Below are 72089 nucleotides of genomic sequence, written 5' to 3' on the forward strand. Positions count from 1 at the left end.
CCATCAAATTAAGCATTGGCCTAAAACAGATAGAGCAACCCAATGAAGTTCAGCAATATTCTTTGCACCAGGAGACATCTTGGGGACGTCAGAGGAGAAATTCAATGATACTTCCAAATAAATAAAGTTATTCATTTGTGAATTTAAATTAGGATGCTTTCCCAGTGGTCTACAAAGGCCAAGAAGGGTGAGAAACAGGAAATGAAGGGAACAGCTCTAAGCACAATACCAGGGTTGCAAAAAGATACAATAGAGATTCTAAGAATAGTCACGAAGCTGATATTTTCCAGATATTTGGGGGTCTTTAGATTTTCAGGATATTAAAAACATCTTCATGTTTTAGCACAAAATAATCCTTCTCTTTCCTGCAGCTGTCCAATTTTCATACGGGGCTTTGTAATAATAATATACTTAAAATTCTTTATTATGCCACACTTGTTAATGTTCAGGGATTTATTCTGAAAGCAGTGTACAACATAATACACTGCTTTCAGGTTGTCTTGATGCATTTTATAATGGAAATGCAAATGTATAATTACACATTGAGTTGATCATAAACACCACCTTTTAATGCAGGTATTAGGGATAGAGTGGTATGAAGGTGCTCATTTTATAGAAATTGAAATGAGGTGGATTAAATTAGGACACAAAAAGTACCAAAAAAAACAAAACAAAACAAAACTGATATATGCTCTGGTTTGACAGCTGGAAGTTAGATAGGCCTGCTTGCTTTCTTTTTTTATGAGTAGAAGCATGTGTCTGCTATTCAAATGATTCCCAGAGGGTTTAGGAGCCTCACCAAAGAAGAAAGGGTCAAAGCAATTGTAGAAGACTGGCTGTTGAAGAGAATGGCTTCAAGGTTTGATATTACATCTCCCTTCTTGAGGTAGCAATGAGTTTTATAGGATCTGATCCCCTGTCTTTGAGAGAACATCAGCCCAGAGGCTATGAGGGAGCAAATCCAAAATGGCAGACAAGTTAAAGAAACTCATCTGATTTCTACCAAATTACCCTCCAAAAAGCAATGAGATATCACTTCAAAATGAATTGAATTCTGGAGCAGCATAACTCACACTAGACAAGGTGAAGTACTTTTTCAGCACAAAACAACTTAGAAGGCCAGCAAGAGGGATCTAGTGTGCTGGGGTGGTGGTCTGGAGCTCAGGACTCCAGGGAAAAACCCACCAAAGCGATAGGCTTTGGGCATTGTGAAGCAACAGTCAAGGCTTCTGGAACTCTCAGCCCTAGATGGTAAGGTAGTAGAGACATATGCTCAGAAGGAGGTTACAAGGGACCCTTTCCTAGTTCTGGGTGTAAGATTCTTGTCATATTGTCCACAGGCAGAACCAGGTCACAGCCCTGAGAATCAATCACAGGGTAAAGAAGAGAAACAGTATACACCAGCACTTGTAGCCATGGGAGAGCAGGGCACCCTGGTCACAGTTTCAAAGAGTAAAAGAGTACTTGCAGTAACTCACAGACCAGAGCATAGGCCTGGAGAATACACCTCTTATATCATATCATTTTGGAGTAACTGAAAGCAGATAGATCCCCAATGGCAGCTCTGAAGGCAGCTGTAAAAAGAACCTGAAGTTTGGAACAGAGTTCCCTTCACCACAGTTAAACAGTTCAACTTTAACAGTTTTTTTTTAAATAAAAGAAAACAAAAAGGCAGAAAGATGAGCACACAACAACAAAAAAGAAATGAAACAGAAAGTTAATTCAGTAACAGGGTAGCATCAAATTTAGAAAAAGATAACAAACTGAATACTGCCAAATCCAAAGCCTCCAAGAAAAATGTTAATTGCTTCTCAACTCTCCCTCCAAATTTAATGAAAATACTCAAAAAGGATTTTAATAATCAGATAAGAGAGGTAGAAGAAAACTTGGGTAAAGAAATGAATGATATAGGAGGAATAATTCAACAGGTTGGTAAAGAAGGCACAAAAATACTAAAGAAATTAATGTCTTAAAAAAATAAGAATAGACCAATTGGTAAAAGAGGCATAAAAATCCAAAGAAAAGACGAACTGTTTAAAAAGCAGAATTGACCAAATAAAAAGAGACATTAAAAATGCCCTGAAGAGAAAAACTTTTTAAAAGACAGAATTGGCCTTTTAGAAAAAGAGGTACAAAAGTTCATTGAGGAAAAGAACTTTTTAAAAAGTAGTGTTGGCCAAATGGAAAAGGAGATACAAAAGTTCATTCAAGCAAATCATGACTTAACAATTAAAATTAGGGAAGTAGAAGTTAATGAATTCATGAGACATCAAGGAATACTAGCCCAATTTAAGGAAGAGATTTAGGATACAATGAGTCTCAGAACAGAGCAGAAGTCTGAGCAGCCTGAGGGACACTCATTGCCTTCCCTACTCCCATTCTAAGGTCAAAAATAGGAATCTGGGTCACCTAACATATTCAAGTATTGCTTTCCTTTCTACTTGCTCTGAAAACAAAGAAACTCTCTTACACTGGGGAAGGAGAGGCTATGCTTCAGTTGCTAGTTATTCGGCTACATAAAAGCTGTTGAATATAGCATAAGGAGACATGAGAGCTGGATTCTAATTCTGGGTCCTCTGTAAACTGATGAATTTGAGCAAATGACTTCCCTAAGGACTCAACTCCATAAAATAAGGGTCTTTATCAATGACATATGTAAAACCCAGAGGAATTGCTCATTGGCTATGGGGGGAGGGAGGAAGAAGGGAAGGGAAAGAACATGAATCATGTAACCATGGAAAAATATTCCAAATTAATTAATTAAATAAATAAAGATGTCCAATTAAAAAAATAAAAACAAAAACAAAAACAAAGGACAACATTCTATAGTCACCTTGCTATTTAAATAATTTTAACCAAGAAAAAAATTAAGGACATATTTCAGCAAAACATGTGAAGTCATAGCTGAGCATCTACAATATCATAGGTGACTTCAATATATTCCTACCTCCCTGTCTCTGTCTCCTCAGAGTCTATTGGCCTAATTTTTGATAGCCAGAGGACATATATATGGGTAAATAATTATTTCTGATATGGACTTTTTCATTAGTTAGTTTTATGGATGAAAACTTTTGTAGATATTACCCTCAGTATATAGGGAAACTAGGTGGTACAGTAAATATTTTTAAATCTATAATTGGGAAGTTGTTGAGTTGTTTCAGTAGTGTCTAACTTCACTTCATTACCATTATCCTGTCAAAGATGCTGTAATGATTACCATTTCCTTCTTTAGCTCATTTTATAGATGAAGAATTGAGGCATATAAGGTTAAATTACTTGGCCACGGTCACACAGTCAATAAATGTCAGAAGCCAGATTTCAGTTCATGATGGTGAGACTTCCTAATTCTAAGCCCAGTGTTCTAAGTAGTGTGCCACCTATCTGCCCTAGAATTGGGAAGAACTGAGTTTAAATTGGGTCTCTGATATTACATATGTCCCTGGAAATCACTTAACCACTCTATGCTTCAGTTTCTTCACTTTAAAATGGGGATAATACTTGGACTTACCTACCAAGAATATTGTGAGCCTAAAATGAGATAATATTTATAAAGTGCTTTTCTTAATTTAAAGTGTTATAAACTATAACTATTATTTTAACTATAACTATAATAATTATTATTATATGGAATTTCAGAAGTGTTTTAATAATTATGACCCAGAGTATTTGGGTACAACTATGAATACTTTGTGTTTCTTTTTAATTAATAAATTTAAAACTTTTCCCATATTATGCATATATAATTTTCTTTTTTTGTAATTAATTTTTTGAATATTTGTTGTACTAGAAGAAATTGACAAGACTGACAGTTGGTGGGGGAAGAGGCAACTGGGACTGGCAGTAGGTCTTGTGACTAGCACTTCCTTCCTGGTGTGGGAAGTGGGAGGAAATTGTCTTCCTAGGCTCTGGAGAGGGGCCTCTACTTCTTTAGCTCAAAGAGACAGGCCCAACCAGCTCTAAAATTCAGAACTTTTCTTGTTGCTTGCTGTCTATTGCTAAGATTTTGAAATTAAGAAAACTAGCACAGATATAGTGTACACAGGAATAAGAGAAACCCTACACCAGCCTGTGAGGCCTGACCTTAGCTCCAAAGCTGAGAAAAACGCAAACCTTATCTAGGGAAATCCCTCTTCCCTCTTCCCTGATACTTCTCCAATCTGAACTGGTTATTAAAATTTATCTTATTTGAATATTGCAGTCAAAAAAGTGGACTATCTTTTCTGGGTCATAGAGGGAGCTAAACTTAAATTCAGTCATTCAACAACAAAGGGTCCTTATAGGACCCCTGCTGGGTGACCAAAGTCTGAGAAAGGCTTGTCCCTTAGGAGGGTTTGTGTTTACCTGTTCTGAGGCATCTTCGGCATCAATCTATAGAGAAGACATCCCCACAGGCTATATCATAAGTGGCTCATTTCTTGGACACCCCATTTTGTTCAAGAATAGCCTCTCAGCAGCAGTCATCTCTCTCCTTTGCCTCACTGGCAGCCATATTCCCTCTCTCCCTTCAACTCCTCCATTCCCTGCTACAAATTTTCCATATCCCCTGTTTTTTTTCAATTCCCCATTTTTCCCAATAAATGTTACTACATATATATATATATATATACATATATATATATATATATATATATATAACTGTGTCTTATTGATTTCTGTTAATTAGTTCTTTCTCTAAGGTAGACATTGTGATATTGAAATCACTTTAAAAGACTGATATATATTAATTTAAGGTCTCCAAGGAATTCACTTATGTAATTCCAAAATGAAACACTCAAGTCAGCTGCCAAATTTTTATGGTGATTTAATTACAAACAGGAGGAAGAAAGTATTAGAGAGAGAGAGAGAGAGAGAGAGAGAGAGAGAGAGAGAGAGAGAGAGAGAGAGAGAGAGAGAAGGGAGAGAAGGAAAGAAATTTAACCCAGACCCACTCTGGCTCAGGCTGAGCCAAAGCGGGCTTTAAGGCCTTGGATAACCAAGGCAAGGAAAGAGATTAGTCCTTATCACTCACGTGACCAATCTGAAGGAAAGCAGTCTGTGGGGCTCCTCCAAATCCAAGCACCAGCCTCCAACTGACTCTAGCCCTCTTCACCATAAGTCCCGAGAACTCCAGAGGCTGTTCTCTAACCTCACTTCCTGCATCATACATGTGCCAATGGTGGCTCTAGCTTAACCTAGGACTGCCCAGAGGTCTGTCCTTTTTTTGCACATGTCTGTTTAAGGCCATATTCTCAAATAATTAAGTCTTTAGTTTGCTGCAGCCCTTCCTAATCTTGTTACACTGAGTAGGGTAGAGATTGTAGTTTCCAAGGCCTGATTTTGTTATTCTAAGTATCTATTGTTATTGATCAGGAAATAGCTAAATCCCATCTTCTAAAGAATGGTCTGAATAGGGTGGAGTAGTTTTGAAATTTACAACATGCACAAGTTATTCTCCAACAATATTCCTGTAATACCACATAATGTTCTCTTGGTTCTACTCATTTTACCCTTCATGATTTCATGTAGGTCATTTTATGTTTTTTTTTTTTCAAAATTAAGTAGTTTCTCATTTCTTATGGTACAGTACTATTCCATCACAATCATACACTACAATTTGCTTAGTCATTTCCCAGTTGATATATATATATGTATATATATATATATATATATATATATATATATATATATATATTCATTTCTTTTTCAGCTCTTTGTCACCACAAAGAGAGTTGCTATATTATATTTTAGAACATATAAGTTCATTTCATTCATCCTTGATTACCTAAGGAAATAAATGTAATAGTGGTATTGCTATATCAAAATGTATACAGAGTTTTACAACTTGAGCATAACTCTAGAATGTCCTCCAAAATGTTTGGATCAGTTCAAAATTTCACCAACAGTGTTTTAGGGTTCCCATTTTTCCACATTCCCTCTAACATTTGTCATTTTTCCCTTCCATCATTTAGCCAATTTGATAGATAGGAAATCATATCCCAGAGTTGTTTTGATTTTCATTTCTCTAATCAATGCTTCAGAGTATTTTAATATAGTTAAATATAGCTTCAATTTTTTGTCCAAAATCTGTTTGTTCATATTTTTTGATCACTTATCAATTGAGTAATGGCTCATGTTTTTTCTTATAAGCATTGCAATATTTTATATATGAGATTTCTATCTGAGAAACTGTGTATAAAAATTCCCCCATCTTACTACTCTTTTCTTTCTAATCTTGGTTACATTAGTTTTATTTGTACAAAACTTTTTTTAATTGATAAATAATAAATTATAATGAAACAAATTCTTTCAATTATATATAAATCTGACTGTTTGTATACATGGTATTTTATAATTATGGTCATTAATTTCTGGATAGTTTAAAATGGGTTATTCCTTATATCTTTTTCTGACCTTTTGTGATCTGTATTCTTTCACTTCTTCCCAATCTCTTAAGACAGCAGGAAATATAATATAGGTTGTATACGTATAATTATACAATCCATATTTCCATGTTAATCATGTTGTAAACGAAGACACCTCACTTTTACTCTAGAGAAAAAATATTATATTACTCTCCTCCCCATTCCTCACAGGAGGAGATAAAATAGAAAATGATGGCCTTCAATCTGTATTCATACTCAGTCACTTTCTTTTATAGCAGCAGATAGCCATCTTCATTATAAGTACTTTTAGTTTTTTGAGCTAATATAAAAAATGAAATCTACATATTATTTCAATGATTCCTTGGGAATTCAACTACTTCAGAAGAAATAATCATATCATACACATTCCAGGGACCACCTAGAAGAACTCTGCTTGAAAAAGAATCCTTGTATTGACTTTCCTAAAAAAAAGGACTATCCATTTTTACCTTGAAATTCTCTTAAGAGGAGGAACCCATTAATTCTATCACTTCCCATTAGACACATAAATATAATTGTGAGAATGTCTTCCCTATTTATACATTAAATCTAGATTTTAACTTCTATGTAACATTCACCCATTGTTTCAAGTTCTGCTAATAGACCCAAAATGGAGCAATTCTTCTTTCTCTCCCATCTGAAAACTTCAAATACCTGAAGACATTTATCATGTCCTTCCTCCCCCTACCTCCTAGTCTTTTCTTTTTTCCTCCTCCCTTTAAGTGGCATTAGATGGCTGTATATCACAGTGGAAAGAGGTGACTATGTAGTCAAAATGTTAATCCTGCCTCTGGGTGACCTTGGGCAAGTCACTTCTCATGACTTCAGTTTCCTCATTTTCAAAGTGAAAGAGTGGTATAAGATGACCTCTAAAGTTTCTACTTGCTCTAAAAAACATCATCTCTGAACTTGAGTGTTTTACCATCATGTTTGACTTCCTCTGGATGCTTTCTAGATCATCATTGTCTTTTGTTAAATTAGATGACTGGAACTAATAATAATAAAAATTATTTCCCTTTAAAAGGATGATTTAATAGACTTCTAGAACACTAGAACTAGTTCGAGGTCTCTCATGTAATCTTGGACAGATTATTTAATTTTTCTTTACTTCAGTATTTCCAACTATAAAAACAGGGGAATAAAAGATGATGAGACCCAGGACTTTATAAAGTTAGGGGATGTTTTGAGGCAGAATGAAGAACTGTAAGATATTTTGATTTCTTAGGAGGAATTGTACTACAAGAAGAAAATTCAAGTCTTCTCTAATTCGTGAATACCCACTTATTAACCGGTTATGTATTTGTAATGGGGAAGGGATGGTGGTACTTCCCACATGTGGAATCCTAGAGAAAGTGAAATGTACCCTGAGTCCCTGAGTTATTGACCTTCTTTCTCCCTGAACCCTTGGCTTGGCCACAGGAAAAGGTGTGTATAGGACTGAGGGCACACTGTTCTTTCAGAGCTACACCATGTACTCATCTTTCTTAATATCATGAATTGCATTTTCCTATAGGAAACAACTTTATAAATAGTGGTAAGGTCTGTTTATAACAAAAATTAATTCCTAACGTAGCAGAAATATCATAAGTAGAACAAGGAGTGCAAACTAAACAAAATATAAATAGAACTTCACTTGCATGGGATCATACAATAGTCAATTCACCAGGAAATCTAAATGAACATAAATTTAGGGCTTAAATATGTTTCTGTGACTTGGCCTAGAAACCTAACCTCTATTTAAAATAGAATGATTTACTTTTATTGTTTAGGAGAAAATGTGTTCTGAGCACCAAATAACTAATGATTTTTAAAAACTGAAATGGTGATTACATTTTTACAAAAATCCACAAGGAATATATGGCTCTGCCAGTATCCACTTTGAAATTTGCAGCCAGGGGTTAAATGGCTTGCCTATATGTGTCTGAGGTCTTGGTGATTTCCTGTCCATTATGCTCTTCTGTTTCTACAAATTTCCACCAACAGTTTTACCCTTTCTCTGAGCTCCAGAGATACTAGCTCAATTGGCCCCATGCCATTTCCAGATACATGCCTTGCCAGGACCTCAAATTCAACAAGTCAAAAACTCAGCCTGTCATCTTTCATCCAAAAAGTGCTTGTCCTGATTGTTTATAACTTCTGACAATAAAATCCTTCCTATCTCTAACCTGACCTTTCAACCTTGAGAAAATCGTTTAATCTTCCTTGTTATGATTCAAATTCTCTAGAGACCATATCTTAATTTATAATTATTTATTAAATGATAAAAAATGGGCCAGAGGAAGAGAAGACACCAGCCACATGGGGCCAGTAACTCATCTGTCATTTACATTTAATTTCTCTGCTAGATGGTGAGGTAGAACTTAGGACTTTCCTAAACTCTCCAGACCTCTTTAGTATATATATAACTTAGCCTTCAGTGAGTACTTAATGAATGCTTTTGGAATTTAGTTGAATTTACAAGTTAAATTTTATCATAGAGTTCTTTAACATGGAGTATCTTTAAGTTATATGAACTCAGAATTAATTCAAGCCTCCTTGTGGTTTTGGAAAGAGAGTAGAAAAGAAGCCAAATGGTCATATTTAATAGATATTTATAAATTCATCTTCATCATCATAATTGGAAGATGTTTCATTCTCCTTAATAATTTCTCTTCAATAGAAAAAAAAAGTTTTAAAAATAGAAATAAATTTTGGAAACTCCTATGAATTGTGACAGTTCTAAAACCTTTTTCTCTCAAATTTCGTTGAATATTAAATAGAATATAACTCAACAAGATTTTGTGAAAAAATTCTTAAAAAAAAAAGACTGCCTGAAACCAAGGGCAATTTTCATATAACCCAGTTGTCCACAAATGAAGTTTGTAAAGTGAATAATGGGAATAATGTACTATTCTAGTTTTGTTGGCATTGTATTTGTTTGTTAGTTTGAACAAGATACCATTAGACACATGAGAATCTTGCAAAGTAGCATTTGCAACAGCTAGAAGTTCAATGTGCTATTAATTTAAAAAGTCAATTTTCCTTGGCAAAGGTTTTTAAGATAAAGTACCTGATAGTTCAATTTTGCATTAAAAAATTCTTCCTATGGAAATTTGTCACCAATTTCTTGGAAATACATGAAGAGTTAATAAAATTTAGGTAAATGCTTTGGCATGGAGATATTCATTTTCCCTCCCCAGGCCTCAGGGTCCTTATTTGTATAATGATGGATTTGAATTAAACAATTTAATTTCCTTTTTACTCTATAGCTTTTAAAAAAAAAGAAGGGGAAAGTACCAAGGATATTATGAAAAACAAAAAGTCAAGGACTTGACCTGGAGACTACTCTACTTGGATAGCAGAGTCATAGCTAGAGATTTTTGCACCTGAGGCAAGTAGCATAAAATTCACCCTTGGGCACTGCCAAGACAGTCATGCAAAGAGGAAGATTGGACTAGAACATTGGGGAAGACCTTGTTTGGGGTGTGGCTCACTTTCCAGTAGCCTTCCATTTATATTAATTATTCTTATTAACTAGATGCTAGACTCAGGCTTCCTAGCTGTTGAAGAAATACCAGTGGCTATCAGGGCTTTGTAAATTCTTGCACCTTGGAACAAAAGTCTATAAACCTCCCCCAAGTTGAAGCTTGGTTGACATGCTTTGAAAAGTTGGTCGCAGGCAATGACACATGTTTGACTCTTTTAGGAGAAAAGTAGCACTACGTTGTTATTTAGACACTCCAGATTATCACACATTCAATTCTTTTAAACGTAGCAAATGTATTTGCTAACAACCCTTATATTTTTTAATGACTTTCAGTTCTGAGGACAACAGAATAAATTATTGGTCTTTTGAACTCTTTAATAGCAAATAATTGTGCTTTGAGGCTGTGGAATACCAAAAATTAGAACTGTTCCTGAGTGCCACCATTTGTCCTGATTGGTAACACCATTAAAACGGTAATTGTCACCAGATGAGGGTTAATATGAGCTTTTGAAATTCCCACTTTGAACAATATGAAGTGAAAACAAAGCATCTTTTTTTATATAAAAAAGTTATTTGAGTCTGAATGCAGGGATATTTACTAGTACAATACAAAACCAGCAAAAGACAGAGGAAGTAGAAAATTATCCCATTCTCTATAGAAATACCGTACCGAGTTAAATATGCATGTCTCTCGAAACTCATAATGGAAGAACAGGTTCTTGACACGCATCCAGTAAATATGACAAAGTCTAGCTGCTCTCCTTAAGAAGATTAATGAATAGTGACTTAAGAGAAGGGATGGGTGAACTGTGTACTAACAAGTAAGAACCAGCTAAAAACTCAGCCCTATTTCAGAAACAAATCAGAATCTTGAAAGTTTAGCTTGGCTTGGCTCAATTAATCCTCCCCCTCTTTCTCTCTTACCCACTCCCACACCCAACCTTGCCTCTCACTCATGTCTTTTAATCATGAGTCATGATCCTAGCACACCTTCATTCTCTCTACTGGGTCTCAAGAACCTTTCTTTTTCCAATCCTCTGAGTACAGTGGGGAGTGGAAGTAGAGGGTGAGTCTACTCACCCTCTTAAAAAAATAAACCATTTTTAGGCTTTAAGAGAGAATGAAGTTCTAAGTGGGTCCCATGATTCATCATTGATGGAAAGTATGTAGGAGGAAGTAGGAACAGGCTGATTAGAGATCAGAGGAAGAAGGAAAAGAGGTAGGCATTATTATTATTATTATGAACGAGAAAGAAGAATTGGGCAGAGATAAGAAGAGTAGGATTTGGGGCCAGTAGGATAAAATACTTTTATCAAAATGGGGATTAGAAAGTTGTTTTTTGGACAAGAAGACAACATACATAAACATAGGCTTTTACGAGTAGATTTTTGCCTTCATGTTACCAGGCCTATCATGTTTCATAAAACACCCATTGATTTAGCTTTCTTTTGTATCCAGTTATATTTTGTTTAAATGACTCATTTTGTAAAATTCCTCAACAGATCAAACAAGAAAAGGCATGATTTTTGCAACTAAAACAGGAACCAAGAGTCTTGAGTTCTAATTCCTTTGTAGTTTGTCACCTCAGTGAGTTTGACTTTTCATGTTGAAAACTTTGGCATTTATGCTCAATTTTTTGCAGAAATTAACAATCTTGGTTGGATATTTCCCATTTACCTACCTCAGCAAAAACCAAGAAAGTTAGGTAAGAATTTAAATGAAAAGAAATTAAATAAGAAATAATAATGACTTTCCACTCCATATATGCACAAAATAGTGAACCTGGCTTCAACCCTCAAAGTCAATGAAAGTAAAGGAAGCCTCCAAACATTACTAGAGACAGCTCCAGAGATGAGTACATTCTGCAAGGTTCTGTCTGGAGACACTTAGAGAAGAGGGCTAATCTTAAGCAGACCCAGAGTGAGGACCTTAGAAGCTCAGAGAACAGTATCCAGCAGTAACCGGCAACAAGTATAATATGGTGTGGTCCTACAGTACTGAGATCTGGGCTGCCAAAAGTTCAAGAGTTCTAAGGTCCCTAAGGCAATATCCAGAGAAGTGAGAGAGGACTCTGAATATTCAATGCAGATGCAAGGGATGCTGAACTCGACAAGGAAGAGCTCAGCCCAAGAACTCAGGGCCAGATCAAGCATGGCCCACTATTTAACCCAAAAGCACAGCAGAGAGCAGAGAGTGACCTTGGCACAAAGTCCTTTTTCAAGCTGGAAAAAAAGTAAATCAAAGAAAATATCATTTAGTGTCCAAAATTCTTGCAAATGACTATAACTCCATAACAACTAGAAGCAGCCTTAAAGAAAACAATGGATTTTATAGAAAGACTAGAAGTAATAAACCAAAGCATAAACAAATAATAAATAAGTAAATTAAATTTAAAAAATAAAAATTAAATTAAAAAAGTGACAAAAGTGACACTTCCACTGTAAGTATATCAAGTGATCCTATCTTCATTCCCATGATTGCTTCAAAATTATGCTTTTAAGACTAGGTTCTATCCCTTTAAAAAGACAGTAATCTCTGAAGAGATCAGCCCAGTGAGTTTTGAAAGAAGAAGGAAAAGAGTTTCCCAGAACTCTGGCCATCATCTAGAAGGGAAGATCCATGCTATTAGGTTAGGAAGGTGCCTACAAAAGCAGGAGACATCAGGAAGGCAAAGGACCAGATACCAGAGGGATAGAGTTCCTGAAAAGAGGGAGAAGAGAACCACAGATGGAAATGGAGTCATAGCCTGCAGAAATTCCTTTATTTCCCAATTTGACCTAGATCTGGCCCTTTTACTTATCAACTGTCAGCAAGATATTTGAAAGCAGTTATTTTTTAAAACACAGGTAATAAGTTATATCACAATCTACACAGTCACCTGATTCATAAGCTAGCTGCTTGAATTCAAAATTGCAGTCTATGTCTAATCAATGGAACTAAACTTATTAAGAAATGAGGGGAGAATTAAAAAAAAAGAAAGGAGGGAATTTTACACCTTACCTTGAAATCATTAACATCACAGTCTTCCTTGTTACCTTATACCTTTTTATTGCATAATCTCTTTATTACGCCTTTTTGAGCACAGCTCCCCCAAACTCTTTTTCATCTCCCTTTTAATGCCTTCTTCTCCTTTTAGAAGGTAAGCTCTTGGAAAGAAGGAACTGTCTTTCCTTGTAATGTATCCCTAGCACTTAGCACAGTGTCTGACCTATACTTAAAAACTTCTTGTCTTACTTTAATATATTGAGACATATATTTGGACACATGGACTGGCACGGTGGTGGTGGAGAGAGGAAAGGATTGTTCTTCACTCCACTCCTACTTATCCAACCATCCTCTTCATTACAATTTTATCTGAACCCCAATTCTGTGCCCTTCTACTTCTAGACAGTCATTTTCATGGAAAATAAGAACCTTGGCTAGAGTTGGAAGGTGGAGGGAGATAGCCTCAGACACAGCCAGGATTCAAAATATTCATGTATTAGCAAAAAGAAATTGCAGCAAATTGTGGAAACTTTTTATGCCTATCACCTCTTAGTTATTTTAATCTTAATTTAAACCCTTATGCTATGTCTAGACAATACTTTTTTGTTTGCTCCCCTTATAATCTTTTTGTTTGTTTGTCTTACTTTAATACTACGATTGATTTTAATCTTTTTGCCTCTTGTCTCTCATATCAACTTGTTTTAACCCCTTCTACACACACTGGCTTATTTTACTCTTCCATTTGGAACTTTAGAGACTTTCCCAATTGAAAAAAATTCAAGGCCATGGTCTTTTCTAATTTTTCCTCAGGGGAAGCATGCATTTATAATGTGGAATGCTCAGGAGCAGGAGGAATAGTGCAAGAATATCTTTGTACACATACTTATAACATACAATCACAAACTATTCACACATCTCCATAGCACACAATAAGCTGTAGAGGAAAGAGCATTGAGCATGGAGTCAAGGAACTGAGTTTGAATTCTTGACTTTCCTTTTTTTACCACATAGATGATTTTCAGCCAATCATTTAACCATTCTAAGACTCCTTTTTCTGTGAAATTAGAGTTATATTAGATGACTTGTATTTTTCCATTTGTCTTGAAGTATTCTGATTGTATGATGCTCTGACCCCACATACAGGATCTGTCATCTTTATCCTCCAGTATAATTGCTTCTGCCTTCTACTTTCCACCCACATGATAAAAAGAATGGTGAGGAAAGCTAGGTTGCAAGTCATGATGCATCAATGTATCATGGCACTATGATTAGGAAATCATACCTAAATTAACTTGCAACCTGTAAGATATGGTAACTCCTTTAGGTCAGATTCACTCTTGATAGAAATTCCATAGATAATCATTTTAATTCTGCATTGAACTAAGAAACAGGGAACTAGGAGTCCTAATTTTGACTCTAACACTAAATGGCTGTATGACCTTTGCCAAGTAACTACTCCTCATTCCCCTTCTGTAAAATGGGACTGCCGGGCTAAGATAACTCTGTATTTTCTTGGCAATTTGAATTTCTTTGGTTCTAGTCTTACTCAGAATTTTAATGATAGAGAAAGTAAGAAGTTACTGAATTGATCTAGCCTCCCAAACCAGCTAAGCATGCCTATGATTGTGCATAAGAAGAAGAGGTGACAGAGTATGGACTTAAAGGCATTTGGAAGGGCTCCTTCCCTAAAAATGACCCTCTGTCTTCTCAAGGACCAATCTCTGCTTCCTTTTCTTCATGAGTAATATGAAATATTCTTACTAGATGATGACTAAGATCTACCTCCTTCAAAGGATTGTTACAGGAAAACACTTTGTAAACTACAAAGTATCATCTAAATATGCATTGTTATTATCAGCACTCTGAGCTGAAAGTAGGTTCTTATCAGGTAGAGGGAAGAAAACCTGAAAATACTAGGAGAAAAAATAATCAATATAATAGAATCAATGTTTAATTTCATACCTACTATATGCAAATAGCTATATTAGACAATGAGGATATATTTGATAGGTTGGTCTGGGCTCTCAATTGCTAAATGTTCAAAATATATGAATAGATAATTTTTGGATAAAGAAATCAAATTATATATATATATGAAAAATGCTCTAAATTATTATTGATTAAAGAAATGCAAAATAAAATAACTCATATCTCATACTTATCAGATTGGCTAAAATGATAAAATAGCAGAATGACAAATGGTGGTGGGGATGTGGGAAAAGTAGGACACTAATATATTTTTGGTAAAACAATGAACAAATCCAACTATTTTGGAGAGCAATCTAGAATTAAACTTAAAGAGTTTTAAAATTATGTATGCATTTTAACCTAATGACACCTCTTTTTAGCTTTATTTTCTATGGTAATCAAGGAAAAAAGGAAAAGAAACTATATGTTCTAAAATATTTATAGAAGCTCTTTTTGTGGTGACAAAAAGTGGAAACTAAACGGATGTCCATCAATTGGGGGACAGTTGGGCAAATTGTGTTATATGATTGTAACGGAATATAATTTGAACATAAGAAATGGCAAACAAGGAGCTTCCTCTCCCAAAAAAACCTGGAAAGATGAAATGATGCAAAATGAAGTGAGCAGGAGCAGAACTTTGTACACAGTAACAACAATAATGCATGATGACCAGCTGTGAAGGACTTCACTATTATCAACAAAGCAAGAATTCAGACTAATTCCAAGAGACTCATGATGAAAAAGGATATCTTCTGCCACAGAAGGAATAGATGGAATCTGATTACAAATTAAAATCTACCATTCTTTATTTCCTCCATAAAGTTTTCTCTAGTGTTAGCTATATGTGTCACTTCACATAATGAATAGGAAAATATGTTATACGATAATGTGTACAACCTATATCATATTATCCCTATTTTTGGGAAAGGGAATGGATGGGAGGGAGGGGGAAAAAGAATGAGATGTAGATTTTTGGACATATCTAATGTAAAAATGTGTTTCTGTTGGAACAATGTTTATTATAATTCATTAAATATTTATAACAAATCATATTTATTATAATACTATTATATTGCATATTATTTATGTTATATGTTAAAAATAAAAATAAATTGTTAAAAAATACCTAATTGTTGGCTTTTGAATCAACACTAAGTATTGATCCTAAGGTTAAAGAGTCAAAAGGGACAGGCAGTTGAGGTTAAGTTTCTTGTTCAAGTGACCCACAACAAGGAAATTTCTGAGAATCCTTAATTGTTTTTGTTTCTTTTAAGTTTACTTATTTAATTAATTAAGAATATGTGTCTATGGTTATAGGAATCATGTTCTTTCCCTCCCCTCCACATGCCCCAAAGCCAACAAGCAACTTCACTTGGTTTTACATGTGTCATTGATCAAAATCTATTTCCATATTATTAGTATCTGCACTAGGGTTATCTTTTAGAGTCTACATCTCCAATCATATCCCCACTGAATCCTGTAGGATCCTTCATTCTTGATATATAACCAGTTTAGCTACTTTTGTGATCATGATGCCTAATGCTTTTTATGCTATTCTTACATGCACATTCTAGATGATACTATATGACTACTTATGCCCAACATATATTTCATCCAGTCATTGACTTTTGGATTACATGTAATTTGGATTTTTTTGAGATTATAGGGTTCCATGATTCACACCTTAGTAGAATCACTGGGAGAATACTATTTTTAAAAGATGTTTTTTGTTTTTTTTTTTGCAACTGGGATTGGCCTAAGATTAATGAAAATATTATTTCTAAAATGTGAGTCAACCCACTCTTATTTTCTTCAATAATGAGTCTCTGTTGATTTGTCTGCTTGCAAGGCCTATCAGAAACAGATTCCTTCTTTGCATGGCTCTGTGCCATTTAACTTACTTATAAAAAAACTTATTGGCTAGGATAAAGACATAAATTACATGCTGTTATATTTGAATATGACATAAATTTGAGAGGGGATTAACTGGATGACAGACAGGATTCAAAATTATATGATAGGTTAGGAGTTTGACCAAATCTAATAAGCTGAATTTAAAATAAAATGCTTAACTTCCACCATAGAATCCATACAAGTAGTAGTTCCAAGACAGAAGAGTGAGTGGTAAGGACTATGCAATTGGGTTTAAGTGATTTATACATCTAGAAAGTATCTAAAACCAAGTTTGAACCCAGGTCTTCCCAATTCTAGACCTGACACTATGCACTGGGCCACCACACTTCCACTAATAAGTTGAATTTTGGTGGAGATAAAAACAGTGTCATACTTGAATTCAAACATTCAATTTCATTAATGCAATGGGAGAGGGATGGCAGAAAAACAGTTAAACTAAGAATTATCTATAGATCATTGTTGGCATCATACTAAATATGATTAATATGACAGCCAAGCAAGATAATGCAATCAGGTTACATTAAGAGAAATATGGGGTCCAATAGGAGGAAGCTCCTATAGTCTTCTGTTCTGTGAGACTATGTCTAGAATATTGAGTTCTTTTTTATTGCCAGGTTCTCTAAATGAGATTGATAGCATAGAGAGAATGTGGAGAAGGTAAACCAAGTTAGTAAAGGAACTTGAAATAATGCCAAATGAAAACTACTAGTTAAAAGAACTTTGGGACTGTTGGTCTGAATAAAAGTCATAACAACTCACTTCTAATATTTGAAGAGATATTGCCACAAAGGATGACTAGATTTTTTTTTCTGTCAGATCCAGAAGCAGAATTAGGAAGTTACAGAGGGAAAAAAATGCTATCAGAAAATTTGACAAATTTAAATGTATTAAGTCTCATGCTTGGGTTAAAACAAACTAACTTAAAGAGTACCAAATTGAGTACAAAATGATAACATACAGAATGTTCCCAATGTTTAATATATTGATTTTAAAAAGAGTAGGGTCTCCCTCCATGAAAAAAAAAGTCTTCAAGCTGAGCCATAATGGTTAGTTTTCAGGTATTTTGTAGAGAGATTTCTGTTCTGATATTGATTTGGGTCAGACAGCCACTGAGGTTCATTCCGCCCATGAGATTCTTTGATTCTGATTGATACCAGCAATTCTTCCCAACTTCATTTTCTTCCCTTTTATACTATCACCATAGTAATCATATCATACACTGAAGTCCACTAGAGGTTCCAATGTCATCACTGAAAACACTAAATCATCATATAAATGTTGGGAAGTTAAACATATTGAAGAAAACATTGTTCCTGCCCTTATAATCTATTAGTTAGAAAACTGAGACTAGAATGTGAGGACACACTTGATCTACTTAACAATTCTGTGATTGTCAATATAGCTAATAATATTTTTCTAAAAGCTTTTTTCTCATCCCTCCGAAAGGGATTGAGAAGAACCTGTCACAACCTGTCCTACTCCACTGGAGGCAGAAAAAAGAGATCATGTAGTTCACCTCTCTTCATTAAAATATGACAACTGACTTCTGATCAATCTATAAAGTTTTTTTTTTTTAAACAGGCTCTAAATCTAATGGAAATGGCCAACGAATTTCTTCAGAGATATTTGTTTTTTAAGGCTCCAGTTCATGATCTTGTTTTTACTCCTTGGCCAGGCTTCAGGAGGTAAAATGCCTTGAAATACAAAGTAGTGAAAAGTCTACTATTCCAGGTACTACTTGCTGTTGAATATGAAACCAGCAGAAAGAGACACTTGGAAGACTCTCTCTTACCCAGGGGCTTGTAATCAGAGATTGAATCTCAGATGACATCAATTCTGTTTGAAGACTGGTATCTTTAGAAGGTGAACTTGCCTTATCATTGATTTAAATAAGCATTTCACAATCCAAAGAATGGATTTGTTGTTGCCAAATTAAAACCATAGGCATTATCTGATTATTAAATCAGATAATAGCATGCTGGAAACTCCTTTTCTCTAATCCTCTATCCACAAATCCCTAGTAGGAAAACAAAACAATTTTGGTAAGAAGGTCACAACTCTAATCTTTGAAAGACCTAGTTTTTTTTTTTAATTTTGGCTCATTCTTGGAATGTGCAATTTATTAAAATATTCATACCTGAGATCACTATAACTTTCTGTTGTAATATATGAGTTCTTCTAAGATCTTCTTTATGAATGATTAACATAGAGGCAAAAATGGCCCTCTTATCAAATTTGCAGATTATATCCAGGAGAAAAGGATTGATAATAAAGGTTAGAAATGGGGACTAAATGAAACTCAACAAGCAAAATATATGGGTCAAACTCTAATAATATGAAATTTAATAGGCATAAATGTCAAACCCTGCACTCAGGCTGAAAAAAAAATCAACTAAATGATGGGGGAAGCAGGTCTAGACAAAGTGTGTGTGAAATAGATCTGAGAGGTTTATCGAAGAGCTAGTTAAATATGAATTGAGTGTGACATGGCAGCCAAAAAAAGTTAATATAATGTTAGGCCATGAACATAAAAACATAATGCTCAGATTCAAAAAAGGGATACTTGTATGCTCTGCTCTGGTCAAATCATTTCTAAAACTTTGCTTTCTGGATCCCACATTTGAAGGATATCAATAAACTGGTACATATCCAAAGAACATGTTGTCTCTTCCATTAGAATGTGATCTTTCGAGAGCTTGAACTGTTTTTTATCTTTCTATGCATATATACATACAAACACATGTATTCAAATAACTTGCCTATATGTGTACATACATGCATGTGCATATATGTATGCATGCATCTTTGTATGTGTGTCTGAAGTAGCTAGAAGGCTTAATAGATTGGACCCAGTTTCAGGAAAATGATCTCAGTCACTTAGGAGCTATGTGACCCTAGGGAAGTCACTTAACTTTTATGTCTACTGGAGATGGAAATGACAATCCATTTTAGCATCTTTGCCAAGAAAACACCATGGACAGGATGGTCCATAGGGACACAAAGACTTGGACATGACTGACTGACTGAATAATAACTATATGCATGTGTACAAATAAATACACATATGTAAATATATATATGCATGTATAAAAATTAGAAGTAATCTCAGAGGAAAGCCAATAGCTGAAATTTTAACTAAGACTTGAAGGAATTTGGGGAAACAAGGAGGTGGAGACAAAGAGGTCAAATATTCCAGGCATGAAGGACAAATAAAAGGCTAGTGAAAATGCATAGTCTGGAGATGGAATGGAAAATCATTTTTGAGGAATAATAAGGATAAAACCATTGGATCATGGAATATGTGGAGGGGAGAAAAAATGCAAGAAGACTAGAAAGGTAGAAAGAGTCCAGGTTGTAAAAAACAAAACAAAACAAAACAAAAACAAAACAAAATATTAAAAGCCAAACAGGATTTTATATGTGACTCAGGAAGTAATAGGGAGTTATTGGGGTTTATGGAGTGGGGAGAAGGGACCAGATATGGTCTGTTCTTTAGAAAGATCATTTTGATTGGAAAGTGGATGATGTACTGGAAAGGAGAGATATTTGAGGCAGGGAGATCAACCAGCAAACTACTGCAGTAGTCAAAAAGGATTTGATGAGGTTCTACAGGAGGGTTTTGGCAAGGAGGAGGATTGAGTGTGGGAAGGAAGGAAGGAAGGAAGGAAGGAAGGAAGGAAGGAAGGAAGGAAGGAAGGAAGGAAGGAAGGAAGGAAGGAAGGAAGGAAGGGAGAATGAGAGGGAGGGAGAAAGGGAGGAGGAAGGAGAGAGGGAAGAAATACAGAAACTGAAGTAATATAAAAGAATAAAGAAGTTATGTAAAGAATTTCTGTATACCTCCTAAGAAGACTATTGAGTAAGATCATCAGGTTTTAGAGTTAAAAATGAGGGTTTGCAATGTTATCGTCCGACTACCTTTATTTTCTAGGTAAGAAAAATGAGGAGCACTATTTTAAGTGATCTACCTAAGGCTATACAGGTAAATAAGTGCAGATGCTAGAAACTGAATTCAGGTCTTCATTCAAATCAAATACTCTATATTATTTGCTTCTAAAAAGGATACTAGAGATTATATATTTTTTTCAGATAAGGAATCTATTTCTGAGAGAGGTTTAATAATTTTTTCAAGTTCCCAAAGTTAGTTAGATAGCAGAATCAAGATCTGAACTCTAGGTTACTAATTCCAAATCTTGTATACTTTCTATTTGACTATGTTGTCTCTTTGGTGACCCCTATGATCATTGCTAATTCCAAGATCTTCTGCTCTGCCTGACTCAAATTGCTTATAAAGAGAAGTTCCTGGTAATAAATTAGATGCAACTCCTGATTAAAATAAATGTTACAATCTCATTGAAACAAACTCCAGGAAAATAAATACTAAAGGACCAGCAAAATATTTGTTTTCACATATGAAATTGAATCATCGTCAGTTCTTATGTTAATTGTAGTTCAAATCAAATCAGTTACAAGGACTTATTAAGCATCTACTATGTATCAGACTTTGTGACAAGATTTGGGGATAAGGTAAAAACAACTTTTCTCAAATAGCTCATATTCTAATGGAAGAGATAATATGCAAACAACTATGTACAAAAAAAGGAAAAATTGAGAGGGGGTACATTAGCACTGAGGCAGATTTAGAAAGCATTATCACAGCTGTGATATTAGGTGAGATTTGAAGGAACCAAGAAATTTGAGACAAGGAGAGAGAGAACATTCTAGGTCTGGAGACAGCCTATGAAAATTCACAGAACATGGGCTATTTTATGAAATGAACAACCAAAAAGCTCTTGTTCCTATATCATAGAGCGTGTGTAGGAGAGTATCATGTAAGAATACAATAAAGCATTTTTACCTACTGAATTTCTAGAAATGACTCGAAGAGAGAGAAACATTACTTTTAAACTCTTCTTGAATCATTAAGCAATACTCAAAGATTATTTCTCCAAATTAAATTAACTAAGATGACAAAAGAGGGAGGAAATGTTAGATGGTACCTAGTCTACACTCAAGAGTGAAGGATACACACACACACACACACACACACACACACACACACACACTCTGATTGGGGAAATGACTGAACAAATTGTGGTATCTGCTGGTGATGGAATACTACTGTGCTCAAAGGTATAATGAACTGAAGGAATTCCATGCAAACCTGAACGACCTCCAGGAACTGATGCAGAGTGAACGGAGCAGAACCAGGAGAACATTGTACACAGAGACTGATACTCTGTGGTACAATTGAACATAATGAACTTCTGTACTAGCAGCAATGTAATGATCCAGAACAATTTGGAGGGACTTATGAGAAAGAACATTATCCACAACCAGAGGAAGAACTGTGGGAATAGAAATGCAGAAGAAAAACAACTTCTTGATCACATGGGTGGATGGGGATATGATTGGGGATATAGAATCTAAATGATCATTCTAGTATAAATATTAATAACATTGAAATAGGTCTTGATCAATGACATATGTAAAACTCAGTGGAACTGCATCAACTACCAGAGGGTTAGGGGGGAGGGGAGAGAAAGAACATGAATCATGTAACTATGGGAAAATATTCTAAATTAACTAATTAAATAAAATTTTCCAAAAAACCCCAACAACTCCCTTTAGCCCTTGACTTCTCACATTTCTCACACTTCTCACTTCTGGGTCTTCCCAGAGCTTCCATTTTAAGGATCACACCCATCCCCAGACAATATCTTCATTCTTCTCCTTGCTTCATTCCTGGTTCTGGATTTTCTCTATAATGTCCCTTCACAAATGGTATTTTCATCTCCTATCTCCTACTTTTCTGTTTCTTTGTATATACTGTTCCCCCCCCCCATTAGAAATGTAAGCTTCTTGAGGACACAAATTCTCTTTTTTCCTTATATTTAAATTTCCAGAATTTAGCACTTAATAAATGTTTGTTGCCTTGATTTCATTTCATTAGATTCATCCCAGTGTTTGAACTTACCAAATTTCTTTGTATTCCAGCTTTCTCATCCACTGTTCACTCTTCCTCCACGTCTTATGTCATCTACAAATCTTATGAGCATGTCATCCATTGCCTTTATCTACTCTGACAGTCGAATACAGGTTTAAATAGCTCTGATAGGAAGTTGTTTTTGTCTTGGTTTGTTTTATTTTGCTTATTCTTTTGTTTTGAGCCAAATAATCTCTCTTATTCAGATAGAAATTTTACTGTATATCATGGAGTTATAATGCATTGAAAGCTCAATATGAGTCAACAATGTGATATGGAAGCCAAAGAAATTAATCTAATTTTAAGCTATATTGAGAGGTATAATAACTCAGAATACATAGGTGACTATCCCACTATACTCCAGAGCAAAACTTAGGGGTTATATTCAGGCCTAGGTGCAACATTTTTAAAAATTAACATCTTGTTTTTGCAATTGCTGAAAAATGTGCAGAACAGGGAAATTGGGATACATTGAAGGTATTAGGAATGTTTAGCCAATAGAGGAGAAGGTCTAGGAGGAAATAGAGGATGATTGCTTTTTTCAAATATTTGAAAGGATGCAGTGGGGAAGATAGATCACACATCTTCTTGATAATAAAGGGCATAAATGGGAACAATGGGTAAAAACTAAAAGAAGTCAATATAGGTTTAATGTAAGTACAAACTTCCTAAAATTAGAATTATCTGACATGGAATGAGGTGCTGTGATAGGGACTGTGTTCTCCATCAACTGAGGTCTTCAAACAAAGGATGGATGACTTTCTGCAAGATATTTTATAAAATAAATTTATTTTTTAGTTACTGCTGAGACAAGATAATCACTGACGTATCTCTCACCTCACAGATTCAATGATTTTGTAAACTCATTTTCAACTTCATCTCACTTCTGCTTTCATCTTTTCTGACCAAACGCAAATGCAATTAGTTACTCTTCCATGGACCAGAACTTCAAATTCTCCTCTTCAATTTAAACAACTTCCTTTTCTTATACTGAACTTCTTGTGGCGTGACTTCCATTCCTTTCAACATCCTGGTAACATTTTTCTTCTCTGCTAACCTGTGATTTCCAAAAGTCTAGACAATTTTCTATATGCATGTAGACCAACTAAGTCAACATAAAGTGGGACTTTTATTTCATTCTGATCACAGTCTTTCTTAATGCAAACTAAGATTACATTAATTTTGTTGATTATCATGTCACAATGTTGACTAATGCTGAATTCAATACCTCCTAAAAGAAGAAAGCCTATTGGAGGACATTGCATGCAGTCACAGCAATCTCAAAGAAACCTGTTGAAACAAGTTGTTGATTCTGAAAATTGGGAAATGGATAAAGGTAAACACATTAACTATCACTATAGCTTAGGTAATTTTAACAGATGAGAAATAATCGCCACAAAGAAAAGATGGAAAAATACCAACAACTGTCTCAGCTAACAAATGTTTAGTCTTCTTGCCAAGAACAAAGAAATGGCAGCCAAGGGCAACAGCAGTTTAGAGTACAAGCTGATTTGCAAAACACTATGAAGGAGGATGACAGAAGATCACAGTGTTACCTAGCACAACAATGAAAAGCATTTGAAAAGAAAATGAGTTTCAGAAAGCTTGGCATTATACCCAGATAAATCATATTATTCTAAGACCATTTGGAAGGAAAGCCAAAAGGAGGAAGACAAAAAGAAATGAAGTAGTCTCGGTCAGCTGTTGTGTGTATGTGTGTGTCTGTTTCTTTTAATATTAATATATTCTTACTGTCATCAGTAATGGAACCACTACCTTTGGACACTGTCACCTTAGTATCTATTTGTGGTAAGGCGGCCATGACACTTAAGAAGATGATGAGCACTTATGGGAAAATTCTTTAAGGATGATAATAGTATTTTAAAAATACTTAGAAATCTAGAAATATGTCAAAGCATAAAGACTAAAAAAAAGGGGAAATAACAGATATGATTTTACCAAAAAGAAAAATTATTTATTAAAGAAGCACAAACACCTACTGACTTATTTGCCTGTATTCTCATGTCTATAAAAATCTTCATGAGAACTGTCTATGCAAATACTGAGAAGCCAATGAAAATATGATAAGGAAATAGACAGGCCTTTGTCATAACTACAGCAAATGAAATTTTCACAGGCAAAGAATTGAATGAGAGTTATGTAAAATACAAGATCTTACTGTTAGTTGTTTGTTGGCTTATGAAATATTTGTCTCCATAATTCAAAATGCAACCTTGAAGGCTCTCCTCAAACAAAGTAGCTCTCACTGAGACATTGCAATTATACAAGCTCTATGAAAGATGGGACTACAGGAGTGTCTTTGTTCAAGTATCTGCATACTGTTGACATGAAATGATGTGTTTAAAGAGAGCTAAATGTTTTTCACAGATTTTCTTCAGTCTGAAGACATGAGATATTTATTCTTTTAGGTTTCAAAAAAAGAAGGATTACTTATTAAGGATGACATTCTACAAATGGTCTTATTTCCAGATGATATTGTATTGAGTCCCAGAGTACAATAAAGCCTCCTAAGTGATATCCAGAAGAATTAAAATTATGTTCACTTCTTTCAAAAAATGTTCACTTCTTCAATATTAATATTCTTTCAGATGGTGTTATATGGCCATACAACAAAGAACATGGCAATCTCAGAATAATTAAAAGAAATAATAGTTTGATTGTAGCATTACTATATCAATTACTCTGTGTCAGGTACTGTGCTAATTATTTTTTTTTAAATATTGTCTCCTTTGACTCTCAAAGCAACTCAGGGAAGTGGGTACTTCTATTATTCTCATTTATAGTTGGAGAAACTGAGGCAAGCAGAAATTAAGTGATTTCCCCCAAAGTTACAAAACTAATAAATGTCTGATGCCAGATTTGAAATGAAATCTTCCTGACTCCAGACCCACAGCAATTATGAACAACCATGAAAGCAGCAAGAATGTGTTTAGTAAGCACAGCAACTTTTTAACATTTTGCTAACAATAACTTGTACAAAGAAGGAATGTAAAAAGCATTTTCTATGTCTATTTTAACCTGATAATTACAGAAGGAGTTCACTTCAATTTTATTTAACTTAATTCAATTCAATTTATTTCCTGAAACATTTATTAAATACCATTTATAGGTAAAGTACCACACTGAAGGCAAAGACAAAAATGAAACCATCCCTAACACCAAGAAGATTATATTTGACCAAGAAGATAAACATATATACCGATAAGCAAAAACAAAAATGCACCTCAAGTAAGGCAAAATACAATAATTTATTGGTGTATCATAAAAAAAAAAACATCCTGGAAAAGTCAGTTTCTAAACACTGATTTGAAGAAAGCTAGGGATTGCATCAGGAAAAATTGGGGAGGAATTATATTTCAGGAACAAGAAACGATTTATGCTAAGATTTATAGATAAGAAATGGGAAATCATTTATAGAGAGAAATCAGTAAACTAGTTTGACTAGAACAAAAAGTGTCAACAGGAAAGTAACAAATAAGGCTTGGAACTTAAATGATCGATAGAATGGGAAGGACTTTTAAGTGCCAGGCTGAGAAATACATGCATACTTATAATGTGTGTGTGTGTGTATGTGTGCCTGTGTGCCTCTGTGTGTGTGTGTGTGTGTGTGTGTGTGTGTGTAATCTACATTTAATGGAGGAAGATGACAGTCTGCTTAAGGAGATTGCAAAGAACTGAACAGAAAAGGTAGGATGAGAATGAATGGAGAGCAAAACATGGAAATGAGAGGAAATAGTGACCAGGACAAGAAGGCTCTGGGTGGGGATCCAAATTTTATCAAAAGTTGCAGAGGAGTCAAATAGTACTCAGAAAAGGCTACAAGAAATTAAGAAATTTGTCAATAATCTTGGAGAAAGAAATCTGAGTCAAAAGAGATTTCAAGGAACCACATTAAAAATAGTCAATTATCGAACAGTTGATAGGGAGAAAATTTGATATATTGGCAAGCTACATGAAGACTTGCCTTAAGGCTTAGATTTTGATTTTAATCTGATATTTTTAAAGACTGAGTTAAGTTCAAAGGTATAAAACTTGTAACTATTTCCACATATGAACATGTATGATCTGTGGGTACCTTGAAGGATACCTGAGAATTCTCTTTTAACAAAGTTTATAAACTAGGCATGTCTACATTTTTATTTCAGGCACTTTAAAATAATCTAGTTTTCATTTTTGCATCCTAATTGTTGACTGTTCAAAATGAACTATAAATTCTGGCAATTGATTTTTTTGCATTGATTTTTTGGCACTGGATGGCATAGGTGATTCTTTTAGTTTTCCTTCTCTGGTGGCAGAAACATATGACCCAAAATTTCACTGGAGGCAATATGGATTTTTTGATATTTGGGACTTTTCTCAGCAGAGATACTGTAGTTGTTTGCCATTTCCTTCCCCAAGTCATTTTACAGATGAGGAAACTGAGGCAAACAGGGTAAAATGACTTGCCTAGGGTCACTCAGCTAGCAAGTGCCTAAGGCCAGATTAGAACTCAGGAAGAAACTCAGGAAGATGAGCCTGGCATTCTACATTACCTTGCTGATAGATATATTAAAGGTGATTATTTAGTGCATAAAGACATAGTGAAGCACTTTCTTGGTATAGGAATCTATTAAAACAAAAAAGAAAATGGAATGTATTACTTCAGCATCAGAGCTAATTATTTAATGCTTAGGTGCCAATAATAAATTATGTTTCTAATTATACTTCCTAAGGAATATACTTCTTTTTTACAAAGGATTTAAATTTTTTTCTTCCATGTGAAAACCATTTTTAACCTTTGTGCTTTTTTTAACCCTTACCTTCCATCTTGGAATTAATACTATGTATTGGTTCCAAGAAGAGTGGTAAGGCTAGGCAAAAAGAATTAAGTGACTTGCCCAGTGTCACACAGCTAGGAAGTGTCTGAGGCCAAATTTGAACCTAGGACCTCCTTTCTCTAGGTCTCATTCTCAATACATGGAGCTACTAAACTGCAGCCTTAACATTTATTTTTTTTAATTGAGTTCCAAATTTTCTCTTTCCATTCCTACTCTTCCCTATCCTTGAGGAAACAGGAAATTTGCAATAGATTATACATATGTAGTCATGAAAACATGTTTCCATATTAGCCGTGTTGCAAAAGAACACAGACAAAAAATAATAATAATAACAATAATAATAATTTTTAAAAGTATGTTTCAATCTGCTTTCAATTATTTCTCTGGAGATATGAAGCATTTCCTTAATAATTCCTTTTGAATTGTCTTGGATCCTTATATTGCTTAGAATAGTTAAATCATCAATGATCATACAAGATTCTTGTTAATGTGCATAATATTCATCTGGTCCTGTCACTTCCCTTTTCATCAGTTCATATAATTCTTCTTAGATTTTCTGAAACCATCTTGTTTATCATTTCTTATTAATGGGTATCCCCTCAATTTCCAATTCTTTGACACCACAAAAAAGCTACTCTATGCCAAAAGAAAAGAAAAAAGAAAAACAAACAAAAATAAATTATAAATATTTTGTATATATTGGTCCTTTTCTTGGATTATTTGGGATATAGACCTAGTAGTGTCAAAGCCTATATGCAATTTATTACCCTTTGGGCATAGTTCCAAATTGTTCTACAAAATGATTGGATCAGTTCATAACTCTATCATAGTGTATTAGTGTACCAATTTTTCTACATCATCTCCAACACTTCTACATTTCCTTTATCTGCCACATTAGCTAATCTGATGGGAATATAGTAATTTAGAGTTGTTTTCATTTGCATTTCAATAATGACATAGAACATTTTTTTCAAATGTCTATAGCCTGTTTTGCTTTCTTCTTCTGGAAATTTCCTGTTCCTATCCTCTGACCATTTATCAATTGGGGAATAACTCATATTATTATAAATTTGATTCAATTCTCTACATACTTGAAAAATGAGAACTTTATTAGAGAAAGGTGCTGTAAAATTTTCCTAGTTTTCTATTTCTCTTCTAATCTTGGGTCCATTGGTTTGTTTGTACAAAGCCTTTTTAATTTAATGTAATCAAAATTATCCATTTTATAACCCATAATGCATATCCTGTTTAGTCATAAATCCTTTTATCTATAGATATGACAGGTAAAATATTCCACACTCCCTTTTTTTGCTTTTGATGTCACCTTTTATGTCTAAATAATATAGCCACTTTGAATTTCTCTTCATAATATGGTGTAAGATTTTGGTCTATTCCTAGTTTCTGCCCAGCTGCTTTCCAACATTCCAAGGAATTTTTGTCAAATTCTGAGTTTTTGTCCCTAAAGCCTGTATCTTTGGATTTACTAGATTACTATGATCATTTTTACTGTATATTGTGTACCTAATCTTTTCTACAGATCCATCAAACTTACAGTGTTTTGATAATTACTAGTTTATTTTAAAAAATAGATATGATACTGCTCAGCCACCTCCCTTCACATTTTTCATCTATTCTCTTGATATTCTTGACCTTTTGTTCTTCTAAATGAATTGTGTTATTACATTTTCTAGCTCTATAATATATTTATCTGTAGTGATTTGATTCAATATAAATTTCTTCTAAACCCAAGACAGAATCACATTCTCATTTGCATTGGACTCATTGGTTAATGAGTCATCTTGATGCAAAAATGGTAACTGTATCTAAAAATGAGCAAAGGAACTATTGCCTGCTGCTGCTTGGAAAGGGTAGAAATCTCTGACAATATTGTGCTGAATAATGAACTGACTTGAACCTAATGGACATTACCTAAATTATCAGATACTAACTATTGTGTGCAGAAATCTGAGTCAGTTCTAGTGACACATCAGGGTTTTCCCTTTCTACAAATATTTGAAAGTTGGTGTCAGTGCCCAGCCTAAGTTCACACTATTTGTCAGAGGGGAGTGTGCAAAAGCATTGTTAAAAGCTTTCCATCCTATCAACTGAATCATTTATTTGACCCAATATTTTAGCCTGATAGTTATTAATGTTTCTGTAGTGCCAAGTTTTATTCAGTATCTATAGTTTTATTATTATTGCTTCCAGGATGCTTGGCTTCTCCATCTTAAGAATTAAAAAAAAAAAACACTTGCTGACAATGATTGAGAGTCAGACAAATCTCTCCTTGGTCTAAATCCAAACCAACCAGGATTTGGCAAGTCCAGGCATTCCACACAGAGCTGTATCCTTCCATCAAAGTGTCCTGATCTATCACCTCCAAAAAGGCATGATTCCATGGATTAGCTTTTTCTTTTTTCGGTGTAATGCACTTGTACTTTGAATAGAATTTGTTTCTTACAATTTGTATGAACTTATAGAGTCCACTTACACAAAAGTGCAGCATTCATCCAATCATGTCCCTAGACTTTGCAAGTGAGTAAACCAAAGCTGAAATGACATCCAGCTTCTCAAAGTTGTAATGGCAGCCAGACCTTATGTAACTGAATGTTACATGTTCAATGTTCAACAGGAAATCCTGAGATTTGAACTTTGCCACCGACTCACCAAGTGACCTTTGGCAAATCTCTATACATTAACAAAATAAGAAAATAGTACTTGACACCAACACTGAAATGATATAGAAATGGGTATCTGGAATTTTCTTCTTCCTTAATTTTGACTGTGGAAATCCTTTTCTTTCTTCAAAATTGTCCAGATGACTGTTGTATCTCCCACAAAGCCTTTCCATATTTCCCATATTGAAAATTATCTCTAACTCCTAATATTTCTAGAAAACTATATATATATATATATATATATATATCTTTCTTCTATTCCAATGACATTTTACTTTATCATATTTATTTGCATACAAGAGACAATATACCACCAGCACCATTCCACCCAGCAAATAGAAGCTCAGTGATGTGATATGAATTAATTATATATATATATATATATATGTGTGTGTGTGTGTGTGTGTGTGTGTGTGTGTGCAGGTATTTATATGCATACATACTTACACAAAAATAGATTTTCATATCTGTATATATAAATAAGAAAAATGTATATACTTATATATATATAAAACTGTGTGTGTTTATATATTTATATATGCATAGTGGTAGTCTCTTGGTGACCAAGAATGACAATTGTCTTTGTGCATTATCATCTACTGATGTACCCTCATGTGGCTTTAAAGTCCAAAGGCTGAGACTCAGTGTTTGTGGCACATGAGGCATGGGATGCCAGTTGCTATGGGAAGTGTGGTTGTGGCCTGGTGTCAGCATTCAGGCGCAGCAGCAAGACGTCGACGTCGCTCATCTTCAAAGGTGGTGGCAGCATGGTTAATGTGGGTTCGCCAGCTGCTTCTGACAGAGGCAGCAAGTTCTAGTTGCTTTGGTGTAATGCCAGCCCACTTCAAGTTGGACTTTAGATGATCCTTGAATCTTTTCTTTGGTCAGCCTTGTTTCCTGAGTCAGGCTGACAGTTCACCGTAGAATACCTGTCTTGGTATTCGCTGTGGGTCCATGCGGATGACGTGTCCAGATCATCGTAGCTGGGTTTGGAGGACCATGACTTTGATGCTGGTGGAGTTGGCTCTATCGAGGACTTCCTGGTTGTTGATGCGGTCCTGCCATCGGATCCTCATGATTGCTTCACCATGAAGACCATATTGATAGTGCTGTGATCTGGTCGGAAGCCACATTGTGATTCAGGCAGGTTCTGCTCTGAAACAGATGACAGGAGTCTGTTGAGTATAACACGGGCGAGGATCTTTCCAGCAGTGGAGAGTAGTGAGATGCCTCTGTAGTTGTCACAGGCTGCTCATGAGCCTTTGTTCTTGTATAGGGCTATGATGGAGGCATCTCTGAGTTCTGGGGGCATGTCTTCCTCTTCCCATATGCTGGTTAGCACTATGTGGAATGCCTGGAGCGCCTTTCCATTTAAGGCCTTGTACACCTCGGTTGGGATCCCGTCTTTACTGGGTGCCTTGCCTGCACTCATTTGTTTAATGGCTTTTTGGACTTCCTCTATTGAAAGAGGGACATCAAATGGTTCAATGGTATGGTTTTGGGGGATCTGGTCAAGGGCTTTTTGGTCGACTGAAGAGGGTCGGTTGAGAAGCTGACTGAAGTGTTCTTTCCACCTGTTGCTGATGCCTTGTTTATCTTTTATGAGAGTGTCACCGTCAGAGGATAGCAAGGGAGTGGTGGTGGGTTTTCATGGCCCATAGACAGTCTTGAGGGCACTGAAAAATTGTTTGTAGTTTTTTGTATCAGCAAAGTGCTAGATTTCTTCTGCCTTTTTTTCCCCACCATCAGTTTTGCATCTTCCTGATCTCACACTGTGCCGTAGCTTGGAGAGACTTGAATCTGTCCTTTTTAGGAGCAGAGTTTGGGTTATTTTGCCACTCCATAAAGTGGCACTTTTACTCAATAGGTCTTCAATAGCAGTGTTGTTCTCGTCAAACCAGTCCTGGTGGTTGCGTTGTTTGGGGCCTAGGACTGCCTTTGATGTTTCCTTCACTGCGTCTCTGAACTGGTTCCATTTCTCGGTTGAGCTTCCAGTGAGTGGTCCCTTGGCAGACAGCTTGTTGTCCAGGCAGGACTGGAATGTTTGTAAATAAGATGGATCTCTAAGAAGACTCAAGTTGTAAAATGCGCAAACTCTGTGAACCTTAAAAATTCTCAGACCCTACTTCATAAAGTTGGATTGTGAACCTTAAAATTCTCAGACCCTACTTCATAAGGTTGGGTTAAGACAATTCCCCATTTTAAACAATGAAGGAACTTAGATCAGGAATGTGAGACTTCTACTTAGATCAGCAATGTGAAGACCTCTACTCCACCCCTACTTAAGCATACTTTAGGGGAAGATAAAGTTGTAAACTCTTTGCTGAACAATGAAAAGCACTTAAACCCATACTTATAATAAGGCAAAAAGTTCTTAAGCTGTGCCTATTTCTAGAACTAATACAAAAGAGTGTTAAGTACCTATAAAGGTCAGGCAACTTGTGAACTTGTAAAAGGCAAAGAGGTGAGAACTTACTCATGCGTGAATTACTCAAAAGTTTAGACTTCTTAGGTGTGAATTAAGAATGTTCTATCCTTTGGAAAACATCTACTGTGATTGGTAGATGTAAGAATTTAGGGGAGGTGACATAGGAGAAAATTCCCTTTAAAAGGAACTCAGAAAGGGAGCTGAAGACATTCAGATTCTGATTCACATTCAGTTTCAGATTCAGGATTGAGCTGGTGGAGTCAGCTGAGATGAAACTGGCCTGGTGTCACTAGAATCCTTGCTTGGACAGATCTTGTGGTGAGTGATTAAGGACTGACTGATTTTTCTCTTAGGGCTTAGGCCTGGGTTGGCCAGGGCTGCCCTGGGCTGGCCTATATAAACCTTAAAATTTCACAGACTTATGAATGTTAAAAATTTTACTCCACATTGAGGAATACTCCAATTCCCTACTTGAAATAATTCCCTACCAGATACTGAGAACTCTACTTGAATGTGAAAATTCCTTGCTATGGGAGTATCCCTACTCCACCCCTACTTAAGACTGCTTTAGGGCAGAAAACTCCTTGCTAAACAATGAAAGTACTTGAAAACCATACTTATAAAGGAAAGGAGATCTTTGAGCCATGGCTGTTTTAGGAATTGATACAATAGGATGCTAAGTGCCTATAAAGGTGGGGCAACTTGTAAACTACTTAGACCTAAAAGGTGAAAACTTACTCAGAGGTTTTCTCTTAATGAAATTAGTTGACACAGCAGCATTTTTTTCTGACTTACTAAAGAGATTAATCTACTCAGCTGTGAATTCAAAATGGGCTGTCTTTTGGAAAACATCTACAGTGATTGGTAGATGGAAGAACTTAGGGGAGGTGACATAGGAGATTTTGCTCTTAAAAATAAGAGCTTTCCAGAAGAGCTGGAGTCATTCTGAAACATTCAGATTGAGGAGGACTCATTCTGAAACATTCAGATTGATGAAGGACTGATTCTGAAACATTCAGATGGAGGAGGGAGCTGGTGAAAGCAGCTGAGATGATGCTGGCCTGGTGTCACTAGAATCCTTGTTTAGACAGACCTTGTGGTGAGTGTTAAAAGACTGACTGACTGATCTCTCTCTCTCTTAAGACTCAGGTCTAGGCCATGTTGGCTTAAGGCCCTTCATACTTATTTCCTTTTTTCTCTCTTTCTCTCTTTTCTTTAATTCCACATTTGTATTAATTAAAATCTCTATAAACCCCAGTTGACTTGGGTATTTGAATAATTGGGAATATTTCCCTGGTGACCACCTTATATTTGATTTAAAAACCAAGACACTGTAGTAAAACATATTTTCTGCAGTCAAATCTACTCACCCTCTCTTATATCTATCACAATTTATATCTTACACTATTTTAATCACTACACCTATACTTTTCTCATTATTCCCCTTTTCTCTCTTTCTCTCCTTTTCTTTAATTCCACATTTGTATTAATTACAATCTCTATAAAACCCAGCTGACTTGGGTATATATTTAATAATTAGGAATTTTTCCCTGGCAACCACTTTATTTTTAATATAAAAAAACATATCTTTGTGGTCACAATTTAAGAACCACTATTTTAACTGCCACAGTTTATGGTCTTCCACTATTTATGGTCTTCCAGTATTTTAATCATTACAACTCTCTGGGCACATTTTGGATGGCGAGGCACAATGCGCATTTGAAGAGTCACTCTAACCAATCAGTGGTCTGTCCAGCTTTCAGTTCCTCTCATGGCTCTGGTGATCTTTACATCCTGGATGTCTCGCCGGCTTACAATGATGTAGTCAATGCCACTGTTTTGATCTTGGGTGCATCCACGTTATTTTTTATTTGTTCGCCATTCTGAACACAGTGTTCATGATGGTGAGTTCGAACTCTGAGCGTTTGCTGAGTAGCAGTAGGCCGTTGTTGTTCATTTTGCCCACACCGTGTTTGCCGAGCACTCCTTTCCATCTTTCATGGTCCTGGCCAACACGGGCGTTGAAGTCTCCCAGTAGTATCACTTTGTCATTTGTGGGCACTGAGTGCAGGATTATACTCAGGTCAGAGTAGAACTGCTCGATGGTCTCCTCTGTGCTAGTCAGTGTAGGGGCATATGCGCTGATGATTGTGGCATACCGGTCTTTGCTGAGAGGTAAATGGATCTTCATGAGCCTCTCGCTGATGCCCACAGGCAAGTCTGGCAGCTGTTTGAGCAAACTGGTCTTCATGGCCAGGCCAACACTGTGGATTCTGTCTTCATTTGAGGCTCTACCTTTCCAGAAGGTGTATCCAGTGGTGGGTTCGCTGAGTGATCTCTTCTGGTAAGCGTGTTTTGCTTAAGGCTGCAATGTCGATGTTATATTGTACCAGTTCTTTACTGATTAGAGCTGTTCTTCTCTCAGTTCTTGGGGTATTCTCTCTATCAAGTAATGTTCTGATGTTCCATGCTCCTAGTAGGAGTTTCTTTGTATTTTTTCTTTGATTTTGACCGCTTAAAGGGGATGACCCGCCAGCTGTGATGTGCTGACCGGGTGTTTGTAGGGCAGGCAATGTTTGGGACACCTTTTCTAGTCCCCTCCCTTGATTAGGATGAGCAGTGCTGTCCTAGAGAGGGCTGCTCAGTCACCCAGGATGCTGCTGAACATCCCTGCTGCCCACAGGGCCGAGCGACCACTGGTGCAGGATCATGACTACAACTGCCAGTGGTCACCTCTACCTGTTGCGTCGCCACTCCCCCATCGCCGCCACAGGTCTTGAAGAGGGTGGACGGGGTTAGGATAGATGAGTGTGCACAAAGATACTTGTGTGTGAAGGAGATTTAAGTGGAAAAGCTGATGCACAGACACAGTCCCATTCTCTCAGCGTTGGAAGCCAGGGTCCAGTGGCACGAAAAGTCGTTACACCTGGAGACTTCCTCAGCTGCATTGGATGTCCGTGTTGTCTTTTGTGCTCCAACACTCCCTGAGCACTCCACAGTGCTTTGCTGCGTCACCCTCTCAGCCGTTGAACCTTCTTATTATTTTTTTTATTTTTTCCATCTGTTCGGCCGAAGCAGTCTTCACATGCTGGGTGAGCAAAGCCCTGGTTCACCAGGGGTCGACGACCCGATGGCTACCCTCACAAGGTTTAGCCGGCTGGGGTTTATGGGGTGCTCAGGGAGGGGTAGTATCTCTGGTATGGAGGGCTTGTTGTACTCTCTTAGGGCAGCTCTCCAGCCTCTGACCCCCACCTGACACTGAGCTCTCACTTGTTGCTCCCAGTAGCTGCTAGCATGCGGCAGCGGCCACACCCCAGGCAAAGGCTTCAGGCCGGCTAAACCTTGTGAGGGTAGCCATCGGGTGGTAGACCCCTGGTGAACCAGGGCTATATATGCATATGTATGCATATACTTCCCCTAAGATCCAGAACCACAATTGGTGCTTAATATATGTTTATTATATAGAATTTTAATAATATTTCCTGAAGAATAAAATAAGTTCAATGGCTGAGTGTAAAGAATGCTGGGCTTGTAATCAAGAATACTCAAATTCAGATCCAGTCTCTAACACTTCAGTGTTGTGTAACTGGTCAAGTCATTTAATATCTGATTGCCTGACAAAAAGATCTACTATACACCAAAACCAAGATATTACAAAAATATATCACAAAGATTAAAAATTATGATCAAATAGGATTTATACCAGGTGTGCAGGGATGGTTTGATATAAAAAAATTGTTAACAAAATTTTACATCAACAATAAAAATATCAAAAATCATATGATAATATCAATAAATGCAGAAAAAGCTTTTGACAAAAAAATCTAACCCTAAAAACACTTGAACACATAGGTATAAATAGATTTTCCTTAGAATGATAATAATATACCTAAAACCATCAGCAAACATCTGTAACAGGGATAAATTAGCAGCCTTACATATAAGATCAGGATCCATATTTTCATAAATATCATTTAATATTATATTAGAAATTATAGCAATAGCAATAAAAGAAGAAAAAGAAATTGGATGAACCAGAATTGTCAAAGTAGTAATAAAACCATCTGCTTTTATAGCCAATATAATGGTATATAAGAAAAATCCTAGAGACTCTATTAGAAAATTAATTGAAACTCTCAATAAATTTAGCAAAGTAGCAGGATATAAAATAAATCCATATAGATCATCAGCATTTCCATATATCACCAACAAAGTCCCAGAAGAAAAGATAGCAAGAGATCTCATTTAAATGACCATAGACAGAATAGAATACCTGGGAACATATCAACCAAAACAAATGCAGGAAGTACTAGGAAATAATTATAAAAACATTATTGAACAAATAAAGTCAGATTTAAATAATTGGTAATATATTAATTGTTTATGGATGGGCAGAGCCAATATAATTAAAATGACAGCCCTATCAAAATTAATATGCTCAATAATACCATCACAATTAAATTATCAAAAATTTTTATTGAATAATATATAATAAAATACATTATAAAATACATACAAATAAAATACATATAAAATAATAAAATACATTAAAAATAAAAGTTCAAGAATATTAAAGGAACTGGTGAAAAAATATAAAGTATGACTGTCTATTTGTACTATATTTTAAACTATATCTTAAAGCAGTAGTTATGAAAACTCTCTGGCACTTGCTAAGGAATTAAAAAAAAAGATCAGTGAAATAAAAAGACATACAACAAATAGTAGTAAAGGATTATAGTAATAAAGGACCTTATAAAACAAATAATCATAGATGATAGAGTTGTAAAATGACCTTAGGAATGATTCCCTATAGCCTTCTTAATTTAAAGATGAGATAACTGAGGATCAGAGATATTAAACATCCAGGGCAAAACTAATAAATGTCTACTTCAGAGTTTGAATTTCGTACCTCTCAACTATAAATCTATTACTCTATGCAATATATTCTTTAAAGATTTTGAGTATGGAAGAACTTCCCTAATCATATTTTTCATTGACATTACTCTTAAATTTATTAATGATTATATTTTTTATTAAACCTTTGCTATGAGACAGTTTGTGGTAGAGTGGGTAGAGTGCTTGTTCTGGAATCAGGAAGACTCATCTACTGGAGTTCAACTACAGCCTCTAACATTTACTAACTCTGAGATGCTGGGAAAGTCATTTGACCCTGTTTGTCTAGGTTCCTCATCTCTAAAAGGAACTAGAGAAAGAAATGGTAAACCTCTCCAGGGTCTTTGGGAAACAAAAAAAAACAAACAAACAAACAAAAAAACACAAATGGAGTAACTAAGAGTCAGAAACTACTAAACAATAACAACATGTGACTGATTTTGTAAAAAAACACATATCCTGGTGTTAAGGAAATTGAAATCTATCCAGAATTCAAGCTCATTTCCAGAATACAATGTAAATGCCAAATGAGATCATTGTTAACTAATTGTAGTCTCCATAAACTTTTCATCTCAACACCATGATCACTACCTACCTTAATATCCTTGAAGACACTTTCACAAAATGTATATAGTGCTTTATCAACAGGATGTTTTCTTTTTTTCCCTGATAGGTATATTGAATTCAGGGAAATTTCTTTTTTTTGCAGGGGGGGGGGGGGGTTGAAGAAAGTGGGTGTTGACATTCCTAGATTAAAAATCACAAAACTTAGCACAAAGTAAATGCTTAATAAATACTTTTTGGAAAAGATAAATAAAAATAATTCAATAAACAAATACTTGTTGACAAACCTAAAAAACAAAAAAAGCAAAAGAATAGAAATTGTCTCTCAGTGTCTCCTTCAAAAAATGCTGTTAATTAATATGAATAAAAATATGCTTTGAACATAGTAGATGTTCAATCCATGTTTATTCATTGGAATTTGGTTTTTAAAGCTCAAGTGAAGGTCAAGGATGATGATACTTTAAATATTTTAAGATAGTTAATTAGCTTGATCACATGTAATAATTCAGACTCAATGACTCAGCATAAGTGTGTGGAATGGGTGGCAGGGGTAAGACTAATATAATTTTAAAAAATACAGATCAAGCATTGGCAAACTTCTTTTTGTACAGACCATCAGCTGAGAAGGTTTTTTATATTTTTACATAAATTTGGATTGCAGTCATCTAGCCTCTCTACATAATGGAAATCTTAAAAGAATTAAGTTTGATTCCTTTAAACCATGCCAATATTTTTGATGGAATATTATTGTGCTCAAAGGAATACTGAACTGGAGGACTATGTGAACTGGAATGACCTCCAGGAATTGATGCAGAGTGAAAGGAGTAGAACCATGACAACATTGTACAGAGAGACGGATACACTGTGGCACAATAGAATGTAATGGACTTCTTTACTAACAGCAATGCAATGATCCAGGACAATTTTGAGGGACTTACAGGAAAGAATGCTATCCACATTCAGAGAAAAAACTGTGGGAATAGAAACACAGAAGAAAAACAACTGCTTGTTCACATCAGTCAATGGGGATATGATTGAGCATATAGACCCTAAATGATCACACTAGTACAAATATCAATAATATGGAAATAGGTCTTGATCAATGACACATGTAAAACCCAGTGGAATTGTGTGTTCACTATGGGAAGGGATGGGAGGATGGGAGGGAAAGAACATGAATCTTGTAACCATGGAAAAATATTCTAAATTAATTAATTAATTAAATTTTCCAAATTAAAATGTAGCAACATTTAAATATCTCATTTGTGTCAAAGGTGATATAAGTAAGGATTTTCTTAGCACAGTAGAATAAACTACTCTTTTAGTTGGACAAGATCTTTGAGGGTTTCAGGTCCAACTATACCAGATCAAAACATCTTCAATAGAATCAGAAGCAAATTGTTACTCAAATTTGCCTGAAGAACTCTTTTAAGAGGGATACTAGGGGAAGCTAGAGGGCTCAGTGGATAGAGTCCCATGCTGGGGGATGGGAGCTCCTGAGATCAAATTTGGCTTCAGACACTTTCTAGATGTGTGATGCTAGGAAAGTCATTTAACCTCAGTGATCTAACCCTTTACTGCTCTTCTGCCTTGGAATGGATATTTAGCATTGATACCAAGACAGAAGGTAAGGTTTTGGTTTTGTTTCTTTTTAAGTGACACTTGCTATCTTCTGAGGAAGTATGACTATGTGGTTAGCTTGAAGTGTTGTGTGTCTCTATATTTAGCCCAAATTTGCATCTAAGTAAGTCATCTATTATTGCCTGTAGTTGAAAGTACACATGTTCATGTCCATTCATCTGGTTTCCGAGAACTTTTATTTCCTCTCTGTTTGTAATTAATTATACAATGAAATGATCTGCATTTTCCCAACCATCATGTCCAATTCAGCAATAAGTTCCTTCTTGTGACTAAGATATAAAATAGATTTAGATTATTCTCCCTGATGTATTCCATATATTTTGCTAAATGAAGTAAGTATATTTATAGAATCCTAGAACCATTTAATCTTAGAGTTGAAAGCAGAACCAGAGACTAAATAATATATACATATATATATATATATATGATTTCCTATTTAATAAATATAAAAATAATGAAATTATGTATGTAATATACAAATAATGAAATATATATGCATATATATATATATGTATTCACATATATTGGGAGCCATCAAACCCCCACTGGCTGACAAAGTTATAGTTTGGGAAATGGGGCTGCAAGACAGCTCCAGAAAATGAGACACTCACTGATTCCCCTCTGTGACTTCTCTCTCTCTTTAACTTCCCTCACTAATGTATAATTATTGTTCTTTCTCTAATACAAAAGAAATGATATAAGAGAAAAGACTTATAGAATTAACATATATCCCACCTTAATCCCCCCAGATTATTACCCTAAAAGAGTATATTCACAGAAGTAAAACCTAAAGATCATTACCCATTACCCACCTCCTTTTCCTCTCCACAGAGTTACATTCATTCCCTTTACAAGCCAGGCAAGTCAAGAACATCAATCACCTTCAAGACACACTCCACTGGAGACAGAAACCAGGCAACATTGCCAGGTGCTTTAAAGTAACACAAGAAAAATAGGTTGTAAATTGTAAATTGAGGAAAACCTCGAATCTGGTCTGTCTCAAATTACCTTCTAACCCTGTACTTAGATACGAAATGTTCTGTTATCCATCTCCCAAGTAATTGTGATTGATTGTGAAAGCTGACCAAAAGTAATAATGATTCTCCTTAGGCCATGGAGAACTAAACTCCAGATCACCCTGTTTATGCCATTCATCTACAGTAACAATGATTTGTTGACTATCTCCTTAGGCTTCGTGTATGTTGTTCAGTTGTATGGAAACATATATGTAGGAAATTGATTGTGTGCCAGAAAAGCATGTACTCACTGAATCTATAAAATAAACCAACCTTCCATTCCAGTTCCAGTGAGGCATATTCAGTTTAACCCAGGGAACGCTCATAGAACCAACATCTGCCCAGGACTAAAGCCACTGATCACCAGACAAAGACAAGAAAAGCCAATCCTCCACGTTCAGAGATGACAAATTCCACAGAAGCACAGAAGCCCCAAAATACCAAGAAAAATAAGAAGAAAGGGGCGACTCTGGACACATTCTATGGAGCCAAAATACAAAATACAGAGCAGATAGAAGAAGATATACAAGAAAATTCTCCAAAATCTTCCAAAGGAAATAGAAACTCTCCACAAACCCATGAAGAATTTGAATCAGAAAGGACCAAAAAGATGGAAGCCCTCTGGGAGGAAAAGTGGGAAATGATGCAAAAGAAATTCACGCATCTACAAAACCAGTTTGACCAAACTGTAAAAGAAAACCAGGCTTTAAAGCAAGAACTAATAAAGCAAAGCCAAAACACCAAGAAATTAGAAGAGAACATAAAATATCTCACCGACAAGGTGATAGATCTGGAAAACAGGGGGAGAAGAGAAAATTTAAGAATAATTGGACTCCCAGAAAAGCCAGAAATAAACACCAAACTGGACATGGTGATACAAGATATAATCAAAGAAAATTGCCCAGAGATTCTAGAACAAGGGGGCAATACATCCACTGACAGAGCTCACAGAACACCTTCTACACTAAACCCCCAAAAGACAACTCCCAGGAATGTAATTGCCAAATTCCAAAGCTATCAAACAAAAGAAAAAATCCTACAGGAAGCCAGAAAAAGACAATTTAGATATAAAGGAATGCCAATCAGGGTCACACAAGACCTTGCAAGTTCTACGCTGAATGATCGTAAGGCATGGAACATGATCTTCAGAAAGGCAAGAGAGCTGGGTCTCCAACCAAGAATCAGCTACCCAGCAAAACTGACTATATACTTCAAAGGGAAAGTATGGGCATTCAACAAAATAGAAGACTTCCAACTTTTTGCAAAGAAAAGACCAGAGCTCTGTGGAAAGTTTGATACCGAAAATCAAAGAGCAAGGAATACCTGAAAAGGTAAATATTAAGGAAAGGGGAAAAATGTTATCTTCTTTTACTCAAACTCTCTTCTATAAGGACTACATTTATATCAACCTATGTATACTAATATGTGGGGAAAATGTAATGTATAAATAGGGGGTAAAGAAAGACCAAATAGAATAATGGTTCTCACACAAAGATTCACAGGGGAAGGGGAGGGGAAGAAAACTCCTATAAGAAGGAGAGGAAGAGGGGGGGGGTTACTTAAACCTCAATCTCAGGGAAATCAACTCTGAGAGGGAAAAACATCCAGATCCATTGGGATCTTGAATTCTATCTTACCCAACAAGGGTAAGGAGAAGGGAAAACCAAGGGGGGGAGGGGGAGAGGGAGAACAAAAAGGGAGGGAAAGAGAGGGGGGAGGGGGAGGGAACAAAAAGGGAGGGACTAAAAAGGGAAACATCAAGGGAGGGGACAAGGGGGACTGATTCAAAGTAAATCACTGGACTAAAAGGTAGAGCCGAAGAAGAAAAGGTTAGAATTAGGGAAGGCAATCAAAATGCCAGGGAGTCCACAAATGACAATCATAACTTTGAACGTGAATGGGATGAACTCACCCATAAAACATAGACGAATAGCTGAATGGATTAGAATCCAAAACCCTACCATATGTTGTCTTCAAGAAACACACATGAGGCGGGTTGACACCCACAAGGTCAGAATTAAAGGATGGAGTAAGACCTTCTGGGCCTCAACTGATAGAAAGAAGGCAGGAGTGGTAATCATGATATCTGATAAAGCCAATGCAAAAATAGACCTGATCAAAAGGGATAGGGAAGGTAATTATATTTTGTTAAAAGGGACTCTAGACAATGAGGAAATATCATTAATCAACATGTATGCACCAAATAATATAGCACCCAAATTTCTAATGGAGAAACTAGGAGAATTGAAGGAAGAAATAGACAATAAAACCATACTAGTGGGAGACTTAAACCAACCATTATCAAATTTAGATAAATCAAATCAAAAAATAAATAAGAAAGAGGTAAAAGAAGTGAATGAAATCTTAGAAAAATTAGAATTAATAGACATATGGAGAAAAGTAAATAGGGATAAAAAGGAATACACCTTCTTCTCAGCACCACATGGCACATTCACAAAAATTGACCATACATTAGGTCACAGAAACATAGCACACAAATGCAAAAAAGCAGAAATAATGAATGCAGCCTTCTCAGATCACAAGGCAATAAAAATAGTGATTAGTAATGGTACATGGAAAACCAAATCTAAAACCAATTGGAAATTAAACAATATGATACTCCAAAACCGTTTAGCTAAAGAAGAAATCATAGAAACAATTAATAATTTCATCAAGGAAAATGACAATGGCGAAACATCCTTTCAAACCTTTTGGGATGCAGCCAAAGCGGTAATCAGAGGCAAATTCATATCCCTGAAAGCTCATATTAACAAACAAGGGAGAGCAGAGATCAATCAATTGGAAATGCAATTGAAAAAACTCGAAAGCGATCAAATTAAAAACTCCCAGCAGAAAACCAAATTAGAAATCCTAAAAATTAAGGGAGAAATTAATAAAATCGAAAGTGATAGAACTATTGATTTAATAAATAAGACAAGAAGCTGGTACTTTGAAAAAACAAACAAAATAGACAAAGTACTGGTCAATCTAATTAAAAAAAGGAAGGAAGAAAAGCAAATTCACAGCATTAAAGATGAAAAGGGGGACAGCACCTCCAATGAGGAGGAAATTAAGGCAATCATTAGAAATTACTTTGCCCAATTATATGGCAATAAATACACCAATTTAGGAGAAATGGATGAATATATACAAAAATACAAACTGCCTAGACTAACAGAAGAGGAAATAGAATTCTTAAATAATCCCATATCAGAAATTGAAATCCATCAAGCCATCAAAGAACTTCCTAAGAAAAAATCCCCAGGGCCTGATGGATTCACCTGTGAATTCTATCAAACATTCAGAGAACAATTAACCCCAATACTATACAAACTATTTGACATAATAAGCAAAGAGGGAGTTCTACCAAACTCCTTTTACGACACAAACATGGTACTGATTCCAAAACCAGGCAGGCCAAAAACAGAGAAAGAAAACTATAGACCAATCTCCCTAATGAATATAGATGCAAAAATTTTAAATAGGATACTAGCAAAAAGACTCCAGCAAGTGATCAGAAGGATCATTCACCATGATCAAGTAGGATTCATACCAGGGATGCAGGGCTGGTTCAACATTAGGAAAACCATCCACATAATTGACCACATCAACAAGCAAACTAGCAAGAACCACATGATTATCTCAATAGATGCAGAAAAAGCCTTTGATAAAATACAACACCCATTCCTATTAAAAACACTAGAAAGCATAGGAATAGAAGGGTCATTCCTAAAAATAATAAACAGTATATATCTAAAACCAACAGCTAATATCATCTGCAATGGGGATAAACTAAATGCATTCCCAATAAGATCAGGAGTGAAACAAGGATGCCCATTATCACCTCTACTATTTGACATTGTACTAGAAACACTAGCAGTAGCAATTAGAGAAGATAAAGAAATTGAAGGCATCAGAATAGGCAAGGAGGAGACCAAGTTATCACTCTTTGCGGATGACATGATGGTCTACTTAAAGAATCCTAGAGATTCAACCAAAAAGCTAATTGAAATAATCAACAACTTTAGCAAAGTTGCAGGATACAAAATAAACCCACATAAATCATCAGCTTTTCTATATATCTCCAACACAGCTCAGCAGCAAGAACTAGAAAGAGAAATCCCATTCAAAATCACCTTAGACAAAATAAAATACCTAGGAATCTATCTCCCAAGACAAACACAGGAACTATATGAACACAACTACAAAACACTCACCACACAACTAAAACTAGACTTGAACAATTGGAAAAACATTAACTGCTCATGGATAGGACGAGCCAATATAATAAAAATGACCATCCTACCCAAACTTATTTATCTATTTAGTGCCATACCCATTGAACTACCAAAATACTTCTTCACTGATTTAGAAAAAACCATAACAAAGTTCATTTGGAAGAACAAAAGATCAAGGATATCCAGGGAAATAATGAAAAAAAACACATATGATGGGGGCCTTGCAGTCCCAGACCTCAAACTATATTACAAAGCAGCAGTCATCAAAACAATTTGGTACTGGCTAAGAAACAGAAAGGAAGATCAGTGGAATAGACTGGGGGAAAACGACCTCAGCAAGACAGTATACGATAAACCCAAAGATCCCAGCTTTTGGGACAAAAATCCACTATTCGATAAAAACTGCTGGGAAAATTGGAAGACAGTGTGGGAGAGACTAGGAATAGATCAACACCTCACACCCTACACCAAGATAAATTCAAAATGGGTGAGTGACTTAAACATAAAGAAGGAAACCATAAATAAATTGGGTAAACACAGAATAGTATACATGTCAGACCTTTGGGAGGGGAAAGGCTTTAAAACCAAGCAAGATATAGAAAGAATCACAAAATGTAAAATAAATAATTTTGACTACATCAAACTAAAAAGCTTTTGTACAAACAAAACCAATATAACTAAAATCAGAAGGGAAACAACAAATTGGGAAAAAATCTTCATAGAAACCTCTGACAAAGGTTTAATTACTCATATTTATAATGAGCTAAATCAATTGTACAAAAAATCAAGCCATTCTCCAATTGATAAATGGGCAAGGGAAATGGATAGGCAGTTCTCAGATAAAGAAATCAAAACTATTAACAAGCACATGAAGAAGTGTTCCACATCTCTTATAATCAGAGAGATGCAAATCAAAACAACTCTGAGGTATCACCTCACACCTAGCAGATTGGCTAACATAACAGCAAAGGAAAGTAATGAATGCTGGAGGGGATGTGGCAAAGTAGGGACATTAATTCATTGCTGGTGGAGTTGTGAACTGATCCAACCATTCTGGAGGGCAATTTGGAACTATGCCCAAAGGGCGACAAAAGAATATCTACCCTTTGACCCAGCCATAGCACTGCTGGGTCTGTATCCCAAAGAGATAATGGACACAAAGACTTGTACAAAAATATTCATAGCTGCGCTCTTTGTGGTGGCCCCAAACTGGAAAACGAGGGGATGCCCATCAATTGGGGAATGGCTGAACAAACTGTGGTATATGTTGGTGATGGAATACTATTGTGCTCAAAGGAATAATAAAGTGGAGAAGTTCCATGGAGACTGGAACAACCTCCAGGAAGTGATGCAGAGCGAGAGGAGCAGAACCAGGAGAACATTGTACACAGAGACTAATACACTGTGGTATAATCGAACGTAATGGACTTCTCCATTAGGGGCGGTGTAATGTCCCTGAACAACTTTCAGGGATCCAGGAGAAAAAAAAAAACACCATTCATAAGCAAAGGATAAACTATGGGAGTGGAAACACCGAGAAAAAGCAACTGCCTGAATACAGAGGTTGAGGGGACATGACAGAGGATAGACTTTAAATGAACACTCTAATGCAAATACTATCAACAAAGCAATGGGTTCAAATCAAGAAAACATCTAATGCCCAGTGGACTTACGCGTCGGCTATGGGGGGTGGGGGGGAGGAAAAGAAAATGATCTATGTCTTTAACGAATAATGCTTGGAAATGATCAAATAAAATATATTTAAAAAAAAAAAAAAGGAGGTGCTCCATATGAGATGTTTTGGAGCCTTTATAGCTACTAAACCCAAAGGGGCAGTCACATGGCACAGTGGGTGCGTTGCTGGACTTGGAGGCATTTCTAATGGGTCATTTAACCACTCAGCCCTCGTTTCCTCCATCGTAAAGTGGGGTTGATAATTCTCCCCTATTTCACAAAAGTGAAAGATCCCCTGTCTAAGGTGCCACACAAATGCTGGCTATAATCCTGATATCACTCAGAAATGAAGGCTGGTCCTTCATCCAGACACCTGCTCCTTCACTTCACATCTCGGGGTGCTCCTGGCTAAGCTAAACTCCGGGTGTCGGTACCTGATATGTTCTTGGTTTGCTTTGAAGGGGTTTTCCCATTCTGGGGTTATTGCCCAAGCATGGGGTGGTTTCCTCCTGGTCTTGATTAATCTAGATTCCTGTATTTACCACAGATCCCATTCTAATAACGTGTCAGGAAGTCACAAGCTTCTCCTAAACAAGGTTCTGTTGTCTGCTGATTCCTGTTTTGAGGGCTTTGAAAGGTGTTTTTATTTTATTTTATTATTTTTTATTTCGGTTTACTAGTTGCCATATATATTGAGTTTGTTAATCCCTGGCTGGATGTGAGAAATGGATCAGAATCATCCTAGTGCAATGATCAATAATAGGGAAATAGGTCTGGATCAATGACACATGTAAAACCCAGTGGAACTGAACTGCTCATTGGCTACAGGAGGGGTTGGGAGGAGGGGAGGGAAAGAACATGAATCACGTATCCATGGAAAATTTTTCTTAATTAATCAATAAAATTAAATTTAAAACAAAAAAAAAAATAAACCAACCTTGTGCAATGGCAGAACACTATGTTGTGTCTACACATGTGGTACTGAAAATGTAGTGCTTCTCACTCCATTATTCGACCAAAATCGTCACACCTGGACAAAGTGGATCCTCAGAGAGACCGCTGGATGGTTCTCTAAACATGTAGAGAGAAAGCATTTGTTTATTTGCATCATTTACCAATCAAGACTAATTTATAAACTACTTTTAGTAGAAAGGGAAATCAACAGATATCTAAAATAGATTATTAGTATGCCAGGCTTATCATCTGTTTACTTGATTTTTTTTTATCTCTTTACATTTTCTCTCTAGATAATCGATAATGAATTCTATTTCTCCATCCATTGATCTTTGGCCAAAGGCAATCTACCCTATTTGTTTCTTTACTCTCTATCTTTTGTTGATTTCTTGAGTCTTTTCAATATACTGCTTCTCCATTGATATTTCTGTATATACTATCACTTTGAATAAAACATTACTTTTCATAGCCATATCCGAGTTATGAATTACTGTTCAACCTAACACTAATTATTACCTATGACCAGATCATATTTGAAGTATTATATTCAATTTAATTCATTTCTGTTTTAGCCTCTCCTCATTAATCATACTTTTTTCATACATTTATAGATCATCCACATAGGAAAAACAAGTGGAGGAGAAATTCTTAATGTTCAAACTTAAATGCAACTTGTAAATAACAGAGTTGGTCCATACATGGAAATAACTTAGAAAACTATGTATGAACAATGGAATAGACCTAGAATTTAATAGGATAAAAACAAGCAGATATCTAATGAGTCCAAGATTCTCCCTGAAACTAATGAAGTAAATCCTCTCTAAAATATTTCACAGAGATTTTGTGAAATGGAATCTAAATCACATTTTTGTTGTTATTACTAATACTCTTTGTATTAAGCAATACATGATAATGTATAAGGCATTCATAATGGAAAAAGCTGTATATATAATTTACAACAAAACTAACTTAATGATAAGGGCAGGATTGAAGAGATTGGGAAAGATCCATTTGAGAACTGAACAAGAATTCATCTCTTCCTTAATTTATCAAACTCTTTTTGACCTTATCTATAAGTAGAGACATGATCACTGAGAACAGTATAACCTGTAATTATCTTATCAAATGGCATATTTAAAATTGATCCATATCTGTGATTTCTTTGACTATGTTTGGTGTGTTCTCTGATGCCAAATCATATAGGCCAGAAGCCACATTAGTCATTGTTGTCTAATCATTGTTACCAAGACGCCCCAAACCATTTCACTAGTTTGCTGATAGCAACTTTACATTTCATCAGAAAGAAGATTGTGAAGTAGGAACTGACTCAGTGCCTGTATATAACCAAAATGGCTCCCTGGTAGGAGCTCTACAGCTATTTCAAAGGAGAGCTAACAACTCCTCAAAAGGTTTGATTCTTCTCATTTTTATGCTGATGGAGCATGGAGATGTGCTATGGGGAGGGTCAGGAATTATATTTTTTTAAAAAAGAAAAAATATTCTTTATTGAATTAACCTTAAAGGATATAGAAGCAAAGAAAATTTGGGTAGAAGTAATTCATTTTTCCATAACATTTTATTAGTAATTATATCACTGTAGTTATTAGGATATATCACTGGAATGGCTTTCTAGAGATCTTTGGAACCATCTATTGAAGAGTCCACAAATGGGCTCCTAGAAAACAGAATATGAAATACAGCAACTGGAAACCAACAGCTTTCAACCCAAGTGCTAAATGAATTGAGGATTGTCAGTCTAAGATTAAATGAATTAATGGGGGATGTTGTAGTTTTTTTCAAATATTTGAATGACTTTCACACAACAGAAGGGTTAGACTTCTTTGGTTTAAGTAGATAAAATTGAGACTAACATATGACACATGCAAAAAGGTAGATTTGGATATTTGAAGTTCTTCCTTATATTCAGAATTCTAAAAATGGAAAAGAGTTTATATTTTCTAAAAGTCATCACCATCTAATTATAATATTTATACATGAATAATATAATTGTTATATTATATAATATCATATTATATAATAAAATGCCTCTTTATTATATAATAGTATATACATGCCATAATTATAAAAGTATAATAAGTCATGTTATAAAAACAATGACCACTTGTCAGAGATACTGAAGAGGGAATTGCTAGAAAGCTATGAATTGAATTAAGTAATTTGTTAGACCTCTCTTAACTCTGAAATTCTAAGAATCTAAGACAAACTTTACAGGTAGACCAGGCTATCAAAATACATTATCATCAAAGTTATGCAAATATATTGCCTATGGATTTCATCTGTTTTTAATTTATGTAAATATGTAGGCATGTTTGTGACTTATCCTTTCTCATTTGCTTTTCATCAGAGATTTAGGCATTTGATAAATCTGTGGTTCTGTGATAAGAAAATCAAAGAGAACTAAGATAAGAGCAAAGACAGTATCTGGTCAGGGTACAGTCTAGATATTATTCATCATTTATTATCCTGTGAATATCATCGGTCAGAGTGTATGATTTCTATTTTAATTACACATCTCAGTAATGATATACATGCACATATAATTCATATAAAAGAATGAGAATAAAATATTTTTATGAAATTTGAAAGGTTATATTATATAACCACCTAATGTAGGAACATCTCCCAGACAATTCCTGACATATGAGTATCTAAGAGATTGCAGTGAATTTCCTAATACTTTGGATGATGAGAAGCTCATTGATTCACAAGACAGTGGATCACACTTAAAAAGCAAACAAATAATTGTTAGAAAGGCATTGATTATTGTGTGCCAAAAAATCCTGGTTGTATGACTGTATTTTTCATAAAGACAAATATATGTAAATATATACACATTTAAACCAGAGAAAAAAAGGGTAATTTTAAAAAATCTTTTAATGCTACCAGTAAGTTATTTGAATATTGATAGGAATGGGATATACTAGAAAGGGAAATCCCCAACTATTGCATCTCATTTCCTTGAAGTGAGAAAAAAACTCTCCAAAATTGGGAAATTTCAAAAGATATCAATTCAATAACAATTTATTAATCCCTTAGAATATGTAAAGTCTCAGCTAAGGTCCACATCTGGTGTCTTATCCTGAAAAAGAAGTATCCCAGATTTTGTTGGGTGTTTTTGTTTTTTGCTTTTATTCTCTATGTTAGTGAAACCAATGTTCAGGAATGTCCTCTAAAGCAGAGAAGGCTTTGAGTACAAGACTGGTGATGGAATATGTATCTGTCAGTCCATTCTGGCTAGATTTAGAGAAATTCAGTATTAGGATGGTCTAAAAGGTGACATGTCCTCTAATCTACCTCCCATAGTAGCTTTCAGAAGACTATTCTTCTATTTGACAAAAATCTTTAAATATTTTAAATATAAGAACTCTAAGGAACTGTCTAAAATTTTCCCAATTTAATCATTTCATTCTAATCTTGACCTCAGGTCTATTTGTACAAAACCTTTTTAATTTAATTTGTTCAAAATTATACATTTTACATCTTACAATGCTTTCCATCTCTTGTTTATTCATAAATTATTCTTCTATCCCACATTGATAAATGGTCATAAGATATGAACAGACAATTTTTGGAGTAAAAAATGATATAAATCATTATTGATTAGAGAAATGTGAATCAAAACAACTCTGAAATATCATATCACACCTCAGCTGAGCTAAAATGATAAAAGGGGAAAATGACAAATTTTGGAGTGCTATCTGGAATTGTACTCATATTTTTGAATCTGTATATACTTTTTTATCCAGCAATCTCATTAACAGGTTTATTTATTAAGGTGTTCATGGAACAAGAAAAATACACTATATGTTCTAAAATATTTATAGCAACTCTCTTTGTGGTTTCGAAGAACTGGAATTTTAAGGGATGCTCATCAATTGTGGAATGACTAAATAAATTGTCGCACATGATTGTGATGGAATACTGCCACACTATAAGAAAAGATGAGCAGGTTAATTTTAGAAAACATGGAAATATCTACACAAGATTAAAAATAGTGAAATGAGCATAACCAAGAAAACATGTACAACAACAGAAATATTTTTTGAAGAATGACTTCCATGTGTCTACCTCCAGAGAAAGAACTAATAAATAGAAATAAGTAAGACATAGTTTTATATATAATTTTTTGTCAAATCATGCCCTCTTTAATGAGGAAAGGGGAGGGAGGGAATTAATTGAGTATTTTCATGTAATAAATATTTTTAAAATGAAATGAAAAGGTGTATATATATATATGTATATATATAATATCTGGATATATATGTGATATATATAATAAAGAATATATAATAATTAAGAAAACTGGATAATTAGTAAAAAAAGACTCAAAATATGTAAGGAATTAGAATATATATGGATGTAAGGAGTAGCAGTGATAAAATCAAAGATTCTTTAAAATATCCAAGTCAGAACACTGCATAATGCTAAGTGCTAAGAGAGATACACTGAAACAACACAAAATAAATGCCTTGTTTTCAAGGAACTTTCAAAGTCATGTAGTCTTTGTAAATGTGTTGGAGGAAGAAGGTTATATGCATAGCACTAAATTGATCACCAAAGAAATGAGGTTTTATTTCTCATTTTTTTACTGGCTTTCTAAATCTGGCAAATCTCTTTGGAGGAAATAGGGAGAGAGAAGTAATACTCCAGACCAATGCAATGCCTTGGTTTTTTGAATTACTAGATTAAAAAAAAAGACATTTTACTTCAGTTGGATCCAATTTCTCCACCACTAAAATGCAAATCCTAAAGTTTATTAAATCTCAATTCCCAGTGAGGATTAAGAGGGATTAGTATAATGAAATGATTAAGAGATTTAACCTCCTTTAGGGAAAGGTGAGGAAAGTAAATAAAAGTTGTTATAATATGGTTGCATTTAAGTGGAATTATTTAAGAGAGATGTGAGAAAAGCTGATTTTTAATAGGAAGGTATTATAATCAGTCAACAAGTACTCATTAAGCACCTGCTTTATGATAGGCACTGTGCTAAGCACTAGATACACAAATAAATAAATAATAAAAGGAGTTTACAATATAATGGAGAGGACAACTTACAAGCTGTCAAACCCATATAGATCTCTGTGTCAGATGGAGGCAGAGGTATATGTGTATATATATACATATATACATATATGTGTGTGTGTGTGAGTAAAGTATCATATATGCATACATATAATACATATCTGTATAAATCCATCAGTTTGTCAATCTATTGTAGAGATCCATAGATAGGTGGATAGATGGGTAGATAAGCAAATAGTTATAGATATATGTGTGTCTAGATATTTATATGTGTATAACTATATGTATATATATATATAATATACATACCTATAATGCCTTTCTCTCAAAATAGATATCTATCAATTTATTTATCGATTCATCCCATGGATAGGTAGATGGATGGGTAGATAGGTAAATAGTTATAGATATATGTGTATTTATATACTAATGATTGTGTTTACATATTGCATCCATGTAATATATATAATACATATATATCTCTCTATATCCATCTATCTATCTTTCTACCTGATAGGTGGATGGACAATAGATGAATATAGATATAGAGATGTGTTTATATATATTTAGCATGTTTAATGTTATGTACTACATTTAATACATATCTATCTATACTTAGATAGATAAATGGATAGATGGATAGATGGATGGATGGATGGATGGATGGATGGATGGATGGATGGATGGATGGATAGCTGGATAAATGAATGCATCTATGTATGTATTTATGGATAGATAAATAGATAGTAAGAAACACATAAAGGTAAACACACCAAAGTTTCCATTTACATTTGTTAGAACTTGGGTCTTAGGAGACATTTTCAGGCTGAATCTATATTGAATTAAAGAGAAAGTTTAGATGACATTGAAAATAATAGGGAAATTTAAGTTTTACTATGTTTTGTACTTAGATACTGAACAATAAATATATTTTGTTCTTGAGGGTGTTAACATTATAAAATGCTCAATTCAACTTAACAAACTTTTATTAAATGCCTACTATGTATAAGACACTTTTAAATAATGAAGACAAAATCTTATAATTACTAATAATATAAAAAACAAAATCAAAAGAGTACTGTGGGGTTCCCTGACCTGCGGGGGCCACACAGGAAGGGGTTCTCCTTTGTGGTAGGACCCAAGGAGAGATAGGGAATCTGGGAACCAGGGTGAAGAATGACAGACACAGACAAATCAGTGTTTAAATAGGGCAGGCAAATCCCTATGATATTCTCCTTGGAAGGAAACTATAAGAATTATGGAACACGAGGTAGAGGAGATGATTAAGGTAGAGAATGCAAAACTGAGAGGGGCTAGAGCCTCAGGAGAGGAGAAGGTTTACTAGAGATAGAGAGAGAGAGAGAGGTTCCTAGAGCAGAGAGAAGATTCAAGAGAAGAATCATGGGGCCGCCTTCTATTTTTATTGTGGGGTGTTTGGGGAAGCACTCTCAAGCATGTAGCAATCACGTTACAAAGCATAGACAATTCAGATTGGGTGGCAATGTGAAGGTGACACCTTTATGGGCCTGTAGATTTCAACCAGTGCTTTTTCGCAGAATGCAACTCCACACCAAGGGATAATTAATTTGCCTTAGGCAACGGGTCCCATGGCCAGGTCAAGATTTCATTCACAAATATCAGAGTATTACCTTGTGTCTGAAGACACAGTAATCATACAATCATTTATATTTCATAGATGTGAATATGCTTGGAATGCTACAAGTACTGCCCTCAAGAGCTTACATGGGAAGGGAGAGAAAAATATTTTAAAGTATATAGATAACTAAATAGAAACTACAAATGAAGTAATAGAAAGTAATTTCCAGAACAAGGTAGCACTAACAATGTTGTGGGGAGAGGGGAAAAAGACCTTATCTAGGAGTAGGTCCTGATCTCTCCTTTGAAATTCAGTATTCATTGAGAAGGAGGTGAAGAGGGAAAATGTTCCAGATCTGCAACACAAAGGACAGCTTTAACAAAGGTTCTAAATATATGGAAAGTTATGGAGAAGAGATAGCAGCCCATTTTTTTTCCAGAAAGTAGAATGCAAAAAGGAAAATGATATGAAACAAATGAAAAGGTAGGTAAGTGGGAATGAAATTGTGGAAATCTTTAATCACCAAAATAAGGATCTGAAGATTTTTTCCATTACATAGTAACATATGATCTGGTGTGTCTTAAGAATATCATTTTTACAACTGTGTAGTTATTGATAGCTGAGAAGGGGAAGCATTTGGAAATAGCAAGATAATTTAGGAATATATTTCAGTAATCTAGATAAGAGATGATGAGACTAAAGAGTACTGGTCCTTTGAATCCCAGTGAGAAGTGATAGTCATGCCAAAGTAAGACATATTTGTGAGCCTAAAAGGTTGAGTTCCCACTTTGACTTTTCAGTTCCACCACCTATAAGTTAAAGATGGAAGCTTCTTCCTAGAGACCCATGGCAAGTTTACATGTATAAGAACCTTGGAGCTAAACAGATTCAAGTTATTAGGTAAATTGGAGAAAATATTTAATCCATATAACTCTGCTCAGACCTTTGAGTCTCTTCCTTTAATAGAAGCACTGTCTTCTGAGAAAATGGTTTCTTTCCAATTAAGCTTTTCATATCTTAGTTTTGGAAATATGAAACAGTTCAATCATATGAACCATTCCTGTTTTTAAATAATGTTTTCAAAAAGCTGAAAGAAAACTCTCACTTTAACTCTTCATATAAGATTCTAGTTACATTAATTCTATTGGCAAATTAAAATTAGACCTATCAGATGAGAGTAGTTTTCTATTTTAACTTGGGGTTATTTTAAACAGTAGGGCCTATGGCTTTTGTGTGTTTTAAAATTAATATGCAATAACTAAGTATTATAGTTTATTAAGTTTGATTAATAAAAACTAAAGTAAAAAAACCTAAATCCAGCCTGGTTTCAAGAGAAGAGTTTGTGGGAGGAGTCCCAGCAAACTTAAATATAATCAGGTAAATGGGAGGATGCAGGAAAAGGGAGGGTAATACAGAAAGAAACTTTGGGTAATGTAGGATTTTAGGGGTTCAAGAGTTTCCAACTATATAGCTTAGAACATAAGAAATTAAATTGCCTGGGAGGAAGGGATGGGTATGGACTCAGGAGATATATAAAAAAGAATTTCCACTTTTATTTTTAAATGTATATACTGCAAACTGCAATATAAATTTCTTTAAAAATATGTACACACATACACAAACACTTATATATGTATATGGGTTTTTAATATAGGGATAGATATGGAACCAATGATTTCATTGGCGTTGGGACTATCTGGTATGGAAACTCCCTCTACCAATTCAAAAAGGCCCCTTGCAACTTGCTTGTCTTAGAGCGTTAACAAGAGCATTTACTGTGATGGTAAATGACTTGACAAGGGTCATGTAACCCACATATACAAGACATGGGACTGACTTTAAGGCTGACTGCCCACATCTATCTATCTATCTATCTATCTATCTATCTATCTATCTATCTATCTATCTATCTATCTATCCATCCATCCATCCATTCATCTATCTATCTATCTATCTATCTATCTATCTATCTATCTATCTATCTATCTATTGGTAGATATAGTGATAAATATATATCTAAATAAGCACACTTACACATTACATATGAAATATATATGTTTTTATTCCTTTATGTGCATATGCATTGCTTGTGCATATACATAGATACATATACATATATACATTTATCTCCTCCTTGAAGCCATGAAGAACTCCATTCAAGTCTCTTTTCTGTTCAACCCTGAAAAAGTCACAATCTCTCAGGGCTCTTGGAAATTCTCCTAGATTGCTCATTCCAAAGTGCCTGTCTGTTTTCATAAAGGGAGTTTCCACACTTAGACATTCCCTCTACCAGAAAAATAAGAGTCCAGTTCTTATCCCACAGTAGAGGCTGGATGCAATTGTGAAGGAAGTGCATTTGAGCTGGACTTTAAAGGAAACTCAATATTCTTTGAAGAGGTCCAAAGGGAATGCATTCCATATTTCACACCTGGGGGGCCACCTATGCAATGGTACTCTGGTGGGAGATGGAATGTTGCATTTGGGTAAAAGCTAGAGAATGCACAAAAACAAATAATTTTATAATAAAGTGCCTACATGTACATATATATTGACATATAGGTAGACAGAGAAAGATACAGAAATAGATGCAATGAGAGAAGATAGACAAGGAAGCAGACATTGCTTTCAATAAAGACACAAGGGTAGGCAATATCTCTGAAATTTTTTGGCTACAAAATCAGATATGCCTTTAAAAATTTCTTAAGAAAAAAGCAAGTCTAGAATTTATGAGAACTTTATGTTTTCTTGCTTTGTTCACTGAATCTCATCTTTTGGAAAAGCCATTTATTCCTTTAGAAATGCTAGGATTTTCCTATCTAGTAGAAAGGTATTGTATTTAGGGTGACAGGTCAGAGTTTTTTTTTAAAGGTCATTTCTCAAACAGAAATTCAGTTATTCAAGAAAATCATACTAGTGTTGGTAAAATTTGTTTCACTTCATTATGTAGAGGGGAAAAAAAAGCTAAGTAAGTAGTATTTGGAAGCTGAAAAGGTCAATTTCCTTTAGACACATACATTTTCCTAGAGTACAAATTTAAGTCTCTGGTGATTTCATTAGATATTGCATAGGTTTTTTTAAAGATGGGATTAACTCTCCCCTGCCCATTTTTTAGATTTAATCACCAGAAGGATATATGCCCCACTTACACTTGAGTGGGGGAGATCTGTGACCCATGTGTACAATAGTAACATCAGAATCAATTGACTTCCCCCTGGGAAGTCCTAACCAAAACTGTAGATGTAATTGGTCCATGTAAAATGGAAGGAAGGCACAGGGAGTGATGAAAAGGAATGGTCTTTAAAAATGCCAAAAACTTCCTGTGAAGACTCTTTCACCTTGAACTTGATCTTGAAGGAGCTCCAGATAGGACCTCAGAATTCCCTTAGAACTATCATGTGTGGTGAATGAAAAAGACTGACTCCTTTCCTTGATTTTCTGAAGGGACTAGCCTCAGAAGAAGCCTACCCTCTTGTCAGAGGTTTCGTGCATCCCCAGGTCCTTGGCTCAAGGCTGCAGCTCCTTAGGCTAAGGACTAATTAGCCCTGTCTGGGTTGATGAAGGGTTTAGAGCAAAATACTTAGTGTGTTTAGGTTAGATATCTTACACTATCCTCTCTCTGCTTTTCTTTTATTCTTTCTATATTTTATAAAGAAATTGCTAGAAAATCATTTTGGAATTGATTAAAATCCTGGTGAACCTATTCTTATATAATATTATTGTTTCTGGCACTGTCCAAGATGTCAACCACACTATGCCTAGGTATATGGCCTTCAGTTTTTGTGGCCAAAAACATATAATTACATGGTGGCTAACCATATATAAATAAGCCTCTTTCAACTTAACTAAGTTGATCCTCAAATGACAGATACAGGGTTTATTGCCAAGTATAAACTTGATGTCTTTCCAATTTGGTAAGACCTGTAAAAGTTTGCGCTTGATTGACTTTCACAGAGCAGTGTCCCTTCTATGTCATGATGAAACATTAAGGGAAGACCTTAGTAGAGTATGTGGGAAATATTTGCTGACAAACTTCTCATTATATCAAAAGAAATACTTGAGTTTGTGAGTACAAATTAAGACAAGTAATTATACACAGCTGGTAGAGTTGTTTGTGTCAGGTTATATCTCAAAGTTTTAAAGAAATTTGCCAAAAAAAAAAAAAAAGCACAGCAAATCACGACCGCCATCTTTTGAGTTAGACAAGATCAGTAATGTTCATGGTGGTATGACTGTAGACTATTGAGTTAGAGAAAAATGGTGATCTAAATAAAGTGGAAAGAAGTCCCACAGGAATAAAATTTCAGATTCTTAGCATATTATGGAGTTGAAGTACATCTCCAGATATAAATAATCTGTTCTCCAGTCTTATACAATGAATGGACTGCATTTCTCATATCTGTATGATATTTTATATATTACATATTATTTCCATATAATAAAGGGAAAAATTCCATATTTAATAAAATAAAAAATAGAGTGAATACAAAAGAGAGCTTTTATCTGACTGATTACATACATACTAACCAAAAACCATCCATTTGAACATCCTTAACATTATCATCTATAGATATTGGTGTATATACATATACTGTGGGCTCCCCTTATCCACAGCTTCATTTTCCATGGTCTCAGTTATCTGCTGTCAACTTGAAATACCAGAAGTCCATCTCTAAAGTACTGGAAGCCCATTCACACAGCAGTCTACCCCCAGGGCATTTTTAGTTGTTTGTTTGTTGTTTTAGCCGGGAGGAAGGGATGGTACCAGTAGAAGAACTGGGACCTCTGAGAGGAGAAACAGGAATGGGGAGAAAGAGAATATATAAATGGGAGTCAGCAGGTGTTGGCTTATATCCATGGACTGAACCATCTATAGCAGGTCTTAGAATGTATACAGAGCTCTACTATACATATACACACATAAATATACATTTTTTATTTTATTATATTTTTATTTATTTTGGTAAATATTTCCCATTCCATTAAAAAAAAACAAAAAAACAACCTTTTATTTTTTTCCTAGAATCAATGTATCACTTCTGTTCAATTTAAATTAATATCCAATAACTCCAAGTATCATATTTTATAAGATTTATTAGTAATCCCTTGAAGTAGCTCTATTCACTGAGCTACCTAGCTGCCACTCAATACAATTTCTTAATACTTGTTTTCTGATATTTTGCAATTAATATCCTCTTTCTCCTTCCCATCCCTAGCCCCTCCCTAAGAAGGCAGGTAATATAAGTCATACTTCTATTATCATATAGTACTTATCTCCATGTTCATCATATTATTAGAATAAAAATAATTTTAATAGAAACTTGGTAGTAATAGTCTTAGAAAATAATTTCTATTATCATAAAAACATATAAAGTAAAATAATCAGAGAATTTATATGGCCCTTTGAAATTATTCAACTCCATCTTTTATTCAGTCTATGTTTATGACAATTCTGAAAGATGACCATTAAGACTCCTCTTGGTAGCTGCTATTAACAAGAATAAACTATTTCTCTTTCTATTTCTATCTCTGTCTCTGTGTCTATTTCTTTGTCAGTCTGTTTCTTTCTGTCTTTGTCTCTCTTCCCCTTCTGTTTTTCCTTACACACATACATATGGCCATTTTTACCTTTGAACAACTCTATTCATTGCCATGTTCTTTCTTCTATTGGACCCAAACCTATCTGCTTGTTACATACATCAATTATTCTTCTGGGACTCCACAGAATAAAATAAATCTTCTCATGCTTTCACATTATAGACCTTCTTGAAGGCCATGACCATCTCCCCCAAAAATTCTTATTTTTGTAGACTACTTATTCATTCAACATATTTAGAAAACTTCTCATTAGAGTTTGCCACTTCTGCTACCCTCTCCACCCTGACAGATTCTAAGTCCAAAGGTCAAAATTCTATTTCCCTTTGGCAATTGACTTGCTTTCCATGTCCAAAATAAACACACTCTTGGCTAGAGAATGCATGTTAACAGAATTGGGTGCCACCCTTATCTTATGCCTTATTTCGCATAATGTTCTTTATGTGAAATCTTTTTAAGTTCAAGCTCTTACTCTACTCAAAAACTTCCCATAAAGGATCTAAACGACTCACTTCCCTAATTCTCTTTACACTCCAGACCTTGGACTCTGCTCATCTCTGGCTTACCTCCCCAAATGCCTTTTGATTAACATTGATAAGTAGTCTTTAGATACCTACTATGTGCCACATGCTAGGTTAGGTGTGATGACAGATTCCAAAGAATGAATGAGATTGGTACCCACCTTAAACAGCTTTACAATCTATTATCTCAACAATGATACAAGTCTTATATTCAGAAGCCAGCAAAACAATGCCAAAAAAAGGGATATTGCTCAGTGCTCCATCATATAGTGTTACAAAATCCAACACTATCTCTGAGGTTAAGAGTCATAGGAGGTGAGTAATAAACAGGTGCCACCTTTTTCAAGGAAAGCTTCATGAGAGAAGCCATTGAATGATGAAGGAAATAGAGAATTTAGACTGGAGCAAGGGAAAGATGAGGAAATTTCAAAAGAGTGAAAATAGCATGAACAAATTCTGATCAAAGGCTTTGTAATGTTCAAGAACCTTTTGGTAACTTCCTTTTGCTTATGAAATGAAATTTAAACTCTTTAGTCTAGTAATTAAGACACTACAAAAATTTTGGCTCAGATCTACCTTTCTAACCTCATTTTATAGTCCAGATAAATTCAACTATTTGCTCTATCCCAAGAATGCCTTTGCTTTTCCACCTCAATGCATAGTTCAAGCTGTTTCCTTATCCTAAAATACACACAATACATACATGCACACTTATAACCTTATTCTGTTTTTTGTATCCTATTTATGTATGTGCATGCCTTATCAATCCAATTACATTGTAAGATCACAAAAGGCAAAGACTGTGTCTTATGAATCTTTGTATTTCTCCAAAGCCACTTCTGGTAGGTATAGACTCAATCTTCCTCAAGGCTCTTCTCCCCACAATAACATATCACTTGACATTTCTGAGTCTATGCTACTGATTGAATGAGTGCTTCATTTTCCTCATACCAGCCAGTGACGGCCCTGCTAAGACTGGTGTTGGTAGGATGAAGAACATGTCTTCTCTCCCTTTATTTTAGTCCAACTCTCAAGCACATACTCTTAATGCTACTTTGCCTCCTCTTTGTCAGAAAGTTGTCTCCTCAGTCATCTCCACCTTTATTAGTAAATTTTAAAAAATAAAAGAGAAGTGTTTGCCTATAAATATACCTGTTTCTTCCACTCTTTAAAACAAATAAAGATAAAAACTTCACTAGACCTGCCATCACCTCAAGCTATCATCCTATCTCTCTTTCTCTTCCTTTGCTGAGCCAACTTTCTAGAAAAAGTTGTCTCTACTTGTTGCCCTCAATGCCTCTCCTCATTCATTTATCAGTCGTTTATAATCTAGTTTCTGACAGTATCACTCATTTAAAACTGTTCTCTTCAAACTTAACAGTGATATGCTAATTGACAAATCTGACGGTCTTTTCTCAGTCTTCATCCTTTTTGACCTCTTTGCTCAGTTTTACACCATTAACCAGTCTTCTCTCTCATCTATCCTATCCTGTCTGGGTTTACATGACATTACTCTTTCCTGATTTTTTGGACTGTTCAAATACTCTTCCATCTCCTTTGATAAAGTATATCATATCTTACCTTCTAATTAAGGGTATATCTTGATGCTGTGTCCCAGACTCTCTTCTCTTCACTCTTTATTTTTTCTCACTTGGGGATATCATCTGTCCCATGGGTTCAATATTTCTAAGCAAAAAATGTTATTCACACATATATGTGACTAATATAACTAATACTATATTATTACTACTAATAATATATTATGCTATATTTAATTACTTATAATATATGTTATACTATATATTATGTGATATTTTATTATGTTATAGTTAATTACATATTATTAAATAGAATAATGTAATATAATATTAATAATATATATGTGCAAATGAAAACTATATACACATATCCACATGGGGTTTTCATGTAGAAGCCAAATGTGCCTACTTATTGGTAGCTGGTAGGTAGCTAGGTGGTACAGTGGATGAAGCATTGGACAATAAAATTTAGTAAGTCCTGAATACAAAACACAGTCTCAGACAATTGTTAGCTGTTCAACTTGAGTAAATCGTTTATCCTTTCTGTGTTTCAATTTCCTTAACTGTAAGATGGGGAAAAATAATAGCATCTATATCTCAGGGTTGTTATGGGATTATGTGAGATAATAATTGTAAGATGCAGTGCAAATCTTAAAAGACTAGACATGTTAGAACTATTTTATTTTCATATTTCAGAAAGAATTTTTAAAAGATATATTAGGGCTAGATGGCTTCTGTAGCCCCATAAAACTGTAAGATTTTTAAAATAAAAATGAAGAACTTGGAATGAGGAGTCAAGGTGAGAGGAAGGTCTATTTATAGAGTAGGTATTTAGGAAATTTGAATTCAAGTAACTGTGCGAGTTTCAAAAGCATCACCTATCTGTTCTCAAGATAAGTGGAAATTTTGGTGTATACACAGACACCAATATTTCCATATATATTTCCATATATACACACATATACACACAGACACCAATATTTCACATATACTTAAAATCTTTCTATATATGTTTATATATATATATAAATATACATATACATGTGCATATATGTATTATGTATATATATTTCACCTATATGTGTGTAAACATGCATATATACAAACATTACACCATATATATATATATGCCTATAAATAAATATATATATATATATATATTTATTTATAGGCATATGCTTGTGGGCTTGCCTTTCCTGTCACTGATAGGGCTTGTGAGTGTGTCTGAAGCTTAAAGCATTGATGGAGAAAACATCATATTCAAAGAAGTGAGACAAAATAGAAATTATATGGACAATATCAAACAACAACAGTGAGACAATTCCCTCAAGCAGCCTAAGATTTACTTACTACTTTCTTTGCTCCTTCACTCTGTGATACATACCATTCGTGCTTTATCCAAAGCAACTTCTTCCAGAAATATCCTTCACCAGCTTGCTTTCCCCCACCATTTAAAGAACTTTGGGAATCCTATCTCCTCAACAAATCTTTCTGTATATGTAATTTTCATATACCCCTTAACTATATCCTTACCCTGGTTCCATGCCTCTAAAATGTTCTTTTCTTGTTGGACAATTCACTTTGCTTCAAACTCCACTTTGCTCAATTGCATAATCATATATTGCCTGTCTATGATATTCAAGCCACTCTTCTAGGTAGTACTCTTCGGGGGCTCAACCTCTGGTCTATTCCTGAGCAGTCTTATTATTTTTATTCAACCCAGTGCTTCTCTTGTATTGATATGTACTGTCTGCCTCAGGAATATAATGCCTCCTAGCATAGATGTTGTGGACCTAACTGTATCATGCATAATTCAGGTACACACACACACACACACACACACACACACACACACACACACACACACACACACACACATATATATATATATATATATATATATATATATATATATATATATTGTGTTTCCATGGTTATACCAGAGGTTACGACATGTACACAGGTAAAAAATGCAAATTATATACAAACAGTATTGAGAGAGAGAAGATGAGTCAGAGGGAGAGGGAATAGAGGGGAAGTGGAGATCACTAACCCACTGGTGGAAATGAATGAATGAATGAATGAATGAGTGAGTGAGTGAATGAATGACACTTATTTGTGAAACACTTTAGGGAAATAAAATGAAGATGACCCTCACTCTTAAGGATGTCATATTATAATGGGAATGGAACACATATAGAAGATTTTAGCTGCAATTCACATAAAAATGTTCCATGGAGATCAGTGACAGAACAGATGGTGATACATCTTCTTGAAGAATATTTTCACTGATAAAATTATATCTGTTTCGATGTTGAACAATTAAACAGTGACAAGAACTTTGTTGTTGAAGACATCCAATTATGAGACTTCAGTAGATGTGGTTTTTGAGGAGGTGGTGGTTTCAGCACCTGGAACAGTCATTGTCAAGTCACATCTCCAAAGAGATGTTCCTTGATGATGTATTCAGGGTCTGGATTGAACATTGTACTGGTGGTCTGTGATGGCAGGGCACTATAATTTCTGGAGCATTCACTCAATGGAAAATTGTTAAAGGTGGTGAGGAAAATAAGGTCTTCTTCACAGATCTCCTCAATAATGGTAAAGGGATTCAGACTAAAAGCAGAGCTGCTACTTTAGCTTATAATGGTACTGGTCTGCTGTGGGCTTTGAGATTTAGGATTCTAGGCTGTCTCAATCAAAATCTGAAGGAAATTAGTAGTTTAGGTGGTAATGATTGTACTTGCCTCTAATATGCTGCCTCCTGCCTCTCCCTCAGGGTATCTTGATGCTTCAGACATCAGGAAAGATCTTGTGTAGTAGTTAAGAATTGTTACTTCTTTTAAAATACAGCATTAAAAGAAGTTAAAGATGCTAATAGTGAAGAGGAAGAAATGCATTCTGGACTTAGGGGAGAGATAGTACAAAGGCATTAAAGAAGAGATAGAATGTTGTAGATGATCAAAGTGAGCAAATCAGTTAGACTAGAAGGGAGACTATGTAAAGGTGAGCAATAAAAATAATAATATAAAAGAATATGGGGGCAATATTGTGGGACACTTTAAATGGTTGGACTAGGAGTTTTAATTCATCATAAAGGCAGGAGGGAATTGCTGGTGATTTGTGGGGAGTGAGGACATGATCATGTCTTGATTTTAGGAATATGCCTTTGACATTTGCATGTAGAATGAATTAGAGAGAAGAAAAATAGAAGCAGAGATCAAATAAGAAGATATTGTAGTGATATAGATGAGATGCAATGAGTAACTATGTGAAAATAATAGATGTGTAATCATGTCCCAAATTCTCCTTGTATAATGAGGAAACTGGAGCCCAGAACCAAAGCTCAAGTTATCCAGGGAATATGTATTAGAAGATTATGTTCAATCCTAGATCATTTGACTCCAAATACAACATTCTCTTCACTAAACCAAAAGAAAAATGTTCTTAAGAAAACTTGCCACAGGAATGGAATTGAAGTTCATCCCATTCCCTTTTAGACTATTAATAGAAATGAGTCCAGCCAAAGAAAAACTTACTTGGATAGTTGGTATTTTGCACTGGGAAAAACAATGACAGATAATCAAAGTAAAGGGATCATTTAAAGCCCTTCACTTATGAACATGGTCTATCCATGCTTTTGAACCAAGGATCTATGAGAAAGGAAAAGGCTAACTTGACTATTATAAGATGACATTTTCCCCCTTTATGTGTATGTATTTTAACTTTTCTTTGTTATATACTTGAGCCATATATAGATTTTTTTGAAGGCATATAAACTTAATAGTGATATTTCTGTCAAAGGGTATCCAATTTGATGGTCCTTTGGATATAATTCAAAATTGCTCTTCAGAATGGTTGGATTAATAGCTCCACCAACAGTATATTAGTGCCCCAATTTTTAACATCATCTCTGACACTTATTATTTTATTTTTTGACATATTAGCCAGCCTGATAAGTGATAATATAAGCCAATCTTATTCTGATAAAATAAGTCAATCTGAGGTGATATCTCAGAAATATTTTAATTTGTCTTTCTCAAAATGCTAGTTAATAGTGATTTTGAATATTTTATATGACTACAGATAGTTCTAATTTCTTCATCTGAGGATTGACTGACGATATTCTTTGACTATTTGTCAATTGAAGAATGCTTTATAGTCTTATAAATTTGACTCAGATGTCTACTTCTTTGAGAAATAAAATCTTTATCAGAGATGCTTGCTATAAAGATTATTTTCCAGTTTTTTTGTTTGCCTTCTAATTTTGGTTACGTTGGTTTTGTTATTATAAAAATTAATTTAATTTATTCAAAGTTATCTATTTTATATCTCACAATATTTTAGGTTAACTGTTTGTGCTCCCATAATTTGTTCATGGTATCCTCCTTTTTTCCTAAATTGTATATCCATTTTGACTTTATTTGGTATATGATGTGAAGTATTGATCTGTGTCTAGTTTTTGCCATACTGTTTTCCAGGTTTCTTAGCAGGTTTTGTCAAAAAGTGAGTTCTTCCAAAATCTTGACTCTTTGGGTTTCTCAAACACTATGCTATTATGGTAATGTGTATAGATTTAAAAAAAAAAGATGAATAGACAGAGCCCACTAATAATTTGATTTTGATGAAGAAAAAAATACTAATGAATTCTGAGTCTTTCATTCAGGTTTATTTTCCACATTTTAAAAAGAATGCAAGAAAACTGGAGGAATTCCAGAAAAGAGTGACAAACTGAATCCAACAATTGGAAAATAGGTCCTAAGAGGAAAGTTAAAAGAAGAGGTGGGTCATTAACCTTGGAAAAAATATGGCTAAAGAGTGACTTCATTACCATCATTAAGCCTTTCAGGGGTTAGGAAGCTATTCTCCATCTTTAGAAAAGATGGAATATTAAGAAAAGGGCTTAACTTGGTGCCAAAGTCATAAAGAAATCATTTGGGACTATAATGATATTTAAACATTAGAACAGATCTGGAAAGCAAGGCTATGGAATAATCTCATCACTAGATTCCTTAAAGAACTAGGTAGATAGTCATCTACATATGATGATTTCTAATAACAGCTCGCATTTTTATTATGCTTCAAAAATTACAAATCATTTCCCTGTCAACAATACGATGAGGTAGGTCCTATAATGATTGCTTTCCTCACTTTACAAATAGAGAAATAAGCCTCAGACAGATGACAAAAAATTGTGGTCATAAATTTAATGTGTATAGTTGAAATTTGAACTCAAAGCTCAAATCCAGTTCCCTTTCCACTGACCATGTTCTTTCTTTATAGACTGTCACCTGTCTTCAGGAAGGAGGGCCTAGACTAGCTGTCACCTTGGCACCCATTTCAATGTTATAATTCTATTACTTCATAAAGGAGGAAAATATTTGATCTATGAGTTGGCAAAGTCATATGAAATACTTTTAAGTTATAACATCCCAGCGGTATAGTATATGTGATTTCAGTCTCCTCCTTGTACCACAGATGTCTAGCTAACCATATAAATATGACAGGCTCCTCTTAGGTCATTTTCAAAGGAACATCAAAAAAGGAAAGGAGACATTTTTAAAATATGGAGAACTCTTGAAGCAAGAAAACACTGGAATGGAGCAAATTTTGCTGGAGACTGTCCCATAAGAGAAATTTCCATTTGTCTTACAATTGAATCCTCTATAGGTATTTACTGCCTCCTCTTGTTAGAATGTGATTTCCCTAAGAAGAGAAATTATCTACAGTTTTTAGCTTGTTTCTCTAGTACTTAGTGCAATATTTTGTATGTAGTAAGAGATTAATAAATGCTTTCTTATTCATTCATTCTTCAGTATCATGAGACAAACTGTATACTGTTCATTCTAGGATGTGTTTTAAATGTAGTTTCCATTCCAGAAGCTGCATTCCAGATGACTAAAATAAATATATTCAGCTAACCAAGTTAGTATTTCTGGTCAGGTTCTAAGTCTTATAGAATACCATCAAAACAAAGTTATTTTGGGACTTCCGGGCAATCATGGCTGCAATCTAGACGCCACACACTTCCTCTCCCCCGCACCGAATGAAATAGACTACATCAAAGGAGCATAAAAATCACCATTGGAGGAAAAGAAGGACTCCCCAGTACTCCCCAGTACCCCACAGAGGCGAAGGTACGTGGGGTTTGAACATTTCCACACTATAATAAGATGGAGGAAAAAGTTGCACAGAAACATGAACTGAGCCTCCCTCCCTCCCCCACCTTCCCCACCAAACCAGAGTGAGCTACCGGAGCACTCACTGGGACAGTGAGTGAGTGGGGAACGTCTCTGTCTGGGGGGGGCACTCCAGGGTCCTTGGGATCTGGGGACTGCCAGGAAAAAACCATCTCAGGGCGGTTTCACAGGAGAATCTGCGCTGAGCACAGGGGACCCAGGGAGCCATACTCGGGGCAGTTGCGCTGAGCATCTGGGTGGAGCTAAATGCCAGGGGTGGACCACGCTCTGATTATCTGGGCAGAGCTGAACACCTGGGCAGTTTGGCTGTGATCAGGGGCCCAGGGCTCTAAGAAACTTAGAGGCTGGGAAGAACTAGTCTGAGGCAACCTAAATTCACAGAAAACCCGCCCATATCACCCAGACCCGAGACCAAAAAGGAAAGGGGAATAAAACCACCAAAGGGATGGCTCACATGGCCCAAAATCAAGCCCCCAGGAAGAAAGGGAAAAAGGTGACTATTGAAAACTTTTATGGTGGAAGTACCCAAGGAAAAGAAGAGAATGAGGTTGAAATCCAAAAAAAAAAAAAAAATCAGAACATGCCTCCCAAAATGGAAACTATCAACAAGCTCTGGAAGATCTCAAAATTGAACTTACTCAAAAGATGGAAACCTGGAAAGAAAAATGGGAGAAAGAGATAAACAGTCTGAAAGATAAGACTGCTCAATTGGAAAAATGAGCTGGAAGCATACAATAGAAGGTTAGACGAAGCTGAAAAGCAAAACCAGTCCCTAACGACCAGAATTAAACAACTCAAAGCAAGTGAGATCATAAAACAGCAAGAATCAATAAAGCAAAGCCAAAAAATTAATGAATTAGAAGAAAACACAAAATATCTCACTGAAAAGGCCACAGACTTGGAAAACGGAGGAAGAAGAGACAACCTCCAAATTATCGGTCTCCCAGAAAAACCAGAGATAAACAATAAACTCAATGTTATTCTACAGGAGATTATAAAAGAAAATTGCCCACACGTTCTGGAGCAAGGGGGCAAAATAGAAATAGAAAGAGTTCATAGAACACCCTCTATACTAAATCCCCAAAAGACAACCCCTAGGAACGTAATTGCCAAATTCAAGAGCTTCCAAGAAAAGGAGAAAATCCTACAAGAAGCCAAGAAGAGGAGCTTCAGATATAAGGGGGCTCCCATAAGGATCACACACGACTTAGCGGCTAACACACTAAGAGACCGCAAAGCATGGAACACGATATTTAGAAAGGCAAGAGAGCTGGGTCTTCAACCAAGAATCAACTACCCAGCAAAACTGACTATATACTTCCAGGGGAAAGTATGGGCATTCAACAAAATAGAAGATTTCCAAGCATTTGCTAAGAAAAGACCAGAACTTAGTGGAAAATTTGATATCCAAGCACAGAAAGCAAGAGAAACATGAAAAGGTAAATATGAAAGAAAGGGAAAAGGAGATAAATCTTATCTTTTTCTTTAAGTCAAACTCTCTTCTATAAGAACTACATTTACATCAAATTATATATATTAATATGTGGGGAAAATGTTTTGTGTAACTCTCAAAAATTGTATGCATCATAAGAGTAGTTAGAAGAAACATGCATAGGGAAAGATTGGGGCATTAAGAAGATTTGGGGAAAGTGGGGGCAAAGAAAGGAAAAGGGAGGGGGGGAACCATCGATAACACTAAGATTTACTTCAAGAAATAGGGGGGGACTTAAAAGAATAATCTTTCCCATATAAAGATACACATGGGAAGGGGAGGGGAAGAACTCTCATATGAGAAGGAGAGGAAGAGAGCTTGAAGTGGAATTACTTAAACCTTACTCTCATTGAAATCAAATCTGAGAGGGAAGAACATCTAGATCCACTGGGATCCTGAATTCTATCTTATCCATTAGGGCAAGAAAGAAAGGAAAGTTAAGGAGGGGGAGGGGGGATGGAGTATAAAAAGGGAGGGAAGGAGAGGGGGGAGGGGAAGGGAGAATACAAAGGGAGGGGCTAGAAAGGGAAGCATCTCAAGGGAGGGGACTAGGGGGACTGACCTAAAGTAAATTACTGGTTCAAAAGGAGATAGCCAAAGAATAAAGGTCAGAACTAGGGGAAGATATCAAAATGCCAGTGAATCCACAAAAGATAATCATAACTTTGAATGTGAATGGGATGAACTCACCCATAAAAAAGTAGACAAATAGCAGATTGGATCAGAACCCAAAACTCTACCATTTGTTGTCTTCAAGAAATACATATGAGGTGGGTTGACACTCACAAGGTTAGAATTAAAGGTTGGAGTAAGACCTTTTGGGCCTCAACTGATAGAAAGAAGGCAGGAGTTGCAATCATGATATCTGACAAAGCCAAAGCACAAATAGACCTGATCAAAAGGGATAGGGAAGGTAAATATATTCTGTTAAGAGGGAGTATAGACAATGAGAAAATATCACTAATCAACATGTATGCACCAAATGGTATAGCATCCAAATTTTTAATAGAGAAACTAGGAGAATTGAAGGAGGAAATAGACAGTAAAATCATATTAGTGGGAGACTTGAATCAACCACTATCAAATTTAGATAAATCAAACCAAAAAATAAACAAGAAAGAGGTAAAAGAGGTGAATGAAATCTTAGAAAAATTAGAGTGAATAGACATATGGAGAAAAATAAATAGGGACAAAAAGGAATACACCTTCTTTTCAGCACCACATGGCATATTCACAAAAACAGATCATACACTAGGTCACAGAAACATGGCACTCAAATGCAGAAAAGCAGAAATAATAAATGCAGCCTTTTCAGATCACAAGGCAATAAAAATATTGATCGGTAAGGGTACATGGAGAGCCAAATCAAAAATTAATTGGAAATTAAATAATATGATACTCCAAAATCGATTAGTTAGAGAAGAAATCATAGAAACAATTAATAATTTCATCGAGGAAAATGACAATGATGAGACATCCTTTCAAACCTTATGGGATGCAGCCAAGGCAGTACTTAGAGGAAAATTCATATCACTGAGTGCATATATTAACAAATTAGGGAGGACAGAGATCAAGGAATTGGAAATGCAAATCAAAAAACTTGAGAACAAATAAATTAAAACCCCCCAGAAGAAAACCAAACTAGAGATCCTAAAAATTAAGGGAGAAATTAATAAAATTGAAAGTGACAGAACTATTGCACTAATAAATAAGACTAGAAGCTGGTACTTTGAAAAAACAGACAAAATAGACAAAGTACTGGTCAATCTAATAAAAAAAAGGAAATAAGAAAGGCAAATTAACAGCATCAAGGATGAAAAGGGGATCTCACCTCCAATGAAGAGGAAATTAAGGCAATCATTAAAAACTACTTTGCCCAACTATATGGCAATAAATATACCAACCTAGATGATACGGATGAATATTTACAAAAATATAAATTGCCTAGACTAACAGAAAAAGAAATAGATTTCTTAAATAATCCCATATCAGAAAAAGAAATCCAACAGGCCATCAAAGAACTTCCTAAGAAAAAATCCCCAGGGCCTGATGGATTCACCAGTGAATTCTATCAAACATTCAAAGAACAGCTAACTCCAATACTATACAAACTATTTGACATAATAAGCAAAGAGGGAGTTCTACCAAACTCCTTTTATGACACAAACATGGTACTAATTCCAAAGCCAGGCAGGCCAAAAACAGAGAAAGAAAATTATAGACCAATCTCCCTAATGAATATAGATGCAAAAATCTTAAATAGGATACTAGCAAAAAGACTCCAGCAAGTGATCAGAAGGGTCATCGACCATGATCAAGTAGGATTTATCCCAGGGATGCAGGGCTGGTTCAATATTAGGAAAACCATCCACATAATTGTCCACATCAACAAGCAAACCAACAAGAACCACATGATTATCTCAATAGATGCAGAAAAAGCCTTTGATAAAATACAACACCCATTC

This window comes from Monodelphis domestica, chromosome 7 (assembly GCF_027887165.1).
Source record: "Monodelphis domestica isolate mMonDom1 chromosome 7, mMonDom1.pri, whole genome shotgun sequence".
Lineage (NCBI taxonomy): Eukaryota > Metazoa > Chordata > Mammalia > Didelphimorphia > Didelphidae > Monodelphis > Monodelphis domestica.